The 72,089-nt window shown below is 44.9% G+C and overlaps 1 protein-coding gene across 1 annotated transcript; it reads left to right on the top strand.

Moving 5' to 3' along the window:
- Nucleotides 1-32,904: 32,904 nt before the first annotated feature.
- Nucleotides 32,905-66,438, top strand: Crebl2 (cAMP responsive element binding protein like 2). The gene is made up of 5 exons (XM_050123230.1): nucleotides 32,905-33,165; nucleotides 51,638-51,835; nucleotides 58,187-58,331; nucleotides 59,308-59,344; nucleotides 63,511-66,438. The coding sequence occupies exons 1-4, from the start codon at nucleotides 33,151-33,153 to the stop codon at nucleotides 59,319-59,321; spliced, it is 372 nt and encodes a 123-aa protein (XP_049979187.1). The 5' UTR covers nucleotides 32,905-33,150; the 3' UTR covers nucleotides 59,322-59,344; nucleotides 63,511-66,438.
- Nucleotides 66,439-72,089: the final 5,651 nt, after the last annotated feature.

Below are 72,089 nucleotides of genomic sequence, written 5' to 3'. Positions count from 1 at the left end.
GCTTGGATGTCTGAGTTCTACATCCAGAACAGATTCAAGATGCTGCCTGAGATGATCAAGCCTCACAGGATACTCCAGTCAGGACTTGATCATAACTCTGAATTTTCTTTAGGTCCCCATAAGATTATCAGCACCCCCAACCAGCAGGAAGTTGCCGCGGACCGTCCCTCTCGGAGACCACCACCCACGGGAGACCAGGGTGTAGGATAGGATAGTCAGGATACGATGCAAGGGAAATGACAGACAGACACACTGTGTAGTGAAAATCTGCTGCAATTTTACTTCTGCAAAGCTTCAGTTTTTGTACAAAACAGATCAAAGAACTTGGCAGGTGCATTACATCACCCCACTCAGGGTTCCAGACATAAATCAAGATTAAGCATAACCAAAATAGAGCTTCTTCTACGTGCTCCTTTCTACGTGTTCCCCCTTCCGTGCTCAAGATGTTGGCAAGGACTTTTAGTTTTGTTTTGTCTTTTAGAATTCTGTCTCACACCATTATTTACTTTCTACCGTGGGAGACTAGTTCTCAGGGTCCTGTGTTTAGCTTTCCATCTATATAGTTTTTATTCTTTGCTCCATATCCCCTAATAGTTTTCTCATTTTCTCATGATAGTTCCTATACCAATATATTAAAACTAGTCTCATGTTATCAATAATTTCCTTTCTTTCCTTCTTACTATAAAGACTCCAGGGCTTCTGAGATCTAGCTAATCTTTTCATAAAGGGGAATTTTCTCTAACTCTCCTTTTCTCTCTAAATCTGATTCACTATGACGATTCCCTCATAACATATCAACTTTAGCCGCTTCTGTTTCATAAATAATAAAGTTTCCCAGGCTCATGTGGCATGGGGCATACTTCAGTTCCTCAAGGACTGCTTTATTGAACAGTGGAGCCGAGCCAAGGACGTACTTTGATCTCTTGGTAAGCGGTCAGCTGTAAACAAGAAAATTAAGAAATACAGAGAAAGATCAGGCAAGGTGTCAGGAGGGCTCGCTCTCAGGGCCATCTCCAGATACGAGATTTGCCTAGGGCATCAGGTCCTCTCTGGACTGCTGATTGCCAGGGGGACCACCTGGGGCTTCGCTCCAAGAAGCTCTAACCCCAATCCTTCAGCAGGCAAAAGCCAGCGCAGAGGCATTTTGTCACTACACGGCAGTCACTGCTGTGGACGTGGCAGGAAGTAGCCTGGAAAACTTTGCCCACATTCCCAAAACATGGACTATAGATATTTTCTTTCTTTCTTTCTTTCTTTCTTTCTTTCTTTCTTTCTTTCTTTCTTTCTTTCTTTTTAAAGAGTGGGAAGTAGTGTGGGAGAATTGTCTGTATTCTGTCAATCATGTTTTAAATAAACTCTGATTGGCCAGGCAGGAAGTATAGGCAGGTCAACCAGACAGGGAGCAGAGGCAGGGCAATGAGAACAGGAGAATTCTAGGAAGGAGGAAGCCCATTCCTCTCACTCTTGCCCAGACCACGGAAGAAGCATGATGTGACCTACCCCACTGAGAAAGCTACCGAGCCATGTGGCTAACATAGATAAGGATAATGGGTTAATATAAGCTACAAGAGCTAATAAGAAGCCTGAGCTAATGGGCCAATCAGTTTATAACCTAATGTAGACTCTCTGTGTATTTTCTTTGGGGCTAAATGGCTGCAGGAACAGGGAAGGAAAGAAACCCCAACAAGCTGGACCCAACATGTTATACCCTGCACTCAGGAGGCTGAAGCACAAAGCATCCCTCTTCAGTTGCGGCAGGCCAGGCTACATAGTGAGTTTTAAGTCAGCCTGGGCTATAGAGTGAGACCCTGTCTCAAGATACATGTATACAGCAACATACATACAAATTTAAAGAAAAACTTCTGGTTCCTGCTTTTTGTAGACCTTCTTTTAAATGAATGTTCGTTTCAAAAAACAAATCAAGCAACATTTATTGATGCTATTTTATTGTGTCCTCTAGTTAAACTATATTATGAGGCTTTGTCAGGCAGCAAAGAAGTATAGGGCATAGTCTGTGTCCTTAGGGAAATTACAGCTAGCTGAGATGCACAACTACCTTGAAAAAATATGTGTATAATACAATACTGAGCTGGATGGTTCAGATAACAGGTACTCCATGAGTACAGAGAAAGGGGAGATGGAAAGAGGCTAAGGAAAACCATGAGAATTGGGACAAAGAGTGCTGTTCACCTTACATTGTGGGCTGGGCTCTCTTGGCCTTCTCTGTGTTGTGAAATCCTGGCCTGAACCTCTCACACAGTTCAAACATTCTGGGCTCTGCCAGCTGCAGTGCTGTCCTTCTATCACGTCATCTAAACGCCACTTCATCTTTATTGGCACTTATGGGAGGGTAAAACCCCACTGGTATGCAAACACCGTCATGGTTACTTGCTTCGAGCCATGGGAAGTTTCGTGCAGAACCAGTTTCTCAATAGGGCAAATGTTGTGTCAAGGTGCAAGGAGCTTGAGAAACTGTTCGAGGCAAAGCCTGTTGTGGCAAGAGTCAGATTTCAATGGAGCACTTCCCTGTTTGTAGGAGCAAGGGTCAGTCTCTGGCTCCCCACCTGCAGTGCCTAGGCTCAAGCAAGTCAACCCATTGACTCAGAGGCTCCTGGCCCCTGACTTATGTAGAAGGAACTACTTAGCTAAAATATTCTGCATCTATGCGCTCTCATATGCCAATCCATTGATAAGATCCTGGGTATGAAAAAATATTCCAAAATTCTGGACCCCTCCTTTAGAAAACTAAGCATCAAATCCTACCCTAAATATAATATGGGAATCTGATCCCAAAAGATGATGCGAAAAGAAGTAGCTAGGTGGATCCACCAGAGTTTACCATCAAGTGCTAAATTAAGAGTAACGAAAGCCCAATGTGGTGGCTAATGTTGCATTCCCAGCATTTAGGAGGCTGCGGCAGGAGGATGGCAAGTTTGAGGCAAGCCTGAACTATATTGTACCTGGTAGTCAAGTCTGCCTCCAGGACTAAAATGGGAGCAAGGGGAGAGAGAGAGAGAGAGAGAGAGAGAGAGAGAGAGAGGAGAGGAGGAAGGAAGGAAGGAAGGAAGGAAGGAAGGAAGGAAGGAAGGAAGGAAGGAAGGAAGGAGAGAGGGATGGGAGGAAAGAAGGGCGAAAAGGAGGGAGGGAGAGAAAGAAGAAAGAGAGGAGAAAAAGAAAAAGTGGTTGAATCAAGTGAAGCCTCAGCGTGCCTACAAGTACTGAGGAAGTTTCATGGAGACAAGAATTGGGATTCACATTGTAGAACTGGAAGAATCTCGATAGTCAGAGAAGAGAGTTTATGACATTCTAAAAATGAGGAAAGCCACAACTGGAGGCAAGAACAATGGAATGTCCATGCCTGAAAAATGGAGGCCATCAGCCTGTCTCAGGGGAGCGTGGTGTGAAGCTGCACTTAGCAAGAGCTCATGGGAATGGCCCTGTAAGTGAGACTAACCAGGGACTAGAGAGGTAGTGTTTGCTTAGCATGCATGAAGCCCTAGATCATCCCAAAGTACCAACATGCACTAAGCATGCTGTGGCCATCTCTGTAATCCCAGCAATCAGAAGGTGCAGGTGGGAGGATCAGAAGTTCAAAGTCAATCTTGGCTACAGGGGGAGTTTGGGGCCAGGATGGGCTACATAAGACCTTGTATCAATTTTTTTTTCTCATTCTTTAAAAAACACAGTAAGCTTCTAAGTGCTGATTATATTCCATGAATTAGACTGGGTCTCTTGCCACAAAGTAACAACAGTCTAACCTGTTATGGTTTACAGTGTCCCAGATACTATGTGAAGCACTTCGCAGATATTAGATTGCCCATGCTCAATACAGACCTTTCATGCCTGCACTATTAGAATCTATTTTACAAAGGAAAAGAGAAGTCCAGAGAGGGATTTGCTGTGGGTCACATAATTAGTAACTGGAAAAAATCTGGGAGTAAGCCAAGTGAGTCACTTCAAACACAGGTTTCTGAGCACAATGCTAGACTGCCTCCACACGTATTATCTCATTAAATCCTCATTAAGTTCTCTGTGACATCGGCGTCATTATCCTCGTTTGACAAATGAGGATCCAAGACACCAGCAGTCAACCAATTACTCATGGTCATTCCATTGGATACAGGGCTACCATTCGAAAGCAGCTCTGTTCCAACCCCATTAAACTTTCCATTACAATGTAGCCACCCGGCAGAGGTATTGTCCGGATAGGATCAAACTATGGAAAAGTTTGACAGCTCAAGAAGAGCAAGAACAGAGAAGAATGTCAGAGTCTGAGCAGATATGATGAGGATATCTATCATATGAGTCTAGGTCTCTCCTCGCTGGTCATAGGAAATGGACTTGGGAAAGGACAAACAAGACACCAGACAACCTTGATGGGGGAGAGTCTTCTGTTTTGTGTTAATTTCATTGGTTAAATAAAGAGACTTCCTTGGCCCTTTAATAGGACAGAAAATTAGGTAGGCGGAGTAAACAGAACAGAATGCTGGGAGAAAGAAGCCGAGTCAGTGAGTCGCCATGATTCTCCCACCAGACACAGACGCAGGTTAAGATCCTCCCTGGTAAGCCACCAGCTCGTGGTGCTACACAGAATATTAGAAATGGGTTAGATCAATATGTAAGAGTTAGCCAATAAGAGGCTAGAACAAATGAGCCAAGCAGTGTTTAAATGAATACAGTTTCCGTGTAATTATTTCGGGGCATAAGCTAGCTGGCGGCCAGAAGCCGGGTGGCAGGAACACGGCCCGCAACTCCTTCAACATAACCTCATAGGTAGTAAATACGTAGAAATGGGCAAAGAAGAGGGGAAGACAGAAACAAGATCAAAATAGGTCACAGGAAGTCAAATGAGGGAAGGGATAAATAGAACACTAGTTGACGTGAGAGGGGGTAAGTGTGTGGAAATGGGCAAGAAGGAGGAACAGAAACAAGACCAAACTGTGAAGGAAAATCTGATTGTCTTTGGGGCTGACTGGCTGAGAGTTAAAGAGAGACCAAAGACGACTTTGGGTCTAAATGATTCAGTGGGTTGCTGACAAAGACAGCAACCTCGTTTGTGACAAGAAATTGTTTTTAAACATGTTACAGTCTGGGGCTGGAGAGATGGTAGCTCAGCGGTTAAGAGCGCTGGCTGCTCTTGCAGAGGAGCCAGGGTTAATTCCCATCCTCCACATGGCAGCTCACAACTGTCTAAGTACAGTTCCAGGGTATCTGACAGCCTCCTACAGACACGAATGCAGACAAAACAACCAATGCACATAAAATAAAATTAAATAAAAACCATGTTACAATCTGTTTTGTAAGACAATGACCTAAAGGACCAATCAGTAGGTAGTTCAGGGATGCAGGCTTAGGCTTTGGAGAGCAGGTAGACAGCAAAAGCTAGAGAGCAGCTGTCGATCACAGTTGACCGGAAAGTGCTCTCCAAAGGCCTGTGAAAAAGCAGCCGAGTAAAGGTTGGTATGAGGGCCTGAGGCTGCAGTTCGTTTGGGAGAACGCTTGCCTAGCATCCACCAAGCCCCGGGTTTGATCCCTGGCATACACTGGTCATTTCAACTAATGCCTATAATCCAGGATCTGGGGAGGTGGAAGCTGTAGCGTCAAGAATCAATGGTAGGGCTGGAGAGATGGCCTCGTAGTTAAAACCTGGCCCTTCTTCCAAAGGATCCGAGTTTGATTGCCACCAGCACAAACATGGCAGCTGACAATCATCTGTCACTCCAGTTCCAGGGGACCCAATGTCCTTGGCTTGCCTCCAAGGGCACTGAGCACACATGGTGCACAGACACACGTGAAGGCAAAACACCCATGCCCATAAAGAATTCAAGGCCAATCTTTTCTACATTGCAAGTTTGAGGCCAGCCTGAGTGATGCGAGATCCTGTCTAAAAGGTAATAAAAACAAAAAACAAAAACAACAAACAGAAATTGGAATGAGCCAGAAATCAACACAGAACAAAAACAGAGCAAAACCAGAGATGAAAATGAAAGCAACGGTAGAGACGACTACTGCATAACTTCCTGTCGTTTCTGGTAATCTAGGGTATTTCCTAGAGGAGCCAAGCCTAGCTTCTTGGACAGGCCCTACAGAATGATGAGGAACTCACTCCCATAAGGGCGTGAACAGCGCACATCATCACGAGGACGGACCATCCCAAGGGCTCTACACTGAACTGCACCCCTAAGAAAATGGTCTGTGAGAAATATCTCCCCAAATCTAAGTACCTATATGTTCCCTGAAAACCTCTATGAACGCTTCAGTTTTTCTTCGTTTGTCCTTTCCGTTAAGGACCTTTCCTTCCCCCAGGTATGGTTTTGCACATCTGTAATTCCAGTCTTTGGGAGGTACAGGCAGGAGGATCAGGAGTTCCGGGCCAGCCTTGGCTAGATGTCACATATGGGGCCAACCTATGCTACATGAGATACATTTTAAAATGTTTTTCCTTCCTAAGGAAAGGTGATGACCATAATAACAGTTGAGTGGGTATAAGTACCTGTGGCTCTGACGTCCTCGAGTCCTGTGGGTTTTTAATCCGGAAAGCAAAGAGGGCCCTCAGTGGTGAATAACTTGCTACAAAGACTGTCCCTATGAAACTGCATGTGGTGGTACTCACCTGAGATCCCAGAACGTGAGACTGAGGCAGGGGGATCACAAGTGTAAGACTCCTCAAAAATAAAATAAAATAAACAACCTCCTAAACTCCTGGTGTTTCTGCTCCCGGTCCACTTTTTCCCAGAGCATTAAGAATATGACACACTGTCCAGTGCCCCACCCTCTGTGACCTCTTTTGCCTGGCAAGATTAAGAAAGTGAGACTCAGCAGTTCCGCCAACACCTAGAAGGGACTTGCCGGAGTGATTTCAGCTCCTGCTTCTTGTCTTCCGGGCATGTGCTGTGAGGGTCTAGGGCCCGCCCTCTGACTGACGTCACGGAGGTCACCAAGCCTATAACCAGTTCTTCTCCCACTGCCCATATAACTCACTCCTAAATTAGGGGTCCTCCACCAACCTTAGTGTGCTCCTCCCATCTTAGAAGAAGCAAGGTGGGTTCCTCCCCATCCTAAAGAAAGGAAATGGGGTCCAGAGTTGTTAACGGGCTTGCCCCAGCTCACAGGGAACGACCCTCTGCTTTCTGACCCACCCTCCAAATCTTTGTCCGCTAGACAAAGGTCCTGAATAACAGTTTGGAATTCTATTTTTACTGAATTTTTCCCCAAAGATTGGTTCTCTTTTACAGTCTTTATCTTACAAGATGTTTATAACGTCTGGAAATGCCAGTTTATAGCTTAAAAGGGAAAGGGAACGGCCCTGGTTGGTGAGGTGGCCCACAAAGCCATGTCAGCCAGTCTTTTACACTGTGGCCAAAACCTGTACCCATGCCTGTCCTCATCCTTCTTGTGGCTTCATTGAGGCCCCATTGTCTCTCATTGACCTTGACGCCTTCCACTGAAATCCTTGACCAAACGTCAGCAGACAGGCAGGCAGCTTGGGATGGGCCCTGCAGAGCTGTCGCAAGAGAGCAGAATGGCAGGCCAGCTCATCAGAAATGTATTTATCAGGCAAACTTCAGGGAAACCGGTTGCTCCAGCTCCTCACTCAAGAAAAATAGTCCTGTGTGAAGTTCCACGTGGTATGGATGGATGTAGGAAAGGCTGTCCCATCACCTCGCTCAACGGAACAGGGATCCGAGGTCAGGGCACCACACAAATAGGCCCTCCCCTTCCCCAAGAGTATAAAGTCACGAGGACAAAACTGCTCTCATTAAACCTACATATTTTCCTATGGGCTTTTCTTCTTTTTCAGGCTCTCATGCAGCCCAGATTATATAGGTCAGGCTGTACTCTAGCTTCGAACAGTTCTCCTGCCTCCTGCAGGCCTAGAACTTCTAGGTCAGAGAATCACACTTCTAAAAAGAATTCAGCAGTGGTGGAGCATGCTTTAATCCCAGCACTCGGAAGGGAGAGGCAGGCGGATCTCTTGTGAGTCCGAGGCCAGCCTTTTCTACAAAGCAGCTTCCAGGACTGTTACACAGAGAAACCCTGTCTCAGAAAAAAAAAAAAGAAGAAGAAGAATTTGGAAATCACCTAACATAGCCCGAACATAGCAGAACTGGAAAGCAAGTTTCTCATTATTAGAATAGAGTACACTCATTTTTCTACAAGCTAAAATTGCACCATTGGCTCTGGTGGAGCTGTGGTTAACCTAAAACCCATAATATTTTTCATATAAACCACTGCTTGGATCAAATTTTTTTTCCATCCCAATAAATTTCTTAAATTTTTGTTCAACTTACAGTTTGCCTTTCGAATTCCATTTTGTTAGTTTTAATTCCATATTTCTGTCCAGGGTTTTAATTTGGAACATCTTCATTTTACTAACATTTTTTGAGAAGAGAGAAAATCTTTTGTAGTGTATACTTTACAGGATGCCTGAGAACTCGTGTTTAGTAGCTTAACCATCCTTTCCAAAGTTTTTATTTTTATTTTATGTGTATCAGTGTTTGGCCTGCATGGATGTCTGTACGGTGTTTGTACATTGCCCATGGAGGCCAGAAGAAGAGATCCGATCTCCCAGACTGCAGTTACAGATTGTGAGCCTCTATGTGAGTGCTGGGGGTTTAACTGGGCTCCACTGTAAGAGTAGGCAGTGTTCCTAACCTCTGGGTCATCTCCCCACCCCCGCCCCACCCTGCCTCTTCAGTTTCTATTTCTTTTACATCTATACTATTCTAAATAAGGCTTTGCTTATGAAAACAATTTAACGTAGGCTTTCATTCACCTAGGTTTTTAAGGGTGACTGGTTTTCTTTTTATATGACAAAGCTCTAAAAAAAAAAAAACAGGTCTTTCTTGCATAGTACAGAAGAATATTCCTGCAGGACTAGGAATGGCTGAAATAGTGTAATAAAAAGCTACCTTGTAGAACTCCAGAATTTTTAGTGTGTGGGGGTGGGGTGATGGGCGAGCCCACGTGCACACATGTGCATGTGGAAGTCAGAAGTCAACATTAATCTTCCTTCATCACTTTCCTCTATTTTTTTGGTCTCTCATTGAACAAGGAGCCACCAGTTTTACTAGAATGATGGTCAACAAGCCCTAGGGACCCTTCTGTTTGTACCCTGCTGGCACTAAACTTACAGGTGCCTGGTTCCATACCAAGTTTTCCTGCATAGGTACTGGGAGTCAAACTCAGGACATTTGGCTTGTACACCAAACACTTTACCAACTGAGCCATCTCTCCAGCCCTGGGAGGTTTATGTATGTATATCTCTTGATATATAAGTTAATAGTGTATTTTCCAATAGTCACAAAACCTGGAGAAGCCAAGAATTTCAGAAGTAGGAAGGAAGGGATTTATACCACAAGGAAATCTGCTACGGACAAAAGGACAATTAAAATTTAAAATATTTATGATTATTTTATATAATGCAAGCAGCCTGACACTTAATTCTGAGTCCTGTTTCTTCATTCTTCATATCTAGTAAGAATGGCTAACATTTATCAAGGTCTTACAATGCTGTGAAGACACTTTATAAACTTTAATCCTCACAACTGTCTTGATTTTAAAAGGAATTAAACACAAGGTCCCATTCATGCTAGGGACCAAATATTCAAATATTCTACCCTCACCTATTCCTTCAGCCCAAGAGTGACTGGTTTCTTGTTTGTTTGCTGTTTGTTTGAGACAAGTTCTCATGTATCTCCAGGCTAGCCTATGTAGCCAAGGATGCCCTTTAACTTCTGGTCCTCCTGCTTCTACCTCCCAAATGCTGAAATTATAGTCATGCACCATCATCCCTAGTTTATGTAGTGCTTCGTGCATGCCGAGTAAACTCTACCAACCAAGCCATGTCACTAGCCTGAGTACTATATTACACGTCAAATTTCTTGCTTGATTTAGCTCACATACCTAAGGTAGATCGAGTTTGTTTCTCACCAAGTTATTGTGACTCTAGAAGCCAAAAGCTCACTCACTCGTATGTCTTAGTCCGGGTCCCCTAGGAGAACCATTGGGCCATGATGTAGGTACAGAACTTATGAGTCATGGAGAGAAGGGAGGGAAGAAAGGCGAGTGGGAGGGAGGGAGAGTCTAGGATTGTCCTGGTGAGAGAGCTCTTTCACACTAGTGGAAGCTCCGACAGCTAACGTGTTCCTCATCCTCAGACTGGCCCTGCTGTCCCTGCAGACTCAGAGTAAAGCGAGCTTTAAGAACCATTCATAAGGGACTGGAGAAGTGGCTCCCTGCTTAAGAGCACTTGTTCTGCTTCCAGAGGACCCAAGCACAGCTCCCAGCACCCACCTCCAGCACTCACAATTGCCTGTGTCCCTCCAGCTCCAAGGACTCAACACCTTCCCTGTCTTCCCAAGACACTTGCACACTTATGGTATACAGACACACACATACACATAAATAATAAGTCAAGAAAGCAAAGAGAAGGCCAAAGGGATAGTTCTTCAGTTAAGAGCACTCAATATTGTTTTTTAATTAGTTTATTTATTCTATGTGTTTTTCCACATCATCTATCTTGATTGCACTCATTTCCTGTTCCTTTACATCTGCCTTCTGCCCCTGCACCCCTCCCCCAAATAAAGCAATATTCAAGAGAAAAAATAAAGGAAATAAAATGAGAAAAAAATTTTAAAAGGAAGAAATCAAAAATCTTGTCATGGCTGGGTGGTGGTGGCGCACGCCTTTAATCCCAGGCAGAGGCAGGCAGATCTCTGTGAGTTTGAGGCCAGTCTGGTCTATAAGAGCTAGTTCCAGGACAGGCTCCAAAGCTACAGAGAAACCCTGTTCAAAAAACCAAAAAAAAAAAAAAAAATCTTGTCAGGGAAGCGGCAGAAGAGAACCTAACACTCTTACAAAATACTGGGGTTCAATTCCCAGCACCCTTGTGTTGGCCTACGATCATTCATATCTCCAGTTCCATGGTATCCAGAGCCATCTTTTGACCTCCAAGGGCCCAGGCACAAATGCAGAAAGAACACTTACATACATGCAGGCAAAACACATATACACATAAAATAATAAATATTTTTTAAAGAAAAAAATCATGGCCTCAGCAAGAAGCCATGACAAGTTTCAGAACATGCTAGGGGAGTACCCGCTCACTTGGGCTCCTCTCTAGAGCACATGTTTTCATTGCTGGCTCTTTAAGTCATTCTGTCTCTGCAAGCAAACGTGCGGAGATTGTCTTCAATAACAGCTCCCTGCTAACCTAGTTCAAGATGCTCTCATCGCTGACCTGGACAACAGCATTCATTTACCATCTCCTTACTGCCAGCCTTGGGTCCCTTAAAGTGATCCTATGCGGTGCTCCTAAGACCATCCCTTCTGATACAAAGCCCCAACTGTATGAGAACCAATTTCAGCAGTGGATGGAGGCAGCTTCTTGTCACTCTAGTGACAGGTATGCTGGTCCTCTAGTGGTCTACAGAGGGACAAGAACCTTACAGTTTTCATGAACTAGATTAGTTTCAAGTTTGCTTTATAGTCCCTTTGGTAGGGCCGCCATTACAAATTTATATATGGGCCCCGCTGGTTCCCACCCATCATCCATCAGCTTAAAATGCTGTCAAGTATTTTTAGGCTAGACCCCAAGTATTTGATCCTGGTGACCAGGACCCCTAGGACCCAGCCACTCCCTACTTCTTCAGCATTACCTCTGACACCTACTCCTTGGCAGGGAACGAAGAAAAACCACAGCACCGTTTCTGCAAGCCCGTGCTCATGCCCCTCCCTTTCCCTGGAAGGCCATGGCGTCTGCTCCCTTTCCTCCGCCTTTGTGCCTATGTCGGTCTCGTTTTAGATTCGGCACGGCTGCCACCAACTTTCCAGAGTTCATACAGACCCCAGTCCACAGATGGTTTAATGCATTCCCTCGCCCTGTCCAGGAACCTCTCTCAGGCATGCAGCCAGGGAAGCGGTCATACAAGTCCATCATACCACTTAAAAACATCTTTTAAAGAATTGTTTCTGATATATAGACCCACCTGGAAATTGGAATCAGACAAAAATTTGAGAGCAGAAGGGTAGGAGGTGGGGGGGGGGGATAAAGGAGGGTGGAGGAGAACTCGAGGGAATAGGATTGTCGAGACGGAGGAAGGACAGATATGAGAGCAAGGAAAGAGACATCTTGACTGAGGGAGCCATTATGGAGTTAGCAAGAAATATGGCTCTAGAAAAATGCCCAAGAACCCACAGGGATGAACCCAGCCGAGACCCTAAGCGACAGAGGAGAGGCTGTCTGAACTGACCTTACCCTCTAGTCAGACTGATGATCATCTTAAATGTCACCATAGAACCTTCGTCCAATAACAGATGGAAACAGAGGCAATGAGCCACATCGGAGCACTGGACTGAACTCCCCAGATCCAGTGTAAGAGTGGAGGGAGTGAGAGTATGAGCAAGGAACTCAAGACCACGAAGGGGTCATCCACTGAGACAGTTTGCTTGAGCTAATGGGAGCTCACCAACTCCAACTGGACTGGGAGTGAATGAGCATGGGATCAACCAAGCCCCCCTGAAGGGGGTTGACAGCTGGGGCAGACTGAGAGGCCACTGATAGTGACACTGGGATGTGTCTCTACTCAGATACCAGCTTCATGGGATTCTATTCTCTTTGGCTATAAACATTGCTCAACCTAGAGGCAGTAGGGAGGGCCTCGGACTTTCCACAGGGCGGGGTGCATGGTATTCCCTTAGGGTTGGAGGGGGTGGGGGAAGGGTCTGTGGAGGGAGAGAAAAGGGACTGACTGGGAGGAGGGGAGGGAGTGGGAATTTGGATTTTAAGTAATAAAAAAAGGAAAAAAATAAATAAAAATACAAATCTTTAAAAAAATTGTTTCTGGGTGTTTTGCCTGCTTGTGTGTCCGAGCACTGCTTACATGCCTGGTGCCCATGGAGGTCAGAAAGCATCAGATTCCCTGAAACTGTAATTACAAACAGTAGTGAGTTACACGTGAATCCCGGGAATCAAACCTATGCCTTCTGGGGAAATGGCCTCCTCTTAACTGCTGAACCTTATCTCCAGCACATAGCTACTTCTTTGGGGCAGTTTTTCCCTCTGTAGCCTGGATGATCAGGAACTTGGTATGTTCCAGGTGATGGTGGCAGTGCACGATTTTAATCCCAGTGCTTGGGAGGCAGAGGCAGGTGGATCTCTGTGAGTTAGTGGCCGGCCTGGTCTACAGAGAGAAGTCTAGGTGAAACCGTATCTTGGCAAAAACCATAAGGGAAGGGGGGCAATGGACTTGGTATGTAAACAGGCTGAACTCAAAACCATAGCAACCTTCCTAGCTCTTCCACGTGCTAGACGTAAAGGGCTGTAGCACCACGCCTGGCTCTGGACTCCTTGCTGTGTCTCATCATCAATCTAGCAGCTCCTCTTCCTCCACCTTTCCAGTGGTTAACAGTTAAAATAAATAGCGCTCACCTGGAGTAAGCTAAAAGAACCAAAGACAAGCGCACTTACCTTAAGCCCTGAAATGAAGAGTTAGGAATCCGAAGCCCAAGGGAAGCGTTCCCTCGGCAAGTTCCATGGAGAAGAGTGAACCTTTAGCCTGATGTCTGAAGGGGGTCGCGGTGGGATGGATGAGGATGAGGAAGGACAGAGCTTGGCAACTAGCTCCTGGTCATTTCCTTCTGCTTTTAATCTCTGTGAATTTTCTGTCTTTTCGTTGCTGACTTCACACGTTTCAGGAGGCTTTCAGAATGCTTGTGGACTTCAGCGAGGAGGCCAAGGCAGATGGTGGGTTCAGTCCATGACTAACCACACAAGGATTAGAATTTAGTCAAAGTGTCTACAGTTATTAAGGTTCTAAGTGTTTTCATTGGTACCTTTTGGCAAACCTCCCTTTCTCGCGAGGCTGAAAAATTGCATCTTTGAATCACATACATAGATGGGAGATAGTACAGTGTTTGGGAGAAACAGTGAACAGAGATGGCCCGCAGAGCCCTACAACTGCTGGGATTATGAAATGAGAAGGACAACAAATGTCAGTCTTCACATCCATATTAAGTAGGCATCCTGCTGCCTGCTCTAGGGACCTTAGAGGACGCCCAGTGGTGGCCAAGTCAACATGAGAACACTGTCCAGTGGTTTGCAGCCAGTCATTTACTTTGAGGAAGCACAAGGACTTCTAATAACTGTGAACAAATTGGAAAAACAGGAATGGCTAAAAGACTCATTAGGAATGTTTACACTGCAACATCGGGAATGGAAACAACAACCAAAATGGCACTGGCCATTCTGAGTCATGAAATTGTCCTACTGGCCATTGTAACCCTGATCAAACAAGCGTACAATTAAATTTTATATCAGCGCTTGAATATAGAGCATCTGGAAATATAAACAAGAAGAGAATGATGAAAGGAAACTACTCCCATCAGATTTCAAAATATCTCCTAAAACCACACTAATGAAGACAGCTTTACAAGCAAAAGCAGACAGGGCACATCGATGGAAAGAGAGAGACAGTCCACAAATGAACCCACATACCAATAAAATTAGTTTAGAATCAAAGGAACATTCCAGGGCTGCTGAGCAACCCAGCAGCACAACACTTGCCTAGTATGCACAGAGCACCAGGTTCAGTTCCCTGACGCTGCAATGAAACATTCCAGGTCAGTAGGAAAAATATTCACTGGGTGTTGTTATGATAAAAATTTAAAATCAAAAGAATAACGAATCTGTATTTTTCTCTTTGATAAAAAAAAAAAAATCCCGTGGCAGGGCATGATGGGATATAGCCGTGATTCCGCACTCAGAAGACTTGGCAGGAGGATTGCTACAACTTCAAGGCAACCTAGGCTACATCAGGAGTTCAAGGCCAGCCTAAGATAAATAGCAAAACCATATCTCTCAAAATAAATAAATAAATAAATAAATAAATAAATAAATAAATGTGGTGAAAAGACTTAAATATAAAAGTGAAATAATAAAGTTGTTGAAATAAAACAATAAATTTGCGTATAGTCTTTGTGTATATATCTTGTCACAGAGAAAGCTTTCTCTGATTATAACATAACAGTCAATAATCATGGAGGAATTGCTAATAAATATGATTTAAAAATAGAAATTTCTGGGTTGAAGATGTAGCTGAGTGGTAGAGTTGGCATGCTAGCCTAGCGTGCACAAAGGCCTGGGCTCCATCCTCAGTACCACAGAAAGCAGGCATGGTGGCACAGGCCTGCAACGTAGCACACTTGGGAGGTATAGGCAAAAATACTGCAAGCCAACTTCGGCTACAAAGCCAACCTGACCTACTCAATACCCCGTCGCAAACAAAGGAATACCCCTCCACAAACACACTGATAAGCGTGTGAGCACATGTACAAAATTGGTGAGAGAACACCTACTTGTGATACATTCAGAGGAAAACAACAGGCTGCAGAGCAGGCTCAATTATTTAAAACCCTTGTTTTTTTTTTTTTTTTCTGAGACAAGGTCTCAGTACATAGCTCTGTCTGTTCTGTAACTCATTATGTAGACCAGGCTGGCCTCAAACTCAGAGATCCAGCTGCCTCTACCTCCTAAGTATTAGGATAAAAGGCATACACCACGATGCCTGGCTTACACTTAATGCTCTTGTCGAGGACCCAGGTTCAATCCCCAGTACCTACATGGGAGCTGTAGTCCTCTGTAACTCCAGTCTAAGGGGAACGGATGCCCTCCTCTGACCACCGAGGGCACCAGGTACGTTCATGCGAGCAAAACACTCACACACATGAGATAATAAACCTCAGTAAAGGAAAACAGCAAATTTGCAGCATTGAGGTGTGTGTGTGTGTGTGTGTGTGTGTGTGTGTGTGTGTGTAAGAGAGAGCGATCTAAAAGTTCTTCCACCAGGACTCTATCTTACAAATTCACACAGGAATGGAGAGCTGTGTCATTAAAGTTCTCCATGTCTGTATTAATAAAACATGAAGTGAAGCAAGAATCCTGAAAGCCAAAAGGGAAGATATGGTGTCCTACCCAACAGATACAGAATAGTGTCTAATATATAAATTATTGACTAATAAAAAGTTAGAAGCAGCACATAGTAGGGTGTGCCGTTGCCTGTCACCCTAGTCTTTGGCAAGCAGATTTGGGGTATCAAGATCCCAAGGTCAGTCTCTGCCACATATGAATTTAAGGGCATCCTGGAGACCCTGCTCTCACCGCCCCCCAAAAAATGAATTGAACATAGCTCAGTGATAGTGTGCTTTTGTCCGGCATGCACAAGGCCCTAGAGTTTACTCCCATCACAAAGACACAAACACACAGCTATTGTCACTTGTCAGGGACATTAAGGTAGTGTGGATTATATTGGGGATGAAGGGAGAGCTAAGCAAGCATCTGAAAACAAGCTGGGCACTGTCGTGTAGCTATACTGGTCATCTGGGGAGATGTCTCAGTGATTGCTTTGTTCCTCATTGCTCCAGTGTGACAGAAAGCGCCTGGCAGGGAAGTAAGTCACTGATTATAGGTGAGAGACTTAACATCAGAGTTCCTGCACAGGCATGGGTTATTGTAGCACTAATTCAAATTGGTCTTAATAATAAAAACTTGAAGTCAGTTATTGGGGGTCAAAACTGAAGGATCAGAGAAGCAGAGCAGCCAGCTACTAGAGTTCTTACCTCTAGCAATGCTCAGACCAAAGGAGCCATCCTATGCTCAGTCTGACTGTGATGAGCTCCTGTCTCCTCCTGCCTTATATTCCTCTCTCTGCCCAGCCATATCCCTTGCTGTCCCCACCTCCTTAGTGCTGGGATTAAAGGGGGGTGACTCCCAAATACTGGGATTAAAGGTGTGAGCCACCACCGCTTGGCTCTGTTTCTCTTTTAGACTGATCAATTTCACGTAGCCCAGAGATCCATCTGCCTCTGTCTCCTGAGGGCTGGGATTAAAGGTGTGTGCCACTACTGCCTGGCCTCTATGGCTAACTAGTGTGGCTAATTCAGCACTCTGGTCTTCAGGCAAGCTTTGTTAGGTCATGAACAAAATCTCAACACAGGTTATAGAGTGGTTAGTATACACCAGGCCCTTGCCCTGTAGTGTTGGTTTCTGTATGCTATACCATCATATAAATGGTCTAACACAACAAAATTGCCCTAAGTAAAACAAGGAACTGCTAAGGACGTGTGAAAGGACTGATTCCACCATCACTCTCGTGTTCAAATCCTCAGTGGTCCCCAGTTGCCTTCAAATCAAGTCCAGTCTTTTAAGCGTGCCATTTAAAGTGCTCCATCACCTGTCACATGACTCCTTGTTCGCCCTTAGCTCTTGACTGTTCTTACCTCCCAGATGCCCGTGCTGCACCCAAACCCACCTGTCTGCACGCTCACCCTCGACTTCACGCTGCTATGCCTTGCCTGCTGAAAAAGCATGTGCTCCTTTTATAAGATCTGACTTTCAAGAGATTTGTCATGATTCCTCTCTATTTCATTTATACCTGTGTTATCCAACTTACCACGCTACCCTGCAGTTACTCATTAAATACTCATTTATAAGATGTAAGCAAACCTGTAAATCTTCACTACAGCTCCTTGAGGGTAGAGACCCGGTTTGGTGTTTAGTTTTACTGGAGAGGGTGTATATGCGTATGTATGCTCCTTCCTTCTTCTCTCCTCTCTCTCTAAATGTGGTGTGTGTGTGTGTGTATGTGTGTGTGTGTTGTGTCCAGTACACATATGAAAAATGGGAGACAACTTGTAGGAGTCTGTTCTTTCCCTCTTGAAGGTCAGAGAGAGCCAACTTGGGTCACCAGGCTTGGCAGCAAGCACCTCTATTCCCTCAGCCATCTTGCCTGACCTGGAAGGATGTCTTTGTAGTGTTGTTGTTTCTTGATACAGCCACACACTGGGTACAACCTGCACCTCTTGAATCCCCAGGCCCTGTAGAAGGGCCTCACTCTCCATGGCTTTAGCGTTGAGATTCCTGTAGAGACTTGTTCCGTGTGGACTACACAGCTGGCACCAGCTTGCACAGGGGAGGGTTTACTTTCAGACACACCAGAGCACTGGCTATCTATCCATCATTCCAGTCTTGACAGGGAGCTCTTAGGCAAATGCCTGAACTTTCTTACTTCACATAGCGAGCATCTCTCCAAACAAGCTTGGATGGCAACTTGTTTTCTTTGGCAAAATGATTAATGGGGACAATTACTCATATGCCTGGTTGCATGACATCTCCAATAACATTGTCATTTTGTTTATGGAGTGCTGGGTAAAAATACCCAGGAATTTACTAGCAGTGGAGGGGACACCTGTCTGCTAGAGACACTGCAAAGGAGAAGCTGGGGAGAGAGCTCCCTTGAAAGGCACCCAGCAAAGTCTAATTCTGTCACCAGCCTCCCCCTAACTCCCCACAAATGACCTCTGAGCTTAGCAATAGCACCTGTGGAAACAAGAGAACTGTCTTGGGCTGGCTGGGGACCCAGATACCCTGCAGGTATCCAGTGAAACTTCTCTCATGCCTGAGCATAAGGGAGCAGAGGAGGTGGGCAGGCAGGAGAGCCATAGTCCAAATTGAGAGATAGAAACAAGGGAAGTTGGTGGGGCAGAAACACGTGACATGACTGGAGAAGTAAACCAAGGGTAGCTAGTCCATGCTTCCATCTTGCATGGGATGGACCCACAGTGTGTCACAGACTAGGGCAGGGAGGTATGAGAAAGGGAGGTACCATCTGTCCTCTGGAAGCCATAACTGGGCAGGAAGGTGAGAAGCAGGCTGTTGGACCTCATCTTTGTGTGTAAGAACAGAGATCAACAAACCCCATGCTTAAACGTTCTTATGCTAAGCTGGGTGCTGTGTTAGCGGACTTACTGTCCCAATACTTAGGAGGCAGAAACAAAGAATCAGGAGTCTGAAGTCATCCTCAGATACATAACAAGTTCAAGGCCAGCTGGGACTTACATGAAACTCTGTTCCGAAAAGAAAAAAAAAAAAAAACAATCCCATGTTGCATTATGAAATGAGTTCCATAACAGAACTAACTACATCAACCCTCAGTTCTGATAATACTACTAAACATGGGGATTATCTGAGCAACTAAAAAGCAAAGAGGAATAAAGCTTAGTGGCTATAGAAAGTACACGCTGTCCACAAGGTAGAGCACAGTGGTCACTTGTCCAAAAAGTTCTAGCAGAAAGTTCTGCTCTAGGAAAATACCAGGTCAGGCGGAAAGGTGGCTCAGCCAGTAAAACACTTGCCACAGAAAACTGACAACCTGGGGGCTGGAGAGATGGCTCAGTGGTTAAGAGCATTGCCTGCTCTTCCAAAGGTCCTGAGTTCAATTCCCAGCAACCATATGGTGGCTCACAACCATCTGTAATGAGGTCTGGCGCCCTCTTCTGGCCTGCAGGCATATACACAGACAGAATATTGTATACATAATAAATAAATAAATATTTTTTAAAAAAAGAAAAGAAAACTGACAACCTGAGTGTGACCCCCAGACCCCACATTAAGGTGAAGAGGTTCAACCCCATAACGTTGCTGCCCTCCAACCTCCACATGCACACTGTGGCATAGTGCGCACACACGCACTAGTAACAAAATGATGATGATGATGATGATGATGTCAGGTCAGGTGTAAAACAGAGACTGGTGGGCCATGGTGATACGTACCTTTAAACTCAGAACACAGGAGGCAGAGGCAGGTGGATCTCTGTGAGTTCAAGGCCAGCCTGGTCTACAGAGAAAGTTCCAGGACAGCCAGGGCTACTCAGTCTCAAAAAAAAACGAAACAAAACAAAAACAAGAGAGAGAAATTATTCATCCCACTCAGATTAGAACAGAAGTAAAAAGGGGCGGAGGATGTGGCTCTGTTGGAAAGGCTTGCCTTGCATGTGCAAGGCTCTTCTTAACCCCCAGCACTACAAAAACAAAACAGACAAGCAAAACTGTGAGTCGTCCGTCACACAGAGAGATGCAGCAGAGTGAGCTCGAGGCCAGCCTGGTCTACGAGAGCAAATTCCAGGAGCGGCTCCAAAGCTACCGAGAAACAAAACCCTCCTCAGCACTCCTCTTGGGTTCCCCTCATCCTTTCCCCTCCTACCTTCACGCCCTGCTCTTTTTAGAGCCCACTGAACCCAGCTAGTGCTGGTGCCTGCATGCAGTTGATTGTGGAGCCATCCACTCGAGCATGGGTAACCTAACAATACACACACTCCTACAGAAACGTGACCACCCCTACCCCCATCGACTGCACCCATCCGTTGCCAGCAGTTCCTCAGCTATAGGAGAGCAGAATGAACTCCTCTCCCCTCCATGCTGGAATGTTGACTGACTTGATCTCACGCGAGGCTTGGCCTGTAAGCACCGCTGGTTTGAGTTCGTGAGTGCCATAGCCGCTGGGCGCTGCCCACTGCAAAAAAAAGTGGGCTGCACAGTACTGTAAAAACCGGTCAGTGGGGAGCAGGTTTTCAGGTCAGATCCAGATTGATTTCTCCATCTCCTGCAACCAAAGTGTGTTATATCTTCAGCACTAAGACCTTCCCACTAGAGAGACCTTTGCAAAGCAAGACCAGTCACCTTGGACAGGGAAGACTGAGTCTGGAAAAGCCGTCCACAGGGAGGAGAGAATTTAACATGGGCTGGATTACAAAGTAAGCATGAAAGGGTGCCATTTGAAACCGGTTTGAGATCATCTTGGAATGCAGAGTTTGTAAAGGACTGTTTCACATAGCAAGCAAAAGTAATCGTTAGTGATCTGGATGACTTTCTTAACGACAGAAGCAAACCTGACACCTGAACAAGTTATACCGACACTTAGAGATGGTGCTAGCTAAAACACGATGCCCTCTAACAGAAGACTATTTGTGGCGACAGAATTTTTGTGCTAGGCCAGAGGGGATGACTCACACTTACAATCAGACTCGGGAGTTTTACGTCAGTCTAGCCTGCACAGTGAGAACTTGCTCAAACAAACAAATAAATAAAAGTTGTGTATTAGAAAAGTGAGGTCTCAGGTAGCAATACAATTCCAAAGAGACAATACTAACACAACAATTTTGGGGAATACCTGGAAGCCATGCTGTTCAGGTATCATTGAATCAACCAGAGAAGACAGATAGTAAATACCTTCAAATTGACACAAGTATTTGGGGATATTCCTATAAATCAGAAGAATTTGAAGAATATTTGCTATTTGAAGATATATATACTAGCGTGGAAATATCTTTCAAGTAGGGTCTCATGAAGTCCAGGCTGGCCAAGGCTAACCTTTAGCTCACCCTTCTGGCCAGTGCAGGTGTGGTAACATACCTGGTGATTTGTTTTGTCATTAAAGCCTTGAAATGGTTGCAGTCTTCCTGCTTGGGCTCCTGAGTGCTGGGCTTACAGGTCCAGGCCGCCACACCCATCCCTAGCATGGAAATTTGATATAGACAAGAGAAACCTTTCTTTTAAGTTAAAGAAATAAAAAATATGCCTAAAGAAGAAATCTGTGGCTGGGGATCTAACCCAGGGGCAAATCACATGCTCGGCAAATTCAAGCCCTTGGTTTGTGCCCGCAAGAGAAAAATAAAACATGTAAGTACTGGTGTGTGAATAATGCGTGGTCTCCAGGAGAAAAATCCAAATATTCGCACTGTTAGGAAACGCTGCTAGAATCTGAGCCGGGAGATATTGTTGGAACTCAGATCCTTCTAAACGCTGCCTGTGGCTGTGAAATCATATTTATGGTCATAACTGTGTCTACAGGATCTCAGTAGTAAATTTTTTAAAGATTTTTTTAAAATTTAAATTCAGGTGTGTGTTTTTATGAACATATGTTATGTGTGCAAGTGCCTTCAGAGGCCAGCAGAGGGCATCAGGACCCCCGGCTCTAGAGTCACAGGTGATTGTGAGCCCCTTGACCAGGGTGTTGGGAGCTGACCTCCAGTTACCTTGAGTAGCAGGAAACATTCTTAACCACTGAACTATTCCTCCAGACAATGAAAAAAAAATTTGGTTTTGTTTGAGACAGTCTCCCTGTTAATCTTGGGGTCTCACTCGGAGTCTCTGGTAGATCAGAATGTACTATTTGAACCAAGCTGGGTTGGTACTCACAGAGATCCGCCTGCCTCTGCCTCCTGAGTCTTAGGATTAAAGGTGTGCACCACCTCAACCAACTTTCACTGTTTTGTTTGCTTGTTTGTTTTTGAGACACTGTCTCAGACAATAGCATCAAACTCTGGGTAATCCTCCTGCCTCAGACTTCCAAGTGCTGGAAGTCCAGTTGTGAGCTACCATACCAGACTCCAGTAGTATGTTTTAATTTACATTTTTCCCCTCAAAAATGGAGGAGCTGAGCAGCGGCATGGCCCAATTAGTAAAGTGTTTGCCTAGCATTCATGAAGGCCGGGGTCAGTGTCCCTAGCACAACACAGCAGCCATGGTGGCACACACCTGTTATCCCATCACACAGGATGTTGAGGCAGGAGAATCACAAGTTCAAGCTCATCTTCAGCTACATAATGAATTCCAGGATATCCTGGGGCTACCTCTTAAAAAAAAAAAAAAAAAGAAAAGTTCTATGGGGGGGATATGAAGAAATGGACCATCAATTAAGAACAAATACTGCTTGTCCCCTGAGTTCAGTTCCCTGAACCCATTCCAGACAATTTTGAGTTGCTCAGATGATCTAGCACCTTTTTCTGGCCTCTGCAAGCACATGGCATGCACACAAACACAAGTAAAAGTTAAAAACAAGAACTAATTTAGGGCCGGGCGGTGGTGGCGCCCGCCTTAAATCCCAGCACTTGGGAGGCAGAGGCAGGTGGATCTCTGTGAGTTCAAGACCAGCCTGGTCTACAAGAGCTAGTTCCAGGACAGGCTCCAAAACCACAGAGAACCCCTGTCTCGAAAAACCAAAAAAATAAATTAAAAAAATTAAAAAAAAGAACTAATTTAGGTTAGCATCTTCATCATCAACACACGTGACTACTTTCCCATCATTCCTCTTCCTCATTGGCTCCTCCATCTGGCTCCTCCCCTTGGGCTGTTCCCTTGTTCTCCATCTGCTTCCCGTGTTTCATGTCCCACATATCCAGGTAGTCTCTCATTTCTCCCTCACTAAAGATCTTTTTCTCACCTTTCATGATCCCCTTTCTAGTTGTTTCTTTTTAATAAATCTTAAATTTTTAATTTTATTTTCATGTGTATGGGCATTTGCCTGCAATTGTGTCTGTCCACCACATATGCACAGTGCCTACAGAGGCCAGAAAAAGCCAGAAGGCAGCATTGGATTCCCCTGGAACTGGACTCACAGACAGTTGTGAGCCACCACGTGGGTAGTGGGAATTGAACCTGGGTCCTATGGAAGAGCCACTGGTGACCGTAACCTCTGAGCCATCTCTCCAGCACTCCCCTTTCCAGTTTTGTGATGTACTCAATTATAAACACACACACACACACACGCACACACACAAATTTGCTTTCTACATATGAGGGAAAAAAGTGGTATTTTGTACCAGACTTCTTTTGGGCCACCAACCAGCTCCCAAATCATGGCACGGAGACCTATTAGTTACGAACACTCAGCCTTCTTTTGTGCTTGTCCCACTAACTCTTATAACTTAACCTGTTATTCTTCGCCTATGTTTTGCCTCTGGGCCTTGTGCCTTTCTTTGCTTCTGTATATCTTACTTTCACGGCTTCTTGTGTCTGGCTGGCTGGTGGCAGCCTGTTTTCTGGCCCTGGGCGTGTCCCTCTCTTCTCCCTTATTCTCTCCCCCTTCTCTCTTGAGCCTAGATTTCTTCTGCTTATTCTCTTTGCCCACCAGCCCTGCCTATCCCTTTCCTGTTTAGCTATTGGCCAGTCAGCTTATTATTAGACCAATCAGGGGCCTTGTGCAGGCAAGGTGAACCAGATGCAACACATCTTTACATAATTAAACAAACGCAACGCAAACAAGTGAAACACATCTTTATATCATTAACAAAGGCAGCAGAAACAAATGGAACACACCTTCACGTAGTTAAAGTCATATTCGGAGCATAAACAAAGGTAGCACATCTTTGCTCAGTTAAAATAATATTCAACAACAGTATTTGTTTGGCTCTTTTAGCTTAACGTCATTTCCACTTGCATCCAGTTTCCTGCAGATGCTATGGTTTCATTTAAACTCGTGGTTACATAAAATCCCATTCTGCATATATATCCCATTTTCTTTACCCACCTGTCTGCTGGCAGGACTCTAGGCTGTTCCCACTTTCTTGGCTGTTGTAAGTAGTATGTCTATAAACATGGCTGCATGAGTATCTTCTGTGGTATGGTGACAGAGAGTCCCAACACATAAGCAAAGTAGTAGCTCCCTTTTCAGTGTTTCAAGGAACTTCCATACTGATTTCCACAGTGGTGCCCATGTTAAAACTCCGACCACAGCGAATGGTGTTCTTCCACCAGCAGCACACCCTGGATAGCATGTGTGCTCATTGTTTTCTTGATGATGGACATTCTAACTGGGAGAGGTGGGCCTCTTCTAAAGTAAGAAGTGGCTTCTCTATCGCTCTTCCGAATCTTCCAGGAAGGAAGCACACTTCGTTCTGAATTGCCAGGAGTCCTACCCCTTCCCTTTTTAAATTCTGAGATCCAGAGCTGGAGAAATGGCTCAGAGGTTAAGAGCACTTGCTGTTCTTGCGGAGGACCCAGGTTCAGTTCTCAGCACCAACATGGTGACTCGGGTTCCAGGGGATCTAATGCCCTCTTCTGTCCTCCATGAGTACTGGGCATGCGCGTGCTACACAGATAAACATGAGGAATAAATGCCCCTACACATAAAATAAATATTTTTTAAAGGTATAAGATCTGGCTGTCCCGTGTCGGATACCCCTTTACACTCGGTTAACCTCAGCAGCAGTGTGGCGGACAGCAGCTGCATTCTGAAACAGCTGTGAACTGCGAGCGAGGCTGCACCAGGCTTACACAGCTTCGGGTGTGAGTCCCTGAGCTAGAATGTGCCCCTCCCCCACACTCTGTGTCAGGCCCTCAGAACTGTGTAAGAAGGTACCTGGTCACTTGTTCCTGTTTCAGCAGTCTGCTATCCCCATCGTCATCCCAGGTATCCAGTTTCTGCTCACTGACTTCAAACCACTCTGACTCCATTGGAACTCTCAGATCTACCCCCTCTTCCAAACCATGTGTTCATCCTTTCTCTCTCGCGAAAGCCTGTATCAAGGCAGGGAGATGATAAGGTGGGGAAAGCACACTCCTGTTGTAGTGCAGATGAGTGACAGCAGTGGCTGGTGAGCCTTCTCTTACAGAGTAGAAAGTTTTGAACAGTTGCTTGTTACCTAAATGAGTGGTCTATTGTTTCTTCAAATAAGGGCATGTTTTATTTTTTTTTTCTACTGGGTGGGGGATAATGGCTAATAAAAAACAGCAGTATTTCAAGTAGAAAGGGGGTAGTCGTAATCGGATGTTTCTCTCCCACCCACCAGTTCCTGAATAAACACTCAGAGACTTAATAGTATTTATAGATGCTCTGCCAATAGCTCAGGCTTGTTACTCGCTAACTCTTACATTTTCAATCCTTTTTTTTTATTTTGTGGGGAGGGTATACACATGTGCATTACACTTGGCTTTTAAGTAGAGGGGGCTTGAACTCAGGACCTCCAGCATGCTAGGTAAGCACTCTATCAATTGAGCTACACCCCCACCCCCCTACTCTTACATTTAAATCAATCCCTATTCCTTATTTACACTCTGCTCTGCGGTGGTACCTTTATTAGCATAGCACATTCATCTCCTGCTCCCTCTGCATCTAGCTAGCAACTCTTGACTCCACCCTTCTCCTTCCCAGCATCCTTAGTCTGGTCGCCTTGCCTATACTTCCTGCCTGGCTACTGGCCAATCAGTGTTTTATTAAACCAATCCGAGTGACGAGTCTTTACAGTGTACACAGGTATTATTCCACAGCCTGTCGTGTTTAAAATAGAGGTCATAAGTCGGGTACAGTGGCTCACTGAGGAGGCTGGCTCAAGAGCAATTGCCACAAACCAGTTTAAGGCAGAGAGGGCTACACAGCAAGACCTTCAGTCTGAGGCAAAGCTTTAGCACATCGCTGAAGAGGAAGAGGCGAAAGAAGGTTTGGGTGGGGGAGGTTTTAGTTCTTTGAGCTTCATTTTCTCTTCCTTGTTTCTATGCTGGTGGTAGGCTCTCAGTTTCCCTTTAGGTCAGCAGATTGTTTTAAATCCTCTGGGCTTTATTTTTTAGGGTTTTGAAAAACACATGGTATATTTATTTCTTGTTGGGGGATAGATACGTGTGGAGGTCAGAGGTCAATGTCAGTTGTCTTCCTCAATTGATCTCTATTTTTGAGACAGGCTCTCTCACTGTGCCGGGAGCATGCCATTTTGGTTAGGCTGGTGGCCCAGTGGGCCTCTGGATTCTGTCATTCCCTGCCTAACCACCTATACTGGCTAGTTTTATGTCAACCTGACATAAGTTAGAGTCACCAGGGAAAAGGGAGCCCCAAAGGAGAAAAAGCCTCCATGAGATCAGCTGTAAGGCATTCTCTTAATTATGATCAACGGGAGAGGGTCCAACCCACTGTGGACAGTGCCAACCCTACACTGGTGGTTCTGAGTGCTATAACAAATCAGGCCAAGCTGGGCAGGTAGTGCACGCCTTTAATTTCAGCACTAGCCAGGCAGAAGCAATTGTGGGCCAGCCTGGTCTACAAAGTGAGTTCTCGGAAGAAAAAACAAAGAAACAAACAAAAAGTCAAGCTGAGCCAGCCGTGAGGAGCAAGCCAGTAAGCAGGACCTCCGTGGCCTCTAAATCAGCTCTGCCTCCAGGGTCCTGTCCTGTGTGCGTCCTGTCCTCACTGTCTGTGGTGATGAGCTGTCAGATGGAACTCTGAGTGAAACTATCCCTTTCCCCCCATGTTGCTTTGGTCACAATGTTTCCACACAGCAATAGTGACCCTGACACACCAGCACTGGGGTAACAGCCCCGCCCAGCTGTACCCGGCTTTTATATGGGTGCTGGGATCCAAACTCAGGCCCTATCGCGCTCGGCAAGCACTTTATCCACTGAGCCACCTCTCCAGCTCCTGTTTTGTTTTTTTTTGAGCCACTCCCTTATTTGTAGCCTAGACTGGCCTGGAGCTAGCTCGTAAACAATACTAGCCTGATCTCTCTGGGGCCAACCGTGTGCTGGGATTATAGGTACATACTATTTTCTATACCTGGCTTTTGGCACAGAATTTCAATATATATTAACTCTGAAATGGGCCTTAAATTCATTATGTAGCCCAGGCTGACCTCAGATTTGTGGCAAACCTGCCTTAGCTTCCTGAGTGCTGGGATCACAGCGCAGAGGTGATAATACTCCCTGTTCTTGTCAGCCTCCCTCTCTACCTCCCTCTCTCCCCCACCTCTTGCTTTCTCTCTTTCCTCCTCCTATCCTTTTAGTTCTTTCCGAAAGCTAGAGGCCAAATTAGTTCACTCTGAACGTGGTCCAGATCATCTAGTCAAGGCAGAGTTAAGTAGGTATGTATGTATGGAAATGTAGGCATATTTGTTCGAGTAGGCCAAAACGGGGCAAGGCACGTTGCCAAGCGTCTTTAGAACAGCAGCAAACCTTTGAGATGGAATATTTTAAAACATTGTTGAAAATAAGCTAAACTTTTAGGAAACAGCAAACGCAGAGGAATACTTCTCTGTCAAGTAAACTGGGCAGGGAACCGCACACCAAACAAAACATGACTAATACTTCAGCAGTGATTTCACCTCAAGCATTTCATGAATGTCACATGACCCACCCACTTCTCCTCCCGCACCTCCGAAGATTACCGTATCAGCAGCAATAACAGGCTGTTGTTGGAGGGCCAGGCTTGTATCTCAATAGCCACAGCATTCCCAAGTGGAGAATACTGCACTGTTCTCTTGTTCACGGTTTCTCTGATAAGGTTAATTTTTGTTCCCTTCGCCTCCTCACTTAATCTCATTCCACCCCCTTCCTCTCCTCAATCAGAATTTTTTTTTTCATTTTCCTTCTTTCCTTTCTCCTCTCTGTCATGGCTTGAACAATGTACAAATTCATTATGTAAACCACGAACATTTTAACATCTTAACACACAGTACAGACTGTCCACTATCTAAAGACAGGCCAGAGAAAGAGAAACCATGAACAGCCTTTGCGGATGGACCCTGGACACCCAAATCCATGATGCTCAGTAACACTGTTCCTAAGGTAGAATAGCAAAGGGCTCCCTAGTAGAGCGCGAACCTTGCTCCCCAAAGCCACGGGCCTGATGCCCAGCAACATAGGAAAAACACATCATGGAGTCAAGCAGGGGACATGTGCCTGAAATCCCGAACTCAGGAGACTGAGAAAACAAGCTGAGTACTAGCTTGGACTACATAGTGAGGTAGCCTGTCTAGAAAACAAACAACAAAACAAATGAAAAGCCTACTTACGGAATCTCACATTGCACAGACATTAACACAATGGACTTCATGGCCATCTTTCTCTCTTTTGTTTTTTGGTTTTTGTTGTTTTGTTTTCTTTGAGACAGGGTCTCTTATAGCCAGGGGCCTCAAATTCCAGAGGTAGCTATAGCTGCCCTTGAACTCTTGATCCTCTTGCCTCTGCCTCCTGTATACTGGAAGTATAGGCCTAGACCACCACCTGAGTTTATGCAGTGCTGGAATTATGAAAATTGAACTCAGGGTTTTGTACATGTAGAGCAAGCACTCTATCAGCTGAGATACACACACACACACACACACACAGAATACACACACACAGCTCTTTGGTAGACCTTTTTTAAAAAGACTGATATTTCTAGATTGTATTCATGCCAAATTTGCGTCAATTTTTTTAATCTTCAATGAAAGTTAGGAAACAGCTGAGTGATTTTTAATTTTTCAGTTAATGGGAAGAGTCTTTTTTGAGGCAAGGTCTCATGTAGCCCAGGCTAGCCTCAAACTGGCTATATCTCTAAAGATGACTTTGAAATCCTGATTCTCCAGCCTGCACCTCTCAAGTGCTGGGATTAAAGGCATGCACAACCACACCCACACCCACAACCATTGTAGGGAGCCTCCTTTCCCTTCTCTCTGAGGCTAGCTGAGCCTCAGAGAGAAGTATCATCCTGGCTGTGTTTAGACACCTGTGCTCTTTTAGCCCAGCAGAACGAGAGCCACCAAAGGCCAGGGGTAGACAGAAGGAAGGAGAGGGAAGGGAATGGAGAGCAGGCAGATGGAGGAAGGTGAGCACCTTTCTGTGCAAGGCATCCCTGGAAAAGGCTCTGCAGCTGCAGCCAGGCTTCAGGCATCCAGGCCCACAGTGCCTCTCTGTGGGGGTCCAGCAGGAGGTGAGGAAGGAAGGAAGAGGGAATGCATGCTTTTCTTCCCCCCAAAGGAATTGCATGTGTTCCATCTGAGGAGACACTGTAGGAAAACATTAACCTGGACTTGGTGGCATCTGCCTGTATCCCAAACTTGGGTGGCGGCAGCAGGAGGACCTGCTGGGAGCCATTCCTCCACCGAGGTTCCCTCTTCTTGACACAGTCTGACAGCACATCCGTGTTTACTCTCCTCTGTCAGTTTGGGCTCTGCTCAGCGAGTATTTATCTGAGACTGTGTCACAGATTTCAGGATACTCCTTCATCAGACCTCCTTGCCTTTACCGAGTTTTTATGGCCTTATTGGTATTCTTTTCTTTCTTCCTTCCTTTCTCTTTTCCCTCTTCTTTCTTGTGGCGCCGGAGGTAGAAGGCCTCTCAAATGCTGAGCTACATACTCATACATACATACCCTGCCACTGAACTACATACGCAGCCCCAGATTTATTTTATAAATTTTATTTTTCATAAGCTTCCACACATACCCCCTTGGTGCTGGGGATTGAACCCAGGACCTACCCAGACTAAGAACTGAGCTCTGCCTCCAGCCCCATGCCTGTAAAAAGTGAGCAGGTTTGAACCGAGGCAAGATTATCGCCACAAACTTTAGGCTACCCTAAACCACACAGTACTGACCCTGTCTTAACAAGTTAAAAAAAAAAGTTGAGTTTTAAATAAAATGAAAATTCACCTTTAATCCCAGCACTCGGCAGCAGAGGCAGGCAGATCGCTGTAAATTCAAGACTAGCCTGGTTTCTGCATATAGTGAGTTCCAGGACAGCTAGGCTATGTAATGAGACCCTGTCTCAAAACAAAACAAAATCCATATGAAATTTCTGTTCTGTCCACTTCCCACAGCGCCATGATAGAGGAGCTAGCACATCTGAACAAGTCCGGCAGTTTGTGTCCTGCTTTCCTGTCCAAGAACTTATACAGGAAATTTGTCCGTGGACTTGGGGACCTCCACAGTTGATTCAGAAACCAGAGCTAGGCATGGTGGCACACCCTGGAAACCCCAGCACTTGGGAGGTAGAGTTGAGGGCCATCCTCAGCTATACCTGGAGGTCAAAGCTAGTCAGAGCCACACGAGACCCTGTCTCACTCTTCCTTGCCTCCCTCAAAAGAAAAAAACAGACGGTAGGTGAAAGCTTATTTTAGTTTTAGTTTTTTTGTTTTTAACAAAAGCAGAGAGATGGAAATCCACCCTACACAAGGGGTGTGTGCGTGTGTCCATGCGTGTGTGTCCAAGTGTGTAAATCAGAGGATACTTTGCAGAAGTCAGTCCTCTCCTTCCATCATGTGAGTCTCCAGGGATCAAGCTCAGATCGCCAGTCTCGGCAACAAGTGCCTTTACCCACCGAGCCACCTCTCTGGTCCCTACTCAGGCTCTTGTTCCCCTAATCATGAGAAAGGACAACCCTAGCTGTCCCTTTCATCACTAGGAGTGCCAGTTGGGGCAGAATGGCTGCGCCTGACTGCAAATAGGGACAACCTGACAGACCTGTCTCTAATCTCAGGATCTTGGTATGAGGAACCACCATGGGAAAAATGGATCCTTTCTAGTTCTCCTAAGTCTTCATACAGCTCTGACAAAGTTCATCCAACCTTCTTGTTTTAACCCTAGTTTAGACTTGCCAGCTGAAAGAAAGGCTATCCACTTACAATCTATTTTACTGAAAATCAAGGAATTTTAAAAAAAAATAAAAAAATAAGAGTGTATCTTATGGAGGACTAGAGAGATGTCTCACTAGTTAAGAGCACTGGTCGCTCTTCCAGAAGACCCTGAGTTCAATTCCCAGGCCCTACACAGTGGCCCACAAGCATCTGTAACTCCAGTTCCAAGTGTTCTGGCGCCCTCTTCTGACCCCTGTGGGCACTGCATGCAGAGACAGAAATGCATGTAAAACATCCATACACAGAAAATAAAATCTTAAAACCAAAAAAAAAAAAAAAAAAACCCACAACAAAATCAATATGTCTTATTACGCCAGTAACAATGGAAAATACCGTTTACACCAGCATTTGGGAGACAAAGGCTGGAGAAATGCCACAAGTGTGAGGCCAGCCTATTCTACATATTAAGTTCTAGTCTCCGTCGAAAAAGAGGGGAGGGAGGTCGCACAATTAGTAGGACATAAGTTCAGATCCCCAGCACCATGTAAAAAGCTGCCCCCCACACCTGTAACGCAGTGCCAAGGATGCAGAGCTAAGAGGATCGCTTCAGAGATCTTACTAGCCAGACAGCCCTGCGACCCTGCGTCAAAACATGTGTCAGGAGGGAAGGCATCTGAGGTTAATCTCTGGCTTCTACACAAATGCACATACATATGCATGTGCACACACATGTGCATATGACACACCCACACAAACGTCTACATACAACACACACGCAACTAAAATACAAATGTAACTATATATCCTATATATTTACTACCAACTCCCGGCACTCCACCTCCGTTGAATTTCGGAAAGGGTGCTTTAGAGGCGCTTGTAAAGAATGGGCCCAAGGCTTTTCAGAAGTATCAGATAAAAGTCACACTCTTTGGCCAGTTCTCAAGGCCCAGGAGAGGATGACAATAACAGCTAAGGAAGTGGCTCATTGAATCAAGAGATACGCTGGTGCTGTCTGCATAACTTGACTGAAATGCTCAGAAACCACTGTAGCTTATTCACAGGTCCCTGCAGGCGTCACCAGGGTTGAGAATGTTTTCATCACTGCGAAAAGAAACCAGAATTCCTCTCCTTCCCTGGCATCCCTCAATACTCAGCATCTGGCAGCTAATGGTCTCTTTAGTTTTGCTAATTCTGGATATTTCCTTATAAACTGAATCACACAACACGTGGCCTTTGGTGTCTGGCTCCTAACATTTAATTCAAATGCTTAGCTTGTTCAAATAGTGAAGTGTCCCTATTTCTCTCTCCTTTAGGACAGGGGCTCACTATGTTTCCCTGGATGTCTTGGAACTCACTGTCTCTGCCTCCTGAGTGCTGGAATGAAAAGCCGTTTGCCACCACGCCGCGCTGTGCTCGCTTTTTGAGTATTGAATCTTGAGAATGTGAGAATATTTGCGCACACGCTTTGGTGTGGTTGTGTGGCTTCGTTTCTTTGACTGTAAACCTAGAAGTGGTTAGACGGTAACTAATGTGTTTAATGTTCTGAACTAGCCACTTGTTTCCCAAAGCAGCTGCCCCACTTTGCCGTGGGCCGGCGCGAGAAGAGACAGCATTTGCCCTATCTTCCCAAAGAGGGCCTGTTTCCAGTTCGGCCTCCGCAGGGCCACGAACGCTCTCCCTTCTCTGCAACGTCCCACCCGACCGCAACCAAAACAAGACTAAGAGTTCCGTCTTGGTCCAGGCCCGCCTCCAGAGCGCCTCTAGGCCGCAGCAAAACAGCCAAGCTAGCAGAGGTCATCTGGACGTCGTAGTTCCCTTTCCAGTCGGCCGCTCAGAGACTATGAGAAGAAAAACTACAACTCCCAGAATGCCGACGTGCTATGGCGGCCGAAGGGGCCAATTAGCCTGCAGAGCCCCGCCCCCCTCGGGTTGGGCGGCCAGCCAGCACGTCTGTAAACACGCCGGGGGCCTGTCATGGGGCGGGTAAAGGAGGCGGTGGCCGAGCGGGGAGGCGCCAGGGGCAGCCTCCTGGGTCCGCTCTGCCGTTCCTGAACTGGTCCGGGTCCCCGTGACCGTGGCTTCAGGGAAGCGAACTGTTAGGCGAAGGAGGAGGCAGTCAGAGCCATATCCCCTTCATCCCCGGGGCGGGGGCCGGGCCTGGCCGGCTAAGGCGGGGGAGGGCCGGGAGGGCGCCGGGCCGGGCCGGCCTGACTGCCGAGATGGATGACAGCAAGGTAAGTCCTGGGCTGGCCGCCGCCGCCGCCTGTTTGTCGCCGCCCGTAGTCCCGCTGCCCAGCCTCAGTTCAGAAGTCCACGCGAGCACTCACGAAACACCTGCCATAGATACCAGTGTGCCTCGGGCCCCTGGCACCCCGCCAGGACACCGGGGAGCACCGGGCTGCAGTTTTCTAGCAAGGGCCCTCGCCCTTGCAAAATTTTCACTCCCGGGGTAACCGTGTTTGCTAGGGGTTCCAAGGAGCGCAAGCCCTGACCTGCAGGTCAAAATAAGTGAAGAAACTACCGTACTTTTTTTCTTTTTGCCCTGTCTTGCCCCCTCCCAGCGTTTTCCAGTTGGGAGAGATTAATTAGTGCATCCTGAACTCGACATAATCACCCTTGATGGTTTTCCCTCCTTCCCTCAGCCTCGCTTACTCAATGCCCCATTCATATAATCAGTTCACCCTCCCACCCCGCAACCCGAGCTATTTTCCTGCGGTTGGTTGGAACAGTCCTAGCTCCTCTTGCTTTCTGGCCAGAGCCTGTAATCTAACCTCTAGAAATCGTCTCTTAAAAAAAAAAAAAAAAAAAAAAAAAAAAAAAAATTCAACGTAGTGTCCTATCTCCAGCTATGTTTTAATCTCTAGCGCACTTTTATGACTATAAACTAGCGCATTATGGGTTAACTAGTATTTATGGTTCTACTGTCTCATATTACTCTTGCTTGCTTCACATTTTGTGAAGATAGGAGTGGTCCGAGAGTCCCTTATTAATGTTTTACGATGTCTGGGAGTTGGGACTTTTAAGAAATCAAACTTTTAAATACTCTTTGTGGAGCCAGGTCTTGTGGAGCCCAAGCTAGCCCCAAACTCTCAGTAGCAGAGGATGATCTTCAGCTGGTTCCCCTGCCTCTTCTGCCTGCCAAGGGCTGGGATGTCCAGTGGGAACCTCATGCCTGGCATACATTTTGTCAATATTTAAAGCTTTCTTCCTTATGCTTTTGGGAGTATAATTTTTCTATTCCTTGGGAGAGTGTGGCACTAATAATAAAAACCCAGAGACAGATATTGAGGTCCATCCTGAAGATCAGAAAAGCAAAACAGCCACTGGCTCTTACCTCTACCTCAGACCAGAGTGGTGATCCTGCCTCCACGAATCCTCAGACTGAGACTGAGCCTGGGACCTGCCTCCTCTCGTCTTATATCCTCTCTAGTGCTGGGATTAAAGGTGTGCACCACTACCACCCAGCTTCTATGGCCAACTAGTGTGGCTACTGGGATTAAAAGTATGTGCCACCCCTGCCTTGTCTGTAAGGCTGACCAGTGTGGCTGTTTTACTGTCTGGTCTTCAGGCAAGCTTTATTTATTAAAATAAAAATGAAATATCACTACAGGAGAGTTTTCCCTCTAGGTCCCTTTATATATTTGATATATAATATCCTATACATCAACAAAATTCTATTAAATTTTTTGTTTCGCATACCCTCAGACAGGTGGGGGAAGTCCAGTTATCTTGACTGATTGTTCTTCATTGATGCTTCCCTGTTATGTGGAAGGCTCTGAGAAGAGTGATGGACGGAGAGCCCAGCACTGTAATCTGCCTGCTGGGCACACCTAGGAGAACCAATGGCTTATGAAATAACAAACCCCTCCTCTGACAGGAAGTGGTATTTTCAAAATAGAAAGGGGGAGTTCTGAAAGTTTTCCAGAAAACATGTTCCAGCCTTTGCTACCTTGATCTTTCAGTGTTGGTTCTGAAATGGAGTCTGTAGACTATATCCATTGTCTTTCCCAGAAAATAATCTCAAGGTGTTGAAAGAGTGTAATATTCATCTTTCTCAGCTGGAGTCTTTCACAGGATGTAATTAATTTCAAAAGTACATATGGATTTTTACTTACTTTACAAAACAATCACATACAGCTTTTTGTTTATTTTTGAAAAGAGTGTTTGCTTTTAGAAAGAGTCTTCTTGTAGCCTAGGTAACCCAGGTTGACCTCCCAATTTTCTGTGAAGTCAAGGATAACCTTGAACTTCTGATCCTCCTCCCTCTGCCTCTCAAATGCTGGGACTGCAGGCTTGTGCTGCCATACCTGTGTGTGTGTGTGTGTGTGTGGTGGGGGGAGGGAGTTGAACCCAGGATTTCGTGCGTGCTGGGCAAGTGCTCTACCAACTAAGTTACATCCCCAACTCCGTAGAGGTTATTTCTGAAACTAGCACATGACAGTGGGGCTAGGGGCAATTTTATTTAAACATAAAATTATATGCAGAAGTATAATTTAAATTGCTAGGTAATAGTGATTGTTTGGAACAGTAACATTGAGATTACCTGATGTACTCAGGTTTCGTTAACTAATGTGCCGCAGGTATGTTCACCAGCCCGCGCAGACGTACTGTTGCAGCTGGAGGGAAAAGATCATAAGCTAGAATCTTATCTGCAAGATTGAGCACCTAAGAAGGAGGGCTTGGGAAAGTGCTGAGCAATATAATTAAGTACTGATTTCCTAGAGTCCTGTTGGGTTAGTTAGGAAGGAAAAACTAGCTAGGTTGCTGGAGCTCTCTGAACTTCCCTAGTCTTTTAAATCAGTCTAGTGATTGCTAAGAGACATTTGTAGTTGTGTTCCTACTTAACGCTAGATAATGCCTCTAACTATACCCCAGACAGGACAAGAGTGGCTTGATGGGACACACAATGAACTTGAGCTCTGTCCTTACATTGGGTGATAAAGGTCATTCTCCAAGGCTTCCTGTGCATCTTCCACAAGGAAGAAGTATTTTCTTGAAAGTTTTTTCTGATCTAGTCTTGAAAGAAAATAGAGATACCTTATTTTAAATCACAGAAGGGTCTTTTGTGTTTTAATGTTTACTGAATGAATAGGTTGAAATCTTCTAAATCAGCTGTGTTCTTGCCAGTCTGAAGGCCATCTAAAGCCCTCTACAGAGTGTTGCCCAGCCCAACAAAGTATAGGACATCTTTGTTGAAGGAGTGGGTCAGCTACTGGCCACAATGTTAATATGGGCCGCTATTTTCCTTCCTTCTGTCCGCCCTGTGCTACACACTGTTGTATAGAGACATGAGGTTTCTCACTCTAACCTTTTGTACACATCGAGGGTCTCATTGATAGTAATTCTAAATAGGTGGCGGTAAGGAGATTTAACTTCAAAAGAAAACCTTGGCATTCAAACCCTGGAATTCTCTCCATTGCTCCTTAGCCATCCTCTGCCACACTGGAGCCATCTTCCGTGGAGTGTCCCATAAGCCAGCAATTTGTTCCTTTTCCCAGCCCCCTCCAGCAACACTTCCCACAGCGCCATGATAGAGGAGCTAGCACATCTGAACAAGTCCAGCAGTTTGTGTCCTGCTTTCCTGTCCAAGAAATTTGTCCGTGGACTTGGGGACCTCCACAGTTGATTCAGAAACCGGAGCTAGGCATGGTGGCACATCCCTGAAACCCCAGCACTTGGGAGGTAGAGTTGAGGGCCATCCTCAGCTATACCTGGAGGTCAAGGCTAGTCAGAGCCACACGAGACCCTGTCTCACTCTTCCTTGCCTCCCTCAAAAGAAAAAAACAGAAGGTAGGTGAAAGCTTATTTAAGATGTTTTACTCTTTAAGGGCTTAGGAACAGCTTGCTTATTTGTTCATTAATTTATCAAGTACTTGTCCACCTAATATGTGATAGGCAGCAGAGACAGAAATTAGTAAGCCCTTGTGCTGTTCTAAAGAAACTATCACTGCTGTGGGTGAGGTCAACAGCTAGAAAAGTAACTACAGCCATAAGATGAAGATGAGGGTGACGGTCGGGCATCACACACCTGTGATCTCCTCACCCAGGCAGAGCAGAAGTGCAAGACTGATGGCTGTCCAGGCACGGTAGCACAGCCTTTGAGCTCAGGCAGAGGCAGGAGGATCTACATGGCAAGTTCCAGGCCAGCTATGGCTATGTAATGACACCCTTTCTCAAATAAAGAAGTTCAAGGTTATTGTCAGTTTGAGGCTGGGCCTGGGAACACATGAAACCCTGCCTCAAAGAAAGAAAAAATATATACACACACAAGCTGTTTCAGCAGAGTGGTGATAGGGTAGACTGACGATGTCCACAGTGGAAGAAACAGATGGCAGAGAAGCACACACAGTATATAGACCATTGTACACAGTTAGGCATTGCTAAGGGCCACACAGTGTTAAGTGCACAGTACTGCTTAGCACCAGGGACAAGCAGAAAAGCTGTGTGTTGCCCCAGGGAAGACCTGATGTGCAAAGGAGGGTGTGGGAGTTAACTCTGGGTTTATAGATGCTTATGTTTCCTTCTTTCTCCTGATAGAAGCTAGCAGAAAAGTTAGCAACAGGAAGACATGGTTACACTCTGCTTTCTGAAACCCTTGATAAAAAAAAAAAAAAAGTCCTAAGCCACACATAGGGAAGTCCCTCAGAGCCCCAGAGAGAGACTCTTCTGTCATTTCTTGAAGATGGAGAAGGGTAGTGGCTAGGACACAGCTGTCTCCTTTAACCCCAGGCAGTACCGCTGTGCTGTGTTTTCAAGGGAACGGTGAAGCAAGGCCTTTTCTCTCTTGATTGAGGCTGTGGCACCACTTCTTTTAACAACGAGTTGCCTTAAAAATGAGCATTATAGTCAGAAATGCAATTCTAGCACTTGGTAAGCTGAGGCAGAAGGACTGTTGTGAATTCAATTCAAGGCTCTCTTCTGAGCTACAGACTGAATTTAGATCAGCCTGGGCAATCTCAAAAAACAAACAACCAAAGCCACTAGAGAATCTGAATGTAAGTAAATGCATAAAATATGGCAGAATAGAGTCTTATATTTGGTCAAAGTGGATATTGAGCATAGGAATAATTTCTGCCACTTCCTGTAAGCCACCTGAGGTGACCTGTGAAATAGTTCACTGTTCTCTTGACCCAGAAATCTTACAAAATCATGCAGACTGACAGGCTCAAACCTAGGAGCTGGTTAAGAGCACTGGCTGCTCATCCAGAGCACCTGGCTTCAATTTCTAACTCCCAAAGGATGAATCATACCCATCTGTAACTCCAGTTCCAGGATCCAGTGCCTCTCCAGGCTTCCAAGGGCATCAGGCACTCATGTGGTACACAGACTTACATGTAGGTAAAATATCCATACTCATAAAAAATAACTAAAACAAAATTATTAAAGGTTCAGGTCTTCACATTTACTGTAAGATCACCTGTGAAACTACTCAGGCCGTCAAAGATTTGCATATCTGAAAAGCCACCAAGTAGCTGAAAGATGTCCCTCTACAGAAGCAGTGTGTGCACTCTGGTAGTTGTGCCCAGGCTACACACTAAGACTGGACGCAGGGTCAGTGTCCTAAGAAGAGTGCTGAATTTTTTTTATATAATTTATTTATTTTTATTTTATCGGCATTGGTGTTTTGCCTGCATGTATGTCTGTCTGAGGGTGTCAGATCTTGGAGTTACCAACAGCTGTTAACTGCCATGTGGGTGGTAGGAATTGAACCTGGGTCCTCTGGAAGAGCAGTCAGCACTCTTAACCACAGAGCCATCTCTCTAGCCCCCAAGTGCTGAATTTTTATTGTACATGGTTAAAGAACAGAGAACAATGCTGAACTTTAGGGTTTAGATATAGAGTCTCTGGTCACTGAACACAAAGCACCCGAGATGTGTCATTAACCCATGAAAGAGGTCCTCCTGCCCCGCCACACTGAGGTGATCCTCACTGAAAATGAACAAGTTGTTCCAAAGCTAGAAGAGAAGACATTCCTGGAGAAACCAAAGAAAGAAAAACTTTTGGCATGGGAACAAATTCAGCATAAAAATATGCAAATAAAAGTTCTTTTTAAAGGATTAGATTTCCCCTCTGTAACTGAAAAAGAGATGATAGAGGTGTGTGAAGGGCGCAGGGGGCTCCTCACTCAAGGCTGAGTTGACAGTGCTTTCTCATGAACCCCTGATTTAACTAAGAAAAGAAAAAACATTTGTCCTCTTTTTTTCCAAAAGATGGGACATAAAATACCGTAAGAGTCTTTGGAATCAGATAAGGGTTTCTTATTTTGAGAAGCCCCAGAAGTTCCTATAGAACACAAGACTAAGTCACGTCCTGGCTTCTGCAGACGTTAGAGCTGTCCCCTGATATCCGTAATAACCTCAGGCTTTGCAGACTGTTTTCTTTCTGTCTCTCTTGACTGAATCTTCATTCTTGGCTCATTTACTTATTTATTTATTCATTTATGTATTCTTGAGACAAGGTTTCTCTGTGTAACAGCCCTGGCTGTCCTGTAACTCTCTTTGTAGACCAAGCTGGCCTTGAAACTCACAGAGATCCACCTAGCTCTGGCTCTGGAGTGCTGTGAGCAACAAGCCTGGAAATTCTTGACTTTTTAAATATCCTAATTAGAACACATAGAGCTCTCCTGGCCATAACATTTGTTCTCAGAGTTTCTGTGTCTGTCCATCCCGTAACGGGATGAGAACTTTGTGCGTGCTAAACAGGTGATCTGCTAAGCAGTGTTCGCTGCCCATGTGCCTTTCTTTTTCTCCCCGATCCTTCTGCCTCCACCTCCTGAGTGCTGGGATGGCGACAGACGTGCACTTTACCAGCTCCCATGCACACTTTCTACCATTCATTTCACTTTAAAAAGTCATTGCGTCAGTGTAGAAGAGGATGTGCCCGTGCCACTGTACACTAATAGAGTCAAGGGACAACTTGTGGAGAGCTCTCTCCTTCCTCCATGTGGGTTCCAAGGATCAAACCCAGGCCCGGACTGAGCAAATCTCATAGTCTACCTCCCTGTTGTTGCTTTGTTTTAATCAGAGCTTTATTGGAAGATAGTTCATGGATCATAAAATCACATACAAATTCTATGATTTGCTTTCTAGTACATTCACAGTGATTGTATGACAACCACTACTAATTCCATTATATTTCTATCTTATGAGCAAACCAAAGCACCCATAGAATGCAGTGTCATTCAGTAACAAAGAGAAACATGAAGCTATGAAAGGTTCCATGGAGTTAACGCTCCCGGAGCCTTAAACATGAATTACTAAGCAAGAGAAGCAGTTTGAATAAGTTTCCATTCTGAGTACTCTAACTGGGTGACAGTCTGGAAAAGGCAGAACCATGGAGAAAGGAGCTCAGTGGTCCCAGGGCTTGAGAGAGAAGAGGATATTACGGGGAGGACACTGCTCTGTGTGACACTGCATTGCCAGGCAGCGGTCCTGTGCTTTTGTCAAAACAGACTTGCACACAAGCTTGAACTCAAACATGGACTCCGGTCCGCAGGCCAGCATTAGCTCACCCGTGTTAGCTGGTGTCCCATCCTACTGCAAGATGCTCCTAGTGCCGTTCCACCCTTTTCATTGGGCACTGTGCTGTTGTCTCACCTCGATAGCGTCTTTATTTTTATTTTATTTTATTTTTTACGATAATCCTTGATTTTATTTATTTATTTTTTTAAGATATCCTTGTGACTTTATTTATTTATTTATTTATTAAAGATTTCTGTCTCTTCCCCACCGCCGCCTCCCCCTTTCCCTCCCCCCCCCCCCACCTAATCCCCCTCCCTCGTCAGCCCAAAAAGCAATCAGGGTTCTCTGCCCTGTGGGAAGTCCAAGGACCACCCACCTCCATCCAGGTCTAGTAAGGTGAGCATCCACGAAACTGCCTAGGCTCCCACGAAACCAATAGGTCCAGTAGAATCAAAAACCCGTTGCCATTGTTCTTGAGGTCTCAGTAGTCCTCCTTGTCTGCTATGTTCAGCGAGACCAGTTTTGACCCAGGCTTTTTCAGACCCAGGCCAGCTGGCCTTGGTGAGTTCCTGATAGAACATCCTCATTGTCTCAGTGTATGAGTGCACCCCTCGCGGTCCTGAGTTCCTTGTTTGTGCTCTCTCTCCTTCTGCTCCTGATTTGGACCTTGAGATTTCAGTCCGGTGCTCCAATGTGGGTCTCTGTCTCTGTCTCCTTCCATCGCCTGATGAAGTTTAATATTCAGGAGGATGCCTATATGATTTTCTTTGGGTTCTCCTTCTTATTTAGCTTCTCTAAGAACCCGAATTATAGGTTCAATGTCCTTTATTTATGGCTAGAAACCAAATATGAGTGAGAACATCCCATGTTCCTCTTTTTGGGTCTGGCTTACCTCACTCAGGATGGTGTTTTCTATTTCCATCCATTTGCCTGCAAACTTCAAGAAGTCCTTGTTTTTTACTGCTGAGTAGTACTCTAATATGTATATATTCCATACTTTCTTAAAGCACAAACTTTTTGATTTGATGAAATTCAGCGAGTAATGTTTTTGGCTGCTTTGTGTTTGTGATAACACAACTAAGAAACTATCACCCAGTGAAAAGTCATGGAGAGTTTGGTAACTTTAGTTTTTTTGTTTGGTTGGGTTTTTTTTTGTTGTTGTTGTTGGTTTTTTGTTGTTGTTGTTTGTTTGTTTTTTTGTGACAAGGTTTTTCTATAGCTTTGGAATCTGTCCTGGAACTACCTCTTGTAGACCAGGCTGGCCTCGAACTCACAGAGATCCGCCTGCCTCTGCCTCCCGAGTTCTGGGATTAAAGGTGTGCACCACCACTGCCCGGCTAGTTATTATGATTAGCCCTTTGTTTTTTAATTAAATTTTATTACGTTGTTTATTTGTGTGCGTGTTTCTGGCTGTCTGTGTCTGTGTGCTCATGCACAAAAATTAATTGTAAGGGTCAGCAAGATGGGTTAGAAGGCCAACACAATTCTTTTTCCTGTGGCTACCCAGCTGTCCTAGAACTCTATTAGTATAGCTGTTCTTTCTCCTTTACCTGTTTTGGTGTCAGCTGGGTATGGTGGTGCATGAGTTTAGTCCCGACACTTAGGAGGCAGAGTGAGGACAGTCAGATCTCCATATCAGGTTCCAGACCAGCAAGCATTATATAATGAGAATCTTTGTCTCAAAACAACAACAAAGATGATGATAATAATAATAAATTATTTTGGTATCTTTGGAAGTTAGAGATTAAACTCAGGGCCTTACATTTTCTAAAATGTACCTGTGCTAAAGTCTGAGCTGCACCCACCTGTAAACAGAGACTACTCATTCATTTCCATCGCCCAGACCCAAATAATCACACAGAAACTATATTAATTACAGCACTGGCCAATAGCTTAGTCATATTTCTAGCTAGCTCTTACATATTAAATTAACCCATTGCTATTATTTTATATTTTACCACCAAACTTGTGGTTACCTCTTGTTTCTTGGGCAGCCACATGGTGTTGCCTTGACTCCACCTACTTTCTCTCTATAGCTCAGTTTGAATTTCCCACCTGGCTTCACTCTGCTAAGCCACTGGCCGAAACAGCTTTATTCATTACCCAATAAAAGCAACACATATACAGAAGGACAGCCCATATAACCTACCTGTGCTTTCTGGAAATTAGCTGACCATGAATGTGAGTATTTATTTCCAGATTCCTAGTTGTCTTTCATTGATAAAGTTGGATTTTCTTCTTATTTATTTTATTTTTAAAATAAGTTGTAGGCTGATGAGATGGCCCAGTGGGTAAAAACACCTGCCACCATACTGACTAAGACCAATTTCTAGAACTCTCATGGTAGGAAGAAAGAACCAGCTCCTACAAGTTGTCTTCATAATTTCACATATGTGCTGTAGTACATGCACATCCGCACACATAAACAGATAATAAATGTAAAGAAAAAGAAACAAGCCACAGCAGCCATTTTCCCATAGCTCACCAAAATAACAAATGTAAAGGGACAGGAGGGGCAATCGCTGTCTGCTCAGTGCCCTTTTAGGAAACGTGGAGTTGTTCCATTGGCCATATCTATGCAGATCTACAGGAAGGGTGGTATTGTAGACATCAAGGGATAAAGGAAAGTCCTCATAGGTAAAAAAGGCAACACCGGAAGAGTCAATGACGTCACCCAGCATACCGTGGGCATCATTTGTAAACAAGCAAGTTAAGGGCAAGACTTTCACCAAGAGAATTAATGTGCAGACTGAGAACACCAAGCACTCTGAGAGCAGGGACAGCATCCTGAAGCAGGTGAAGGGAAATGATCAGAAGGAAAGGGAAGCCAAAGAGATGGGCACCTGGGTTCAGCTGAAGCACCAACCTGCTCCTCCCAGAGAAGCACACTTTGTAAGGACCGACAGGAGGGAGCCTGAGCTGCTGGAGCTCACTCCATATGAATTCAGGGCCTAATGTACATTTTTTTTAAAAGTAGAAGACTGGACTGTTTAAAAAAGAGAAAAAGAAACAGATTGCTGCTTTAGCACACTGGAGAGAGCAGTGGATATGGCAGTAATGGAGTTGGTTGCCCATCAATTTGCTTGCTTGCCTTTTTTTAAAATTTACTTATTTTATGTGTATGGGTGGTGTTTGCCTACATGTGCGTCTGTACACCATGTGCATGCAATGTCTGAGGAGACCAGAGAGGAGGTTGTGTCTCCTGGAACTAGAGTGGCTCACATGCTCTGAGCTGTTACGTGGGTTTAGGAATCAAACCTGGGTCCTCTGGAAGAAACACAGTGCTCATACCCACTGTGCTCTATCTTCAGCCCTAGAATTGTTTATCTTCATTTTTAGATTTTCCTTGATAGTGAATAGAGTAGCAACACAATGGCTCTTTGTATGTAGAGCTTGTGACCGGTGGCCTTGCTATACTCTTCCCTTTACGCTTGATAGTGTTTGTGTGGATCCTTTGGGATTTTCAGCACATAAGATCATGTTCTCTACAGATGGTCAATTTGACTTTTTCATTCTCTATCTGAATTGCCTTCTATTTTGTTTTCTTTCCTGTTGACTAAGAGTGATGCGAGAAGACACGATCCTTGTCTCGCTTCTGATCTTTGGCAGAAAGCATTTGGTCTTTCTTCAGCAACTCTGATGCTGTGGGTGTTTTGTAGATGATCTTTATCAGATCAGAGGAGAAAGTTTCTCCTCTATTTGCTATATAGTTTTATCAAGTAAAGACCTCGGACTTTTTGAGTTACACATTAGTGTCTGAGAGGAGCATGAGGAGGTAGCAGCTGCTGGAGGATGCTGTCCTTTGGCCTAATTGCTATCAATTAGGGATCTCTTCTGAGACTGGAGTGAGATGTGGGAGTTCACATAAGTGACACCATGTGGCTGCTTTGAACGCTTCTAAAGGAGCTAATGGATTTGTCAAGAATGAAAAGAAGAGCTGTCAAGGAGTCAAAAGAAATAAAAAAGGGCCCAGCACTAGGGATCCTACCAAACCCAAGGACTGCTCCAGCCCTGCAGCTGGAGGGGCCATTAAGGCATCAAGCAAAGAGGACTGACGAGCAGTGCTTCAGATGCAAGCAACAGCACCGGGTCTCTGTCCAACTCAGCATCTGGCTGTGGCTAGGGCCTGCGCAGGGGCTTAGGAGTCCCCAGTATGACCCACAGCTACTCTGTCTGGCTTCTAGACCTTCTTAGTTCCCCCACATGACAGGCACTCCTCCCCTGAATCCAAACCACCTGAAAGAGGACACGGCAGAGCCCTTCCTAAACCCACCAGAGTGTACACTGGGAGACTCAGCAGGAATGTGACCAAGGCTCACACTGTGGAGATGTATTCCTCCAGTGGAAAAATCAAAATGATTTCTGTGCCTATAGAAAGTGTTTATCCTTATCTTTCCTGAGGCTACACATATGTAGAATTGGAGAATCCAGGTGAAGCTGGAGAGATGTTGAAACACACAGGTGGAGGACAGACTGGTGGCCAGGGGATCACTGCTACTGCTGTTTGCCTCCTTGATCTTAGCCATCCCCTTGGCAATTCAGTCCTACAGGAGAAAGGCTGCCACTGCCTCACGTGTGGTATAGCTCATCCCAGGAACAATGAGAAGGCTCTGCTCCTCTAGACTCAGATGCCCTTTGTGCCAGGTATTGATCTCCCAGTCACCAGCATCACAGCAGCGGGAGGTGAGCAGGGCTGCTGAAGCGCCCTGGCACTACTTCACTTCTCTAACCAAAGAATTGGTGTGGAAGGGTCCCTCCGCTGAGAGGGCTCCTCTGTCTGCAGAGGTACTTTGAGTGTGTGGTTGTATTGCATAGTCTACTAGAAAACATTGTGTAACTTCCCATCATTTTGGATAAGGCTGTGCTTGTACTTTATATAAAGGAAGTGAATAAGTATAATTAGAATGAAAATTGAATCATGAAAAAAGAACTTGAATATCTATGTAGGAATTTTGGTGGGGGGTTGTTTATTTGACATTGTGTCTTCATGTAGCCCAGGATGCCCTCAAACACTGGACTGATTCTCTCTCTCTCTCTCTCTCTCTCTCTCTCTCTCTCTCTCTCTCTCTCTCTCATGTTTTATAAAAGATTTCCAGATGTTAAACTGATCTTCATTCTTAGGGTAAATCCCTCTTGGTCAAGGAATAGAGTCGTCCTCCCTTTTATGTTACTGAATTTAGTCTTATGGGTTTGATTTTCTGTTTTGTTTTTTGTTTGGGACTCATTGTGTTTGTCAGTGTGTGTGTATGTGCATATGTGTGTCAGTGTATGTGTGTCAGTGTGTGTGTGCATGTCTATGTGTGTACGTGTGTGTGTACGTGTGAGTCTCCATCTATTCTTGAGGCAGGGTCTCTATGAATCAGGGTTAGGGTTCTCTCTGAACCTGGGATTTGTATTTCCTTGACCAGGTTGACAACTGGCCAGCACCAGTGATTTTCCTTTCTGCCTGCCTTAGAACTGGGGTTTATTGGCCTATATTAAATGCCTTGCTTGGGACATGGGTGCCAGGATCTAAACTTTGACCCTAGTGATTATGCAGCAAGCACCCTTAACCTTTGAGTTATTTTTCCAGCTCCCCCTCACTTTTTGTGAGATTGAGGCTCATGTAGCCCAGGCTGACCTAATACTCAATATATAGATAAGGATGATCTTGAATTTCTAATCCTGCCTGTACCTCCCAAATGCTGGGATTGCAAGGCATGTGCTCGCATGTCCAGTTTATGTGGCACTGGGAGTTGAACCAGTTTTTATGCTAGATAATTACTCTGCCAGCTGAACATTCTCAGCCCCTGTTCTTGTTTTGGAGCCTGGCCTTGAACATGTGATCTTTCTTCCTGAGCTTCCTGAATCCTAGGATTACCATCCCTGGTTCCTTCTAGTGTCAGCCTCATTGGAATTGGAAACTGTTTTTTCCTCTTAGATTTCTTGAGAGAGTTTGTGAATGGTTAGTGTTAATTCTTTGGTTTTGTGTTTGAGGCAGGGTCTCATGTAGCCCAGAATGGCTTTGAACTCTGACTTTGAACAATACCTTCTAAGTGCTCAGGATATAGACATGGGCCAGGCCCAGCCTAAATGTTAATTATTTAAATGTTAGTATAATTTACTGGTGAAGTCATCTGAAACTGGCTTTTCCCTGATTTTTTATAACTAATTCAGACTACTTGTTGACCCTGCTTTGCTGCCTTGCTAAGGGTTCCTCATGTGTGTTTGTTACTGTCTGTCTTTGCTTTGGCTCTAATTTTCTGCTCTCTAGCTTCTAAAGATGGAAAGTTGGGTTATTGATTTTAAAACTTGATTGAATGTTGGTGTAGGATGTCCTCTGAACAGCTCGTCAGTCACGTGACATAGATCTGGTTTCTGTTTTTCATTTCGTTTCTCTTAAAGTTTTTAAATTTCCTTATAATCACAATGTAGTCTGTTTTCTCAAAATAGTTTTCTAATTTCTCAGTCTTCTTTGATTATTAAGAAATATTTTATCACATTAAATATTTATTACTGTGTACTCAGAATTATAGTATTGGACCATTTAGTTTCTAAAAGTCATGACATTTTAATTTTATCCTAACTCTAAAGAGGAAAAAATTGTCTTGTTTTTTGAGGCAGGATTTCTCTGTGTAGCCCTAACTGTCTTAAAACTCACTCTGTAGACCAGGCTGGCTTTGAACTCAGAGATCTTCCTGCCTCTGTCTCCCAAGTTCTGGGATTAAAGGCATGCGCCACCATACTCGGCTAAGGAGATGTTATTAACAGGTAGTTAACAGACACAGATCTGGAAATCCCAGCATGCAGGAAGCAAAGGCAGGAGGATCACTTAGGATGTGAGGCTAGTCTGGGCTATATAGCTGTCCTAATTAGCCAAAAAGAGAAAGAAACCAAGTCAATACTCTTTAAAAAATATTATTTTTAAGATTTTGTGTGTGTGTATCCATGTGTGTGCAGGTGCCCATAGAAGCCAGAGGCTTGAAATCCCCCTGGAGCTGCAGTAGCAGTAGCTGTAGCTGTAGCTGTGAGATGCCTGAAGTGGGTTCTGTGCTAGAGCAGTGCATGCTGCTAACCGCTGAGCCACCCCCCATCAACACCTGAATAGCTTGTGACATACATAAAGTTCAGGTGTCAGGCAACTGATAGTGTCACATATTTATATGTCACTCTGGTTTTGCAAACTGCTGTGGTATGTGGTACTTTACAAAGCTTGAGATTACTTACAACAATCCTCAGATACTAACAACTCACTAGTTCACTGGTGCACTTCAGTACCAGACTGTGCTTGCTACAGAAAGCAGAAACTAAGCTGGAGAAGTGGTGGTTATATGCCCTTAAGTCTAATTGTATTGGTAACATAAAGTACAGAACCTCCCAGTTAATTTACTCTGCCTGTCAGCTTTAAGAAAGGAACACCTGGGGTTGGAAAGATGACTTAGCAGTTAAGAGCACTAGCTGCTCTTCCAGAGGACTCAGGCTTGATTCTCAGCATTCACAGCTGCTTCTAACTCCAATTCCAAAGAGACCCAATACCCTCTTCTAGTCTTCACAGGCATCAGGCACATAAGTGCTGCACAGATATACATGCAAGCAAGATGCCCATACATACAAAAATAAACGGAATACAGTAGCTGCATATTTTGCTACGAAAGTGAAATAGATACTTATGATGTGATGGCTTTGCTGGATTTATTCAGAACTTGAAGAGGACTGCTGTACACTCTGTTCTCGTTCTGCCAGAGATGGCTGGTCTCAAAGGCAGCCATCTCTGAATTAACTAGAGCATCACTGTGATTGCTGACTCGCCTGCATGGTACCATAGATTGCCTTTTTAAAAAGAATTATTATTATAGTGGATATGAAAAGAGAGAGCAAGAGTGCACACATGTGACATGACGTGCATATGGAGGCCAGAAATCGACTTTATAGGAGTTGATTTTCTCCTTCTATCCACCATGGCATCCAGGAATTGAACTCAGGTTGTCAAGTTTATGAAAGTAGCCCCTTTACTCTGTGTCATCTAGTTCATTCATTTGGAGATATGGTCTCACTATGAAGGAATCCAGGCTTCCCTCAAATTCCTGAGCTTCTGTTGCGGGAGGTCTTTCCGCCCCTCCAACCAATAGCTGCTGTAATACCACCAGCCCATTGGGGCGTGGTCTCACTCCCTTTAAAAAAGCGGCTATTTCCTCTGCTAGCTCTCTTCTCTTCCTGCTCCGCTGGAGACTCGACTCCCTTCCTGGTTGCGCAGATGGCTGTTGTCTGGGAGAGCTGAGCATGGCGTCTCTGCTCCTGAGCTGTCGGCTCTCTCCCCGGAAGCAGAGCAGAGTCTGACCTCACTTCCTCTTCCGCCCAGCATCCTATCCTGTTTACTCCTCCCAACAATGTTCTAACCTATGAGGGCCAGCCAAGCAGTTTCTTTTATTGCTCAGCCAATGAAATCAACAGATTGATATGACACTCCCACATCAAGCTTCTTGCTTAGTTACCTGCGCACTGAGATTATAGACACATGCTATGTCCCTCCTCTCTGTCTTATGTGTCTACGTCTGTGTCTGTCTGTGTCTGTCTTTTCAGACAGGGTCACATTCTGTAGCTGAGGGTTGATCATGAACTCAAAGCAGTCCTCCTGCCTCAGCCTCCTGAATACAGCATGTTCCACCATGCATGACATGCATGTATTGCCTGTGCATGTTGGACAAGTCTGTACCTCTGTGCTTTGTCAGACCTGGCCCTTTATATTGCTTTCTAAGAACTACAGCAATCACAAATTTAATGCAGGATGGTTTCAAAATATTGTGAAATATAAACATAAAATTTCATAATGCTTAGGTCACTGAGGCCATTCTGCAATTACTAACAAATATTTGGCCCTGGAAAGCGTTCTGGTTGTACTGGAATATAGACATCATGGTACAGACTAGAAAAACTTTCAAAGACCAATTTTGGAGAAGTTGAAAGTTACCAGAGAAAAGTAACTGGCTTTTAATTTTTTTTTTAATATTTGTGTTTTACATACAAGTGTGTATGTGTATCAAGTGCATGCAGTGCCCATATGGGCCATAAGAGGGCATTGGATCCCCAGGGACTAGAGTTGCAGGTGGCTATAAGCCCCCAAGTATGTGCTGGGAATTGAACCCTGATCCTAGAAGGATGGCCAGTGTTCTTAACTGCTGAACCATTACTCCAGTCCATGGAAGCTTTAATATGGTAGTGGAAATGGCACTATTTTCCCACAGCTATGAAGTAGCCTGTCTTTTTTCAAAGCTATCCTGTGAGATACTAGAGGCATAGAAGTGGAATTTGATAAAGGTATAAAAATGGCCTATTTGTTTTTAAAGTATGGAGGGTGTTTGTTTTGTTTTTAGGGCTAAGGCTCTGGGTTGAAACTTGAAAGCCAATAAGGGTTTGTTTGTTTGTTTGTTTGTTTTTGTCTGTGTTTTGTTGTCTGTTTGGTTTTTGTTTTGTTTTGATTCAAGATCACTTTGCAGCTTGGCATAGTTCACAGAAGTCCACCTACCTCTTCCTAGAGTATCCTGGGATTAAAGGTGTGTGCTGGAACACTGGCCTTAGTTTGTTAAAAATGTAAACATCATATTTAGTGGTCTGATTTTTCCAGTGTGCTTGGCATTGTTTGTATGTGATACTATTAATAGTCTCAGATAAACAAACAAGGATTGCTCTTTAGTATTCTTGCCTTGCAGGTTTTACATTTCTGGCAGTGATTAGCTGCTGGTGTTACTTTTCACACCTTCGCTTTTAGAATTGCTTTAAAAGCATTCAGGACAAACGTGCATTCTTGAGAGAACTGTGTGGGTGGAGGTGAGGATGGGACCCAGGGCTTTATACAAGGTTGGATTCTACCGTTGAGCCCCACTCTGTCACTGGACTCCAGGCTTTCTCTGAGAGTGGTTTTTAGGAAAACGGGCATCAGTCTTGTCAGATAAAAGAGATGGACAGACCAGTGGTGGAGAATGGAGAGCGCTCTGAAGTAGTGAGGCTTGCAGAGCTCTGCCCAGCTGGCCTTCCCTGAGACAGGCATGAAGACTGCATTGCTGCAGAATGGCTTGCTTTCAGAACTCGACAGCGGGGAAGCTTACATTTCTGTGCCAGTCCCCTTATAATTGTGCCAACGCAGAGTGAGTGAGTGCAGAACTGGAGTGTGAGTCTGTGGCACCCGTGGGACAGGCTGGGGCATTGACTTACAGAGACTACCGAAAATTTCAGGGTCTTCCTGATTTTCTTCCTGTGGACCCAATACATTTGAAGAAGGAGGTTATAGCTAAGTTGCCTGGGATACCTGCCTGGAATACTTATTACGTTGAAGTCATGAAAACCTGGGGCTGGAGAGATTACTCCGTGGTTAAAAACACTTGTTCTTTCAGATGATTTCTAGTGCCCACGTGGCCACGCACAACTGTCTGTACCTCCAGGCCCAAGAGATCCAGTGCCTTCAGCAGACACCAGACACACATGTGCAGGCAAACACCCATACACAGGAAACTTTAAAAGACATCATGATAAACCTAGTATTTTTATTTTTAAAATTAAATATTTTATTTTGTTATTTTCAGTGTATAAATGTATTACCTGCATACTTGGTGACAGAGGAGGCCAGAAGAGGGTGTCAGATCCCCTGATCCTGGAGTTACAGATGGTTGTAAGCCACCCTGTGGGTGTTGGGAATCAAACCTGAGTTCTCCGCAAGAGCAGCAAATGTTCTTAACCTCTAAACCATCTCTCCAGCCCCAGATTTTGAATGTTTTTACTTAATTTAATGTAATTTTCTCAAGGCAATAAATATGACTGAGATGGCTCCCTGACTAAGAGCAAGCACTGCATTCAGAGCCCAGCATTTGTGTCAGTTTACAGAACTCCTGTAGGGACCCAGTGCCCTCTTCTGGTCTCCATGGGTGACTGCTCTCACATGCACAAACCTACACACACACAATTTAAAAACACAAAAATAAAAAAGTTCAAAAAACCATTTTCATATGGCTTATAGAATTTCTTGTTGAGCTACTTAAACTTTATTGAAGAACTAGTAAAAGCTGGCATTACACCTTATCTCACAGTCATGACATCGAAAGTATGAGAAAGTGAGGACCCAGAAAGATTAGGAGACAGGATTATGCTTTCTTGGCTCTGTAGGTTCACTTCCTACTATTTATACACCCCCTCTTTGCTCATAAGCAACCATAGTTGCTTTTTTCTTAAGAAAACTAAGAGGAAAAAAAACGATGTCTCCTCTCTCTCGCTGCAGGTGGTGGGAGGCAAAGCGAAGAAGCCTGGGAAGCGAGGACGGAAGCCATCCAAAATCGACCTGAAGGCGAAGCTGGAGCGGAGCCGGCAGAGTGCCAGAGAGTGCCGGGCCAGGAAGAAGCTGAGATACCAGTACCTGGAGGAGCTGGTATCCAGTCGGGAGAGAGCTATCTGTGCACTCCGGGAGGAACTGGAAATGGTAAAGTCCGTCAGCAACAGGACAAACGCCCCCTGACTTGACTGTCACTGAAGGCAGGAGTCAGACCAGTCCTTACCTGTCCACTTGGCAAACATATTATGTCATAAATTATATAAACCTTCAAAAGAAAACAAGAGAAAGGTGCTTTGCCATTAAGACTGATGCAATCCCCCAAACTGCCTGCAAGGTTCTGACTTCCACACGCATGCTCAAGGCACTACTACACTACTACAGTGAGTGTGGCCAAAGTTAGAAAGAATGGGCATGCAGCTTAGCTGGTAGAGTGCTTATCTAGCATGCATGGGGCTCTGGGTTTGATGCCACCACAGCAGGAGATGGGGTGTGATCTGTATTCCCAGCACTGGGGAGATGGAGGCAGGAAGAGCAGAAGTTCAAAGTATCATAGTTCAATGTATTGCTAAGTGGGAAAAGCCACATGACAGTCCATGATTCTCATGGGAGGCTGCCATTTGTGTTCCCATGAATCCATCACTTTACATTCCGAGCTTTAACTATGAACTCAGGGATGAGGTAACAGGTGCGAGCAGAGATGGTACTACCATAACTGTTCCAAAGCTGGATTCTCAGGAAGCAGTGAAGCTGGGCATGTACATGCCTAGAATCCTAGCACTGGGGGCTAGAGACAGGAGGATCAGGAGTTCAAGGCCAGCCTCTGGACTCCACGAGACTATGTCTAAAAATAAAATCTGCGGGGCTGAGGAGATGACTGAATAGAGTGCCTGTGGGCAGATTCTCAGGACCTCTTGAAGCTGGGTGCATGCTAGGGCACATTCATAATCCCTGTGCTCCTTTGCAAGATGGAGGACAGAAACACCAGGCTCCCAAAGCTCAGGGCCGATGCAGCAACAAATGACAGATGACCCCTGTCTCGAGGTGGAAGAGGAGGACTGACATCCAAGGCTCTTATGTGACTTCCATACATGCAACTGATAGAAACCCAGGAATTTAAGAAGAGTGAAGGGTCAAGATGACCCAGTGAGTAAAAGTGCGTAGCACACAAGCCTATCAGCCTGATTAGTCTGAACCTCAAACCCACATAAAGATGGAAGACGAGAACCGACTCACAGAACTTTCCTCTGACCTCCGCATAAATGCTGTGGCCTGTGAGCTCATACACAATAATAATAAATAAAATTCTAAAGGGGCTAACAAAGAGATGACTGGGTAAACCACTTGCCATGCAAGCAAGAAGACCTTAGTTCAGTCCCCAGAATTGTTGAAATAGGAGCGGCGGCAGGGCTGCGTCCCCGGCACCCAGCTGCCCGCATGGCTAGCTTATGCCCCGAAATAATTACACGGAAACTGTATTCTTTCAAACACTGCCTGGCCCGGATAGTTCCAGTTCCTTATGGCTAGCTCTTACATATTGTTCTAACCCATTTCTAATATTCTGTGTAGCCCACGAGCTGGCTTACCAGGGAGGATCTTAACCTGCGTCTGTCTGGAGCGGGAGAACCATGGCGACTCCTCACACAGCTTCTTTTTCCCAGCATTCTCCTCTGTCTACTCCGCCTACCTAATTTTCTATCCAATAAAATGGGCCAAGGCAGTTTCTTTATTAATAAGAAATCACTCCCACATCATTTCCCCTTTTTCTGTTTAAACAAAAAAGAAAGGCTTTAACTTTAACATAGTAAAATTACATATAACAAAACAGTTATCAAGTAAGAATTACAGTTACAATATTTATATCTATTTTATCTCTTATCATAACTAAGGAAAACTATAACTAACCATTCTTCAACTCCATCAAAGACTCCAGAAGGATATAATATTACCTATCAAACAAGAAATAAGAAAACTCTAGAAATGACAGAGACATCTCGCTGCCTGGACAGTCACCCAAAGTTCCTCTGTACCGTTGGGGCATCCATCTTCGGCCTACAGGCCCATAGTATCCAGCAGACATTCTCATCAAGCAAGAAATTCCAAAGACAGTTCAGTCACTTTTTGCTGTGTCCTGCAGAATGTCTCACAGACTCTTTCATGAAGCAGGAACCCCAAAAGGTCATCTCACCTTTAGGCAAGTTCAGCAGTCCTCTCTCTGCGGGTTCTCTGTGTCCAGTTTATGCAACAGTCCAGGCAAGAGCAGTTTCTTGCCCAAATGGCTATCAAACTCCATAAGGATTCTCTTCGATGCCCATCTTCCTCTTGAAATAGATTGGTGCTGCCAGGAGCAAATGTGTCTCATTGTCATGAAAAACCCTAAGTTATTAAAATATCTTAAATGCCATATTCTGCAGCCTTTGAAAGATATGAAGAATGCCTATCTAACTAAAATATCTCTCTATATATCTAGAAAATCTAACTAACATGACTACAAGCTTAAGTATTAGCGATGATTATCCATTAACAACCTATATTTCCTAATTATACATTACATTTTTAAATGAACTACACAATCACAATACCTTAATCAAGATCAAAAATACATATACATATAACAAAATTGACCATAAAATCCATACCAATGCAAATTATTCATATCTATATCATATCCCCCTTTAAATGTAAAAGAACATTTATAAACAATATTTGGGAACATGGGCGTAGTTTTTTCTCTACAAACTGCTTCCTGCTGAATAGGGGCGTCGTTAATTAGGTTGTTCATGATATAACCTGTATGCTAGTTTCATCTCAGTTGGCAATTGAGCGAAGCAATTTTTTGAGGGTGTTCACAGCAACCTTTCAGGAGGGCGTGGTCTATCATACCAAATCGGAATAGATGCAATCCACAGGGTCTCATCCTCTGCAAAAACAAAAGAAGACCCTCTCCAAAGCATCATATCCTTAGACCCAAATTCTGAAATCATAATACCCTCATGAAATCCATTTTGGTTTAGCTTGGCAGCCCATATAATGAAATGTCTCTCTGTACTTAGCTCCTTCACAGTCAAAAATTTTAAAGAAAACACAATGTACATAATCCAGACTCTCTGTGAATTTTCCATTTTTACGTGGCTTATTTTTCTTTATTTCTCTTAATCTATAACTATCTGTACTTCTGTACTCTGTCTCTTTAAAGACTTTACCCTTTTTCTTTTTAAGACATTAACTTTATTCTTTATATTCTTTTTCTTCTCTTTCCCAAGCCTACGTACATTTATCCAACAGTGTCTGAATCTGTTTTATTGTGAATCTGTAATTTTTTTACTATCCAGGAGCATTTCTTAAAATGTTAAGCATTTCTTAAAAACTTAAGTTGCACCATGTACAGGTAATACGGTACTGCCTGTGTCCTGCCCAGTCTAAACCTTAACTGCACGGTTTTAAGGTAATTACGGTAGTTCCTGCCTGAGATCAGCACAGTTCAGCATGGAGCAGCCGCTCCTGCCTCAGAGTCATTTGGTGCTTCTGAGCTGAGCACAGTTCCAGGCACACAGCAGTTCACATTGGAGCCGCAATCAGCAGTTTAATTCTGAGACTGAGTGTGCAGCACAGAAACTCTTTTCATCCAAGTTACAGCCAAATCTGACACGCAGAGCACTGCGCAGTCTGAAAACGCGTCTCTGTATGGCGGCAGGAATCCGCCATGCTCTTCCGCCTGCCTAAGCCTGATTCTGCCTTCTGCCCAGGTGCAGGCGGGGAGCGCTGAGCCATCTGCACGGTCTCAGAGCACTCTCCTCCGATCCCAAGCGGGAACACAAACATCCAGTCCCATAAAAGCCTTGAAATGCTTTAAAGCCAGAGTTCACGCTGGCAGTACAGCCCCAGGAAGCCGCGCTTTAAAATGACGCAGCTTTTTTTCTCTGCTGCTGTTGCTGAATCAGGAATCTCTCTACAGCACGCCACCAACAAAACAGCAAAAATCTGTGTTAAACTCTCTCTCCCTTATTTTTAAGCCTTCTCAGGTTTTTAAGTGGATTTAGCCCATCACGTCTGGGCGCCATCTGTTGAAATAGGAGCGGCGGCAGGGCTGCGTCCCCGGCACCCAGCCGCCCGCATGGCTAGCTTATGCCCAGAAATAATTACACGGAAACTGTATTCTTTCAAACACTGCCTGGCCCGGCTAGTTCCAGTTTCTTATTGGTTAGCTCTTACATATTGTTCTAACCCATTTCTAATATTCTGTGTAGCCCACGAGCTGGCTTACCAGGGAGGATCTTAACCTGTGTCTGTCTGGAGCGGGAGAACCATGGCGACTCCTCAACTTAGCTTCTTTTCCCCAGCATTCTCTTCTGTCTACTCCGCCTACCTAATTTTCTGTCCTATGAGGGCCGAGGCAGTTTCTTTATTATTACAAGACCCTCCTCCATCACAGAATTCACATAGCAGTTACAGTAGCACACACTTGTCATCCCCTACTGGGGCAGGGGAGACAGAGGGTCCCTGGGGTGGGCTGGCCAGCAGTCTAGTGAGCTCCTGGGTCAGGGAGACATTGTCTCAAAAAACAAGGGGGCAGTGATTCAGGAAGACACCCAACATCAACTGAACTTGCAAACAGCGACACACACACGCACAGACACTCACACCTATGCACAAAAGCAAAGAAGTAATAAGGGCATTGAGAGAGGAAGGTAATATGCTCCAGATGGATACTAATCAGTTTTTTGTAATATATCGCTATTGATTTTTTAATACATTTTTTATTGATATTTATTGAGCTCTACATTTTTCTCTGCTCCCCTCCCTCTCCAATCCTCCCCCAAGGCCCCCATGCTCCCAATTTACTCCAGAGATCTTGTCTTTTTCTACTTTCTACTTCCCATGTAGATTATATCTATGTAAGTCTCTCTTAGTGTCTGTATTGTTGTCTAAGTTCTCTAGGATTGTGGTTTGTAGGCTGGCTTTCTTTGCTTTATGTTTAAAAACCACCTATGAGTGAGTACATGTGATAATTGTCTTTCTGTGTCTGGGTTACCTCACTCAAAATAATGTTTTCGAGCTCCATCCATTTTCCTGCAAAATTCAAGATGCCATTATTTTTTTCTGCTGTGTAGTACTCCATTGTGTAAATGTACCACATTTTCCTTATCCATTCTTCGATCAAGGGGCATTTAGGTTATTTCCAGGTTCTGGCTATGACAAACAATGCTTCTGTGAACATAGTTGAGCACATGTCCTTGTGGCACAATTGAGCATCCTTTGGCTGTATACCCAAAAGTGGTATTACTGGGTCTTGAGGAAGGTTGTTTCCTAATTTTCTGAGAAATTGCCACACTGACATCCAAAGGGGTTATACCNGTTGAACATTTCCTTAAGTGTCTTTCAGCCATTTTAGATTCCTATGTTAAGAGTTCTCTGTTTTGGTCTGTACTCCATTTTTTTAATTGGATTATGTGATTTTTTGGTGACCAATTTCTTGAGTTCTTTGTATATTTTGGAGATCAGACCTCTATCTGATGTGGAATTAGTGAAGATCTTTTCCCATTCTGTCGGCTGTCGTTTTGTCCTGTTGACCATGTCCTTTGCTTTGCAGAAGCTTCTCAGTTTCAGGAGGTCCCATTTATTAATTGTTTCTCTCAGTGTCTATGCTGCTGGGGTTATATTTAGGAAGTGGTCTCCAGTGCCAATGCATTCAAGTGTACTTCCCACTTTCTCTTCTATAAGGTTCAGTGTGGCTGGCTTTATGTTGAGGTCTTTGATCCATTTGGACTTGAGTTTTGTGCATGGTGATAGATATGAGTATTTTCATTCTTCTACATGTTGATATCCAGTTATGCCAGCACCACTTGTTAAATATGCTTTCTTTTTTCCATTTGACTTTTTTTGCTTCTTTATCAAAGATCAGGTGTTCAAAGATATGCGGGTTAATATCCGGGTCTTCTATTCAGTTCCATTGGTCCTCCTGTCTGTTCTTATGCCAGTACCAGGCTGTTTTCAGTACTGTAGCTCTGTAGTAGAGTTTGAAGTCAGGAATTTTGATGCCCCCAGAAGTTCTTTTATTGCCCAGGATTGTTTTGACTATCCTGGGTTTTTTGCTTTTCCAGAAGTTGAATACCGTTCTTTTGAGGTCTTTGAAGAATTTTGATGGGCATTGCGTTGAAATCACTATTTATTTTTATGATGAATTTGATCTGTTATATGTCACTATTTTGACTTGATTTGCTTCACTTTGTATACTCCCAAAAGTTCATAGTGTACACTGTGGTAGAATATATGTGTGTTCTCATACATGTAATAATAGTGCATACAGCTACTACTGGTAGTTGTTTAGTGAATATTTACTAGAGAAGACTTCTCACACCCAGTACTGGATATCAGATCCAAGGCCTCTTGCATGCTAGCCTATGCTCAGTGAGCTACAGCCGAGCCCTCAGACGAGCTCTTGTGTCTAGGATTTCCACATATGCTGCCTGAATTCTGACTTAACTGTGTTAAATATTTCAGTACAAGCAATGGTGCATGGCAATGGACCAAGGAAAAATCCCTTCTGAAATAAGGGCCCTTCTCACTGGAGAGGAGCAGAACAAGTCTCAGCAGAACTCAAGCAGGCATCCCAAAGCTGGGAAGACAGATGCTAACACCAATTTGTGTGAGTATCGTTTACTGGAGCATCCCAAGGTAGAGTGTGTGACTTGAAGTAAAGGGAAGTGCTGCTGTCCTTTTTAAATGCTAGTCAGTGTTGTGGTGGAGGATCCTAAACCCTGAAGTGAGAGCCAGCTGGAGGCTGGCTGTGTGCACAGCTGCTCTGCCATCACTTAGGGAAACCTCAAGTTGGAGGCCAGTGTGGGCTTCCTAGGAAGACCCCATGTCAAAAGACAGACCTGCCAGCCGGCTGAGGACTGTGGGGTGACAGTCCGTGATTTAAAGTGGCCCTGAGCGTGGTGGGAATGCCACTTTCTCTTACTTGCTATCACTCACAGCTTTAACTCAGACATTACTCCAGTAGAGTGCTAAAGAACTCTAGTCTTCGGTGGCTGTGGTTTAGCGGCAGCTGTGGTAGGAGTTAGCGTGCTCTAGGGCAGTGGGTCTCAGCCTTCCCAATGGCGTGACTCTCACATAGTTCCTCATGCTGTAGTGACCCTAATCATAAAATTATCTTTATTGCTACTTCAGAACTGTGATCTTGCTACTGTCATGAGTTGTAAGCCAGGCGATGGTGGTGCATGCCTTTAATTCAGCACTTGAGAGTCAGAGGCAGGCGGATCTCTGAGCTTGAGGCCAGCCTAGTCACAGAGCAAGTCCAGGACAGCCAAGGCTACACAGAGAAACTCTGTCTTGAAACAAAACAAGAAGCAAAAACTCAAAAACAAAAGCAAAAATATTAATCATAATGTAAATATATTTGGAGCTAGAGGTTTGTTAAAGGAGCCTTGACCCACAGATTGAAAGCCATTGCTCTAGGCTCATCCAGTCCTAGGGCAAAAACCAAAACAGGGAAATGAGAGAAATAGCAGAGTGACTGGGTGAGGTCCTGGGTCTCTTGAGTACAATTTTTAAGCTGTTCTCACAAGTCCAGGCTCTGGCTACCGTAAGTTGTAACAGAGAGTGTTTCTCTTCTTTTGCAGTGCTGGGGAATTGAACCCGTGGCTTCAGAGATGCTAGGTAAGTTCTTTACATGCTCAGCCCAGGGTGGTTTTATTTTTGTTGAGGTGAAATTCATATAACATGAGATAAACAACTTCAAATAATCTACCATTTTAAAATGACAGTGTGGGCTGGAGAGATGGCTCAAGGTTAAGAACACTGGCTGCTCTTCCAAAGGACCCAGGTTCTATTCCCAGCAACCATAGGGCTCACAACCATCTGTAATGAGATCTAGTGCCCTCTTCTGGCATGCAAAGATACATGCAGGCAGGATAAATCTTTAAAAAAAAATAAGTAAGCTGACAATGCAGGCCTTTCGTGTATTTGCAGGGTTACATAACTGTCATCTCTTACTACAAATGTGTGCTCACCCTAAACAGCCCTTTGCAGCTATGGACCTGAGGTCCCAATGGATGAATCCATCTATAAATATGTTATATAAATGGGATCATTTAGTATCTTCTGCATCTGACTTCATTAACCTAGCCTGATCTTTCCATGGTTGACTCATGTTATTCCATGTATCAGAACTTCATTCTTTATGATCCACCATTTTATAGATGCACATACCACGGTTGTTCATCCATCTGTCCATTGATAGACTTTTGTTTCTACCTGCTGGCTTCTGGGATACTGTCAACATTGCTCCTGTGAGCATGTGTATACAAGTATTTGTGTGTGGGCTTGACCTGGTTTGTTTTGGGTCGGGGTGCTTCAGCTCACTGTGTAGCTGAGGAGAACCTGAGCCCTGGTCCTCCTGCCTTCCCCTCCCTCGCAGTGCTGGGACTCCAGGTGTGCGCCACCACAGCTCACTTAGCTCTTTTGAATATGCACCTGGGCTTAGACTGCTGGGCCATAGGGACTCTTTCTTAAGAACTGCCAGACTCTTTTCTCTGATGGCCAAAGTATGTCAGTTTCTACTAGCAGTGCTTTCTCTATCTCATCAATGCTTGTTATCTTATTTTGTGAGAGATGAGGTCTCAGTGTTGCCTGGGGCTGATTGAATCCCAAGAATCAAGTAATACTTCTGCCTCAGCCTTTCTGGTAGCCAGGTTTACAGGCATGTGCCATTGTGACAGCCCTATTTTGGGTTTTGTTTTAATTTTAATTAATTAATTTAGTGATTGATTTTTCAAGACATGATTTCTCTCTGTTGCTCTGGCTGTCCTGGAACTCACTCTGTAGACCAGGCTGGCCTCAAAGTCAAATTCACCTGCCTCTGCCTCCAAAGTGCTGGGATTATTGTTTTATTTTATTTATTTATTTATTTATTTATTTATTTATTTATTTATTTATTTTAAAGAGGATTTTTGCTGTGTAACCCAAAATGGACTAGAACTCATGTTTACCATGCTTGCCTTAAACTTCCTGCAATCTTTCTGCCTGTCTCCTCTCCCAGGTGACAAGGTTACATACATATCTGTGCCACCATTCCCAGTGCCCAGGTTTTTTAAACTACAGCTCTCCTAGTGAGGATGAAGTAGTGTATCATTGTGTCTATCACTGTGTGTGTGTGATGGGGGTGTGAATGTGCACAGAGCATGCGTGGAGCTTGGAGGACAATTTTGTGAAGTCTGTTCTCTCCTTCGGCCTTTCTGTCAGAAGGGAATCAGGTCACCAGGGTTGTAGAGAAAGCATTTTTAACCACTGAGTCATCTCACTGTCCCTCATTGTGCATTCCCTTAATGAATATTGATTCTGTGTTTTGTTCTTGTGTTCTTCTGTTCTTTGTTCCTGGCCATTTGTATATGCTTCCTAGAAACATGTTTAAGTTTGCCAGCGTTAGAGTTTTGTTTTGTTGTTGAAGCTTTTTTGTGTTGTCTTGTTTGTGGTGTTTTTTTTGTTTTTTTTTTTTTGTTTGTTTGTTTTTTGTTTTTTTTCGAGTCAGGGTCTCACTATCCAGCTCAAGGTGGCTGGAACTCAGTGATCCTTCTCCCTCAGCTTCCTGTGAGCTAGGATGTGGATGTGTCTTCATGCCCTGCTATGGAGTTTTAGGAGTTCCTTCTTGCTCTGGCCACTAGGCGTGCGGTTGGTGTGTGATTTGAAAGCTTCTCTTCTGCTCAGTCAGCTGTGTTTTCACTTTCTGAATAATATCCTTGGACACACAAAGATTTAGCTCAGTTGAAGTTTAGTTAGCTTCTTTTATCTTCCATTGCTCATGTTTTTGGCATTAAATCAAAAGATTCCATTCTCAAATCTAGGCTGTGAAATTTTACCCATTTCATCTAAGAATGTTACAGAGCCTTTGGGGGGCATAAGGAGCCCAGTTTCCTCTATAGCACAACAGAGAGGCTCACACAACATGGCAGCTCATGGCCTGCACGTGCTAATTGGTTGAAGAGAGTGAGGATTTCAGGATGATGTCAGGGGTTCAGGTGTAATCTGTACCCAGTAGGTGGAGGAGGAAGATGTCAAGCACTTACTTCTTCATCTTTATTGTCTGGGAGGACTTGAAATGGTTATAAGTAAACACTGCCACACTGGGGCCAGTGAGCACCGGCAGGAGTGTTAGGAGTTCAAGACCATCCTTAGCTGCTCACTGAATTTGAGGTCAGTCTAGGCTACATGAGACCCAATCTCAAAACAAGTTATAAAATGAAAGGAATTGGGTTTTTGATAACTTTTACTAGATAACATTGGACCTTAATTTAAATTAAACTAGTTAAAATAACCAAATTAACTAATTTTCTATATATTCACAATCTTTAAAAAGTCTTACTAGCTGAACATGTGACTCACATTTGTCATCTGATCCCTCAGGAGACTGAAACAAAAAAAATTCCTGTGATTTTGAGGTCAGCCTGGGCTACTGTCTGAGTTCCTTTCCTGTTGCTATGATAAAATAGTCTGACAAGAACAACTGGAAAGCAGGATTATAGGTGAACTTTCTCTATGTTCCGGCAGCCGCTCCCAAATGGCCATTCTGAGACTTCTTATTAATTACAAATGCTTGGCCAATAGCTCAGGCTTATTACTAACTAGCACTTACAACTTAAATTAACCCATTTCTAGTCATCTATTGCTGCCTCAAGGCTTATGGCTTTTACCTTTTTGCATGTCCTGCTTCCTTTCTGTCTGGCTGGCTATTCCTCTGACTCTGCCCTCCTTCTTCCCAGCATTCTCCTGCCCTGAGAATTCTGCCTAGCCATTGGCCAATCAGCTTCTTATCAACAGTGAGTGTAACACATTTTCACAGTGTACAGAAGAATTATTCCACAGCAGTCCATTTTATCTTGTACTTCAAAGTACAGTCCATCATGATGCGGAAGTCACAGAGGTAGGAGCTTGTGAAGCTGCCCACATCACATCTCCAGTAAGAAGCAGAGAATAAGGGATGCATGAAGTTATTGCTCGGTTCTCTTTGTCCACATATGCAGTCCAGCGTTCCCCTCCTCAGACATGGTGCCACCCATAGTTAAGATGGCTCTTTACATATCAATTAGTGAAAGAAAGCAATCGCCACAAGCTCTTCTCCCAGGTGATTCTAGAGTCTGTCAATCTAGCCATCATAGCAACGTAGTTCCAGGCCATCCTGTGATGGAGTAAGGTCTTGTCTCATAACAAGTCACACAGTAACATCATCATCAACAGAAGCCTTCCTGCATATATTAACCTGAAGAAAAAGTCAAGAATTTTAGCTGGGAGTAGTGGTGCACACCTATAATCCTATTTCTTGATAAGAGGGGTTCAAGGTCATTGTCTGCTCCATTGAGTGTTCTAGACATGCCTGGGCTATCCATAAAATCCCGTCTCAAAAACTAGGAGCTGCTTATGATGGGCTGGGAAGATGGCTCAGTGAGTAAAGTTCTTCCCTTGAGAGCATGAAGACCTGAGTGTGAGTCCCAGAATCATGAAGCCGGGCACGGTCTGGTCTGCGATCCCAGGACTTCTATAGCCGGATAGGAAGTGGGGATGGAAGAACCTCTGGAAGCTCACTGGGTGGCAGTTCTGGTGTACACAGTCAAACAACAACAAAGAGACCCTGCCTCATGGTCTCTTTGCTCACTACAAACATGGTGTAAGGTGAAGACTGGATATGTGGTTGTCCTCTGACCTCCACATGTGTGTCCCGGCACTCACACACAACAGTAAATGAATAAATAAATGCATGATTTTAAAAGCTGATTTAACAGACTTCATTGACTAGAAACATTCTTATGTTGGTGCATTTGTTTTCTCTTCAGGGTGAAGAGCATCTAAAATGCAGTCAGTGATCAAAGCCAACGGTCTCTAGTGTCTATGGAGGACAAATGGGCAGGACTTTGCTTCTTGGCTCCATGTACTGCTTACTGCTCAGTAGGCATCTGTGTAAATCTGAAGTTTCTACCAAAATGTGTGATCTTACATCACGAAGGCCTTTGCTTTAATTTTCAACACTTAGATTTGCCAACATTCAGACCTGCTCTGTATTGCTCTCCATGCTGGTCAACAAGTTATGATGCCTGAAACCACAGAAATGGAGGAGAGAGGATGAAAAGCGCATATTTGCACCTTAGCCGTATGGCTCTTTTGGTTAATTTATATTTTCCCTATGTAATTCATGTGTTTGTATGTGTGCTTACTTGTCACTTCGTGTCTTTAATCGCCCTACGAAAAGAAACCAAATAGGCTGTTTGTTTCCTGTGGGTCTCAGCCTTTACGGACCCAATGTTACTCCTTTATATTTACTTGAGTGATGTTCGATTGTCTGTGAGCCATTCCAGCATAAGCTGTGAGTATCTATTAGCAGATATATACAGTTCTATTTTTATAATCCACAGTGATATGCCTGTTTTAAAGAATGTATGTAAGAAGCCCACCAAGAAAGCCCGCAGACAGCCCCTTTCTGCTGTTTCCGCAGACTGTGTTTATGAAAGTTGGCTGGGGCCAGCTCCGTGCTTGGAGAAGAACTAGCCATGTTTTCTTTGCAGGTGAAAGTAACTTTTCAGTAGCATTCGTTATTGTAACCTGCAGTGTGCGTGTGCACTTGTGTTTCTGCTTTATGTCTCCATGTACATGGGGTAGACAGAAGTGAATGTTCATACATGTTTGCTTGTGTACTCAACTAAGGCATGGTTTTTTTTTTTTTTTTTTTTTTTTTTTGAAGAACGCAGAATTAAACTAGCTGCTGAGACTGAGTATCTGCCTTCCTGTGTAGAGCACAAGCCACACTGCTGGTGATGCTAATGGCTGTTGTGGTTGGCAGAACACTCAGTCTCCCCTGATGTGAGTGCCCTTATGAATGTGTTGAGCCAGAAGGAAGCCCACTGTGTGCTTGTGCCCACTTTAGCCTGTGCCCATGTGGTGGGGCATCCTGAGCTGTACCCTGCACTGTAGCTTGGGACCTGACAGGTATGTGGCATGGCAAGTGGCTCTGCATGGTTCCCATCAGAGCTGCATTTCCATGCCATGGAGTGGTGATTGAGGGGCAGAGCTCATGGTAGGACGCTGCGAGATGACCTCTGCTTCACTCTTGTTCAGTTCAATCAGGTGGTGTTCTCTGTTGCTGCTAAATTACAATTGTTCCTCAGTCTGATGAGGCAGGAACTTGGCTTCCAAACAAGAAGTGTTTGCTAAAGACTGACGGTTGATGAGGCGGTTATCAGTCTTCAGGCGTGTCCGGCCTTTCCACAAACTGACTTGAAGCCTGGGAACCGAGTGTTCGAAGTGAGTTTACAGTTTTGTGCCAGGACACATTCCTAGCTGTTCTGAGGCCTGCGTGGCCTGCACACCATGGTTCAGACATGGCTGGCAGGTTTTCTGTGAGGTGGAACATGAGATGGATCTCTTGGCAGGCAGGCATTTAAACAGATGCCTCCCCTTAGCTCGAGATCCTCTGATCTCAAGCTTCAGACTTAGATCCCATGTTAGGGGTGTGTGACCACCGACGACCACTAGCCCAGCTTGCTGGGGTTCTCTGAGTTTAAGAAAAACGGGCATTTAAGGATGTTTAATATCTTCTTAGGACCATAAATGTAGACAAAGGATTGTTGATATCCGGGCCCTTAAGTGTTTTAAATACAGTGTTTAGACTGTGCTGTGCTGTCTCTGCCAGCTGGTCCACTCAGTCATGTTTTCACTGCACAATAGCCCATGACTTTATGTTGCTTTGTTCAGTACCTTTTGAATTCTCTAGAAATGTTATTTGAAAGCAAACATTCCAGGATGAATGTCTGTGCTGTGCTTGAAGACTCTGCAGGTTCTAACTGCAACCGCAGGGTCATCCCAAAGAGGTGGACTTGGAGCGAAAGCTGATCGCACTTTGAGTCTGTTCGTGTGCCTGTATCGCTCTAGTGTTTTGAACTGGTCAGACCAAGAGAATGGCCCTTGGTGTTTGAAGGGGACGTGTCTGTTGATTGCTTTGGGACCTGTGCCGGCCCTTCTTCCTCAGAAGCCTGGGATCCAGTCACTGGTCCTGATTCCAACAGCTGGAGCGTCTCCATGTCCATTCCCATCCAGGGACGCTGTGTGCTGGCTGCACATCCTTCCCAGAGGACAGCAGGCCAGGAGGACGGAGCCCCTAGGCCATCGTCCAGGCAGGAAGAGGCCATGTGCCTCAGCCAACAGAGCCCGTCTCCTTTTTCTTTTTATCTCAGAGAGTAAGGAGAAAGTATATTTGTGAATTCACACCAAGCTGACTATCATTTTAGAATCCACTTCCCACAGATTGGAGCAACTGGTGCAATATGGAATTGATATGGTCTGGTCAATTTATAGGCTGTAGCTGAAGTTCTTAATTTGTTTTCTATCTTATCTAAAACACTTTGTGATCCCTGAATCAGAGCAGAGCCTTAGAGCAGCAATCCTGTCACTGTTTGCCTGTGGGCAGTGCTTAGCATCACCACCTAGGATTTATCATCTTTGACCTGCGATGGCTTTGCTTTGGCTGCTTATATAAAAAATACAGATTAAACTGGGCTTCACGTTTAGTTAAAGGCAAGTAAAATTAACAAAAACAAATATATTTCACATAAATCAGCTGCATGTTGTTACAAATATTAAAATACATATTTTGTTTTTTAAAGATGAGAGATAATTAAACCACATGGTATTTGGGGGCAATGAAGGATTTTTTTTTCAGAAGAGCATTGTACAATTATATTTTTTATGACAAATAAAGTATATTCACCAAACTCATGTCAAATTGCCTGTTTCACACTGCTGAAATCCCTCTGTATACACCTAGAGCGGTTAAAAGAGAAAAGGAGGACTGTGGTCACTGAGATGGTGCATCAGGCAAAGGCACCTGCTGCCAAGCCCAACTGTCTGAGTGCAGCCCCCACGGGTGGAAGGGAGAACTGACCCTCGACTGCCGCTCCTGCAGAAGACCCAGGTTCAGTTCCCAGCACCCACATAGTGGCTCACACAGCCTGTAATTACAGTTCCGGGACTCTGATGGGCTCCTGCACATAGGTGGTGTACAGACACACACTAGGGCAAACACACATACACGTAATTCTCTTTTATTTAAAGGGGACTAGGCAGGTGCTCAGTCCACTTTCTGAGTAACTTAGAGTTATCTAATCAGCCGGACTCCTCATCTTCCACACAGAGTCACTTTCAAGAGGTCACTGGTGTGATAAGTCGATCATTGTAGTCATTTGATTGTTGCTGTGACACATGCCTGATGAGTTGATTTTGTCCCATGGTGCAAGGTTCAGTCCAACCTAGGATACTCATCGCAGTTGTGAGGCCACAAGTCACTACACGTGCAGTAAGAAAGCAGGGTTGATGATGTCACTGCAGCTGCAATAAGAAAGCAGGGTTGATGATGTCACTGCACCTGCAATAAGAAAGCAAGCAGGGTTGATGATGTCACTGCACATGCAGTAAGGAAGCAGGGTTGATGATGTTACTGCACATGCAGTAAGGAAGCAGGGGTGATGATGTCACTGCATGTGCGGTAAGGAAGCAGCGGTGATGATGTCACTGCATGTGCGGTAAGGAAGCAGCGGTGATGATGTCACTGCATGGGCAATAAGGAAGCAGGGGTGATGATGTCACTGCACCTGCAGTAAGAAAGCAAGCAGGGTTGATGATGTCACTGCACATGCAGTAAGGAAGCAGGGTTGATGATGTCACTGCACATGCAGTAAGGAAGCAGGGGTGATGATGTCACTGCATGTGCGGTAAGGAAGCAGCGGTGATGATGTCACTGCATGTGCGGTAAGGAAGCAGCGGTGATGATGTCACTGCATGGGCAATAAGGAAGCAGGGGTGATGATGTCACTGCACCTGCAGTAAGAAAGCAAGCAGGGTTGATGATGTCACTGCACAAGCAGTAAGGAAGCAGGGTTGATGATGTCACTGCACATGCAGTAAGGAAGCAGGGGTGATGATGTCACTGCATGTGCGGTAAGGAAGCAGCGGTGATGATGTCACTGCATGTGCGGTAAGGAAGCAGCGGTGATGATGTCACTGCATGGGCAATAAGGAAGCAGGGGTGATGATGTCACTGCACCTGCAGTAAGAAAGCAAGCAGGGTTGATGATGTCACTGCACAAGCAGTAAGGAAGCAGGGTTGATGATGTCACTGCACATGCAGTAAGGAAGCAGGGGTGATGATGTCACTGCATGTGCGGTAAGGAAGCAGCGGTGATGATGTCACTGCATGTGCGGTAAGGAAGCAGCGGTGATGATGTCACTGCATGTGCGGTAAGGAAGCAGCGGTGATGATGTCACGGCACCTGCAGTAAAGAAGCAAGGGTGATGATGCCACTGCAGATGAGCTTGTTTTCCTTTTATCCTGAATTGGGTTCCTGGACAGTGGACAGTGCTGTTCCCAAGCAGGGCGAGTGCTCCTTCCTCAGTTAACTTCCGGAAATGTCCTTGTGGAAACACTCAGACGTATTTCCTGGGTGATTAAATCCATCAAATTGACAAGATTAACCACGGGTATAAAAACCTGCTTGTCAATAGCACAGGACTAGGCCGGCAGGGAGGCTCAGCAGGCAAAGCACCTGCCGCAATGCTTGACAGCCCAAGTTGATCCCTGGAACCCACACTCAGTGTGGGAGAACCTTCTTTCCCGCCAAACTGTCCTTTGATTACAACCTATGTACACACTAAACAAATGTGGAAAAAATATCCACAGTATGTACAGATTTAAGTTATCAAAAATAAAAATGTCTAATGAACATAAATCAAAATGTAACGTTAGCCTATCCCCAGGTTATATTGTTATGCGTACCCTTTGAATTGATATAATTGGACGCTCTTTGTGGCAATAATAGCCTTCAATTACTTAGGTTCATTTTAAGAACCACTGATGTCCCAGCTGGTGATATTTTGGTCTGATTATCTACATACAGTGATTTTTAGGTTTTGTTGTTGCTGTTGTTCCCATTTCACCATTTTCCTGAATGACAGGTGGTCATTGGTCAAGTCTGGACTGTCACGCAAAGGTGTGCTAACGTGTGCAGTGGAGCAGAGGCACATTAAGGTGGCCGACGGGTCTGAACTCTGGCTCACGTCCCTCTTTAAGAAGCCTTGTAGAAGAAAGCCGCCTGTCATCCGCTCACTGAGTCCTGGGTCTCCCAGAATTATCCCAATCAGCTCACTTTTTTTAATTCCTCAACTCACTAGAGGTGCCCTTTTGAAAAGTGTGCAAAATCATGGCATGTTACAGATGACTTTAGCCCAGTTACATGTGTCTCTTTACTCCATGTTCAGTGACATCCGTGTGGAGCTCAGCGAGGTGGGTGTGTCCTCCCTCTAAGTGACATCCGTGTGATGCTCAGCGAGGTGGGTGTGTCCTCCCTCTCAGTGACATCCGTGTGGTGCTCAGCGAGGTGGGTGTGTCCTCCCTCTTAAGGGACATCCGTGTGGAGCTCAGCAAGGTGGGTGTGTCCTCCCTCTAAGTGACATCCGTGTGGTGCTCAGCGAGGTGGGTGTGTCCTCCCTCTTAAGGGACATCAGTAAGGTGGGTGTGTCCTCCCTCTCAGTGACATCAGTGACATCCGTGTGGAGCTCAGCGATGGTAGGTGTGTCCTCTCTCTCAGGGAGTCAGAGAATGCTACAGACCCTGGACAGTCAGTCTCCAGTGTACCACTGAAAATGGCCAAATGGGGGCCTAGCACAGCACAGCTCAGCATCTGAGACCCAAAAGTGTACATTCAAAGAAGAAGTGGGCTCAGATTCCGTGGCCGGACACATAGTGTTAAGATTCAGAAGCTGCTGAAGTCCCACCCTCTTGAGAACCCTGAGGCAGAAGCTGGGCCGAATTTCTTTTTCTTTTCTTCATTTAAATAAGGTCTCACTCTGCAGCCCTGGCTGGCCTGGAACACGCTCTGTAAGTCAGGCTGTCCTTGAACTCTCGGAAATCCACCTGCCTCTGCCTACTGAGTGCTGGGATTAAAGGCCTGTGCCACTACACCAGCTGAATTATGAAGTTCTGGGGTCTCCACAGACTCAACTAAACCACTTACTGTGTTTGACACAGAGTCCCCAAACACTGTGGGGCTGGGCTGGCCTGGGCTAGCCTGGATTGGGCAGGGCTGTGTCTGATGGACCATTTTGATCCGCAAAGATCTGACAGGAAAATCTCAGGCCAGGCCTGCCTCCCTCAGCACCCACTTCCTGGCAAGCACTGACAGTAACATCGAATAGAGTCTAAAGACCAGGTCAGCTCAGAATCAAACATGGCAAAACTATGCCAAGACCACACCAGAACCACAGGAGAGAAAATACAAGGTCTGTGACAGCAAACAGGAAACGGCCCTCACTCAACCTGTCTGGACCCTTTCAGCTGAAGGTAGAAGGGTCATCCTGAGCTACATAACAAATTTGGGGCCAACCTGGGCTACATGTGATATGGGATTCCCCTCTGTATGCTGTGAATATGTCTTATTACCATTGGTTAATAAAGAGGCTCCTTGGCCTACGGCAGGGCAGAATGGAGCTAGGCGGGAAAACTAAACCGAATGCTGGGAGAAAGAAGACGGAGTCAGAGAGATACCATGTAGCTGCCCAAGGAGAAAGACACCGAAACCTTACCAGTAGGCCCACAGCCTTGTGGTTAGATTAATAGAAATGGATTAATTTAAGATGTAAGAGTTAGTTAATAAGTCTGGGCTAGTAGGCCAAACACTGTTGTAATTAATATAGTTCTGTGTGATCATTCAGATCTGGGTGACTGGGAAACCAGTGCACAGTCTCTATTTACATACATGAAATGTCATCTCAAAAAACAAAAAGATAAGTGCAAAATGAGTTTTGGGCCAGTCAGGGATCTGTATCGCGAGACCCTACCAGAAAACTGCATTTGAAACTGTAGCAGCCAGGCCCCAGCAACCACACAGGAAGAAAAGTTAATATCAAAAAGCCGAAAGTTTGTCAGGCCATGAAGGCTGGGTTCTGTGAGGGCTAAGAGACACAAGCTGGGAATGCCTCTCACCTTGTTAGGGTATCTCCTATCTTTTTACTAATACAGGACAAGAAAAAATATTAAAAAGCCCACGTGGGCATCAACTTTTTAACCAGAAAGACCAAGAATTCATAGCATGGAAAAGAAAAATGTTTTCGAAAACTTGGAAACCTCTTCCTGGAGTGGAGCATCATGAAAGGGCCTTGAGTACAAATAAGAAACAGGCTAATTCGAGAAAGACATCACAGCTAGGGCATGGCGCGCAGTGGGCAGAGTGCTTGTCTAGCAAACGCCAGCTCAGATGGTCCCTGGCGCCACTCCGAGAGCATGGATGCCCACAGTCCTAGCTCTCAGGAGGTGGAAGTGGAGAATCAGCAAAGTCACCAGAGCGGAGTTCAGGAGACTACACACTCCCCAACAGGAGGGGGGAGGCGAGAGGGAGAGGGGCACACCCAACAAAATGGGGCTCAGCAGACGACTTAAACAGGGGGGTAGGTAGCTATAGTAGACTCGAAGCACGGAGGAAGGAAGGTTGCCATCAGGGCTTTGCCAATCCCTCTGCGCCTTCTTTTCTCTCTGAATCTGGAGACCACTAACTGGCCATCAAGTCCCAGGGATCCTCCTGTGGCCCTCCCCAGTGTCGGGTTTAGAGACAGGAAACCACAGCCAGGTTGCAATGACTAAGCTAAAAGAACGGTAAGTTACCTTCATTGCAGGGCCACAGAAAAAGTTCCTTAGAGGGGCATTAGTCTTCTGTCTGTAGCTTCAGTGAGTAAACAGATGGAAGGCCTATGGACCGCGCATGCTCCAAACCAGATCTTGTCCTCAGACCTCCAGTCCCGCCTCCTCAGCCTGATGCAGGACGTGCGTTGGTCACACCCTGCAGAACTAAGATCCCGCGTCCTTCAAGTCTGAAGTGAATCCAAATTCTGTAAACTCTACCGCATAACCCAGAGCTGACGGAGAGCCGGTAAGGGTCAGTGATGCAATACTTTTCTTTTGATTTGGTTGTTTCCCAAACAGGATCTCCTGTAGCCAACCCTGGCCTTGAAATTCCCGATTCTCTTGTCTCCCCCCCTCCCAAATGCTGGGATTATTGGCGTGGGACACCATGATGGTTAGTGTGGTCAGTTTGACGGAATCTAGGCTTGCCTGGGAGATGGGTCTCTGGGCGTGTCCACGTATCATCGTCATGATCTGGACGGCTTTATTTAAGGTGGGAAAACCTGCCCACTACAGTGGTACAGCTCCTTCCGCAGAGGATCCTGGGCTGAATAAAGGACTAGGCAAGGGTCTCCCTGTCTCCCTGTCTCCCTGTCTCCCTCCCTCCTTCTTCACCCTGCTTCTTTCTTGGCCACTGAGATGTGATCAGCTCCTTCGAGTCAGCTTCCATGAACTGGGAACTAAAACACACCTTTC

The sequence above is a fragment of the Alexandromys fortis genome, unplaced genomic scaffold, assembly GCF_014885135.2.
Source record: "Alexandromys fortis isolate MF-2015 unplaced genomic scaffold, M_Fortis_MF-2015_v1.1 scaffold_223, whole genome shotgun sequence".
NCBI classification, from domain to species: domain Eukaryota; kingdom Metazoa; phylum Chordata; class Mammalia; order Rodentia; family Cricetidae; genus Alexandromys; species Alexandromys fortis.
The sequence above is the reverse complement of the archived record's forward strand: the minus strand, read 5'-3'. Positions and strand labels throughout refer to the sequence as shown.

Coding starts and splice junctions, on each gene's coding strand:
- Crebl2 (XM_050123230.1), top strand. Junction 51,836..58,186: donor TCCGGGAGGAACTGGAAATG/GTAAAGTCCGTC, acceptor TAAATATTTCAG/TACAAGCAATGGTGCATGGC.